Source organism: Ricinus communis, chromosome 7 (genome assembly GCF_019578655.1).
Source record: "Ricinus communis isolate WT05 ecotype wild-type chromosome 7, ASM1957865v1, whole genome shotgun sequence".
NCBI classification, from domain to species: domain Eukaryota; kingdom Viridiplantae; phylum Streptophyta; class Magnoliopsida; order Malpighiales; family Euphorbiaceae; genus Ricinus; species Ricinus communis.
Genome location: NC_063262.1, coordinates 28,445,982 through 28,506,223, shown reverse-complemented (window position 1 = coordinate 28,506,223; position 60,242 = coordinate 28,445,982). Strand labels below are relative to the sequence as shown.

Below are 60,242 nucleotides of genomic sequence, written 5' to 3'. Positions count from 1 at the left end.
ATGAAAATATTTTAGTAAAATAAAATGAATATTAAATAATATTTTTTATAATTTTTAGTATGTGTATATTGAAGGTAAACTATTATTTAAAATTTAATTTGAGTTTAAATTTTTATTTTTTAAAATATTTATGAAATAATAATCGGAGAGAATCTGAATTTTCTAGTATTTTTTATCCATAATTTAAATAATTAGTTTAAATTTTAAATAAAATTAAAATTAAAAGCTGATTTATAATTACTGAATTAAATCTAGCTATACTGAAATTGAAATTTGAACTATTTGTATTTATCTTTTTAGAGGTGCACTGGTTACTTGAGTTCGAAATTCAAATCGGAGTCGATTTAATTAAAAAATTTATAATATACCCTGCAATCTTAAATTCTTATTGATAAATATTATCAATAAAAGGGTTAATTTCTTTTTTTTTTTTGTTACATAAAAGGGTTAGATTTTAATTAAATATGGAAAAGAACATTTGTTTACTATCTAATCTCAATAAAAGCAATAAATTTGTAGCCCCACACTTTATTGAATGGCCAAGAAAATGACATGTGGACCTTTTTATTTATGTATTTGTACCCTTGATAGCGATTAAAGGTTGAAAAGTGCAACACTTTGATAGAGAAATGCTTCTGGGTGTCTCATGACTTTTCCAAAACATGTAAATATATAAATATCTGTTTTGACAATTTTATGATTTTAGAGGTAGATCTCCAAATATAAATAACATTTAAAATATTAGATATTTTCATATATATATATATATATATATAAATATATTATTTTAATAATTTGATATACGACTAATAACTAACTAATAAATTTTTTATTTGTAGTCGAATGAGTAATTCAATTATATAACTGAATAAATAATTGAATTTAATTATTTTAAATATGATATTTTGATAGATAAAAATATTTATTTAAATTAGCCTGTCACAATATACAATTTAAGTGAAACTAGAAAGAAAATAAAAATAAGTTCAGAATTTTAAAACTAAGAAAAATAAGTCAATTGCATAGAAACGCAATGTATCTATTAATATATTCAATAAGAATATATAAATTTGATCTTAAAATATAATTTGGATAAAATCATTGTTAGGATAAAAATACATCTTTAATTAAAAAAAGCCATAAAAATTAATTTAATAAGAAAAATTATTAATAATTATATAATTATAACCTTATATGATGAAAGGATCAGACGGGAAATACATTTTGAAGAAGTAGTAAATTAAGTAATATCTGTTTTGCCCTTTTAAGAAAATTAAATTAGCTTTTCTTTTATGGATTAAGAAAGATAATTACGTTATTACGAACAGCTCACAGAATGCAATATATATATATTTTCGCGCCGTACAAGTACAAAATTCGAACTCAAAATTACTAACAGTTTTCCTCAACAGCTAATCAACCAAAACCCCACGCGCTTTAACAACAATAACCTGAGATCATTATTATTTGATCAAGATAGAAAGTCCCACGTCAGCCTGGCCCCACCTTCCCATGTCCTCCTAATCCACAGCGCGTTTCGTACACGAGCTTAACCGACACGTGTGCCTATCTGAAAAGAATTAGTGACGATAATATTACTGTTATTCAGCTACGATTCCTTAAGGATAAAACTATAAATATATATATATATATATATATAAATACACGTCGATACATATCTTTTAAATTCGCAAATTTTCTCTCAATCCAAACGCATAAGAGAGAATTTTGCCAGTTTTTATCTATATCTTTAATTCAAAACAAAGCGCCGCGTCACTTTCTCCCGGTCTTTTTTCTTTCTTTCTCTAGAAAAAACTGTCTATAGAATTTCCAGAGAAACAAACAAAACTTTGCCTTCGATTTGCAGTGGTGCAGAACGTTGAATCGATAAGCTTCTCTCCAACAAATAAACAGATAAAAGTTTTTGAGTTTATCCACTACCTCGTTTTTAGCAAACAGAAAGAAAAAAAAAAAAACTAGATTAGATTATAACTTTTTCTAAAAAAAAGATTTTACCTTTTTTGAAAAATCTTAATTCAAGAAACAATGATGAGAAGTCAAGAAGATCATCAATCAAGGGTATTTTACGAGCTATCAGCTTTGGTTCTTAATTTGTTACGTTCACCTCCGTCGTCGCCGTCGTCGTCGTCGGCTCACTTTTCCGATCAATCTCCGTCAGAGAGTCAGAGGAGGAGGAGGCCATCGTTATCGCAGATCTCGCCGGCGGGATTTGCGTCGTTGATGTTAGGGATATCGCTGGCTTTGATGTTGTGTGGATCGGTAACGTTTTTCATAGGATTTATATTGATGCCATGGGTTCTTGGATTGGTTATGGTGTTTTATGTGGCTGGGGTCGTATCTACTATATCTATGTTAGGTCGTTCCTTTCTTTGCCACGCTATGACTCCTCCTTCTCCAAGAAAGGAGATTCCTTGTAAGTATATAATTTTAATCTTTTGTATATTGAAATCCTGCTTTCTTGGAGAAACTCTTGATTATTTTGACTGCCTGGTTTTACATATTATTACTAACACCTGTTTTGCTTCTTATTCGCTAATTATTTGTCTTGATGTTATTTTTTGAATTGGAATTCTTTTTTGTAATTTGGTAAATATTATTATTGTCTTTTGTGTGGGTTGGATATATTGTCGGTTAGAAGTTGCAATTTTGTAGATCTCTTGCTATTCTCTCTAATTATTTTAGCCTAGTTAGCCTTGAGACTTTAAGATTGCACTGTAGCTACAATCTGTATCTTGTTACAATCACTGTAGTTTTATTTAAGCTCTTATAAATCTTTTCTGGATTATTAGTTCCTTTTTTTTTTTTTCCCCTGTCAGTTGTGATTTCATGTGCCATAAGATAGGAGCTACTAAACTTCCATGGCTAGGATAACTTGTTGAACCTTAACCCACGAAACGTGTTTTTCCCTTGTGGTATGTTCTCTTGCTGGGTCATCCCCCTTGATTCATGGCTAAACTGCAATCTTACTCACCTATGGACCTCCTTTGTCCTGCTATGCTTGCCATCGACCACAAACTGTTGCTTCTGCTCAGTTGTCAACTCATAATTAATGCTGGTGTGATGCTGATTACACTTTCATTAGGTTTGATATCCTTTGTTTCTTTCCTCTATTTTCTTTTGAGGGGGTTGGGGAGGGGGATTGTAACTTGATTGGGGTTAGTTTTAACTTTTGAATATTTTGTTTGCATATTTCACAATTAATTTCCGGTTGGTTCATATTTTCCTTGTTAGTTGTCGATATAATGTTATTTTAGGAATATTATTTGTTTTATTAAGTGATTTTCAGTTATCTTATGCTATGATTTCCTGCTATTCTATTATTGCTCTGGAGTTCTTATTTTCACGTTCCTTCAATATGCATAAAAAAATGTTTGAAAGCTTGAGTTTGTATATGAAGGTGGTGGAATTTAAAGTTTCTGTGCTTATAAGATGTTTGTATAGATCGCTGGTTGGTGGGTTCTTGATCACATTTTGTGTGTCTCTGTAAATAAATACATATGTTTGACCAGTTTTTTTTAGTGCTGTGTTCAGATTAAACTAGGCGGATATGGGACTCCTTTAAACAATTTTAACATATTTGAAAAAGGTTTTAACTGCTGTAATCACTTTCTTTGTCATGACACGACATAGAATGCTTGTGGGAATGTGCTGAATGCGGATATATGAAGAAGATAATTTTGGCATGTTTGTTATTGAACAGTTTTCTACACTTTTGTTTTGTATGGATTCAAGTTTGTCCAAAATACTTCAGTGCATTGTAGCTAAGGTTGAAAAGTTTATTAATCGTCTTCTATTTTTCCTCTCTGCGCAGCATGGAAACTTTTGTGAAGATAAGATGTTCCAAAAGTTAACAGGAGGATTGAGCAGCACTCGAGTTCTAATGAGTGGCGCTGCTGCTAGAGATATACGGAGAATCTGAAAATTACCAAGCTTTTTAAAGTATTGATGCAGGACATGTGGATAACTGTTTTTCCTGGTGACTGAAATTTGTGGATATGGCTTCTTTATTAAGTAAAAAAATGGTGAATTATTGAAGGTTTAAGACCTAATATTGTACTGAATTCCTACTAGTGAGAAGAAATGGGAGGATGATTCCCAATTTCTCTTTAATATTCAAATTCTATTTTAGAAAGCTCTGTGTCTACGTTTATCAAGCATCAGAAATCAGCCATTATGGTATTGCCATATTTTATCTTCTAGCTTCTCATTTTCTTTTTTGGGTGTCTGTATTTGATTGTCACTTTGAAGAAGAAATTTGGAAACCTGAAGAGTCATTAGATATCAAGTATGTGCATGAATGCAGAATGGGCAACCTGGCCTGTCCCTAGGAAATTTTTTGTTCGACATGCAGCTTTTTCATACTTTGATTGAATCGAATTCTTATGATGTAAAAAGTCAGTAACTTTAGCTTCATAAATATACAGTTTCTTCTTTAGTTATTTGCCCACCATCATTTTCAAGTCTAAATCATAAGCATGGATAACGATTTCAGAAGTTGATGTGTCATTCTAATTGAAACTTTTGGATGTATAGTGAGTGCTCTTGATTTGCAGCTCCACCTATGAATTAATGGAGCAGGTGAAGATAATTTATTCTTTTTATTTTTTTGGTTTGTTCTTAATTGTTGTGGTGACTGTGATGGATCTTGTAGATCTAGGTGGCATGATTTGGACAATCTACCAAGGCTGTAATCTCTTTGTCTCTTACCTGCCGCTGAGCCAGTAGTCAATTTTGGTGGGAATTTTCACCTCAGCTACAGGATAGGAAGAAAACAAAATTGTTATGGACAGAAATCCTGGTCTTTGGGGAAGGCATTCTTGATAATTGCATCATTGTAATTATAAATTCACATGTTTTCATTATGAATTTGGGTTTTAAACTTTTAACATTATTATTTGTATCATTCTTATTGAAATGGTCAAGTAATATCTGAATCTGACATCTTATTTTCTAGAGCAAATTTACAAGCACCTTTCTGTAGTCAGTCTGCATATTTGTTTGAAATTCTAGAACAGATTAAGAAGTACTTCCACACTCAAATCTGTATATTCTTTTGAGATTTCAATTACAAAAAGTTAGACAATAAACTGAAAGCAAATCAACTATTAAACTAACTAGTCCTCCCAGATTTATGACACTTTCATTTTTTTGAGAAGATTTGAATTTGTCAATAGAGACGATTTTATTGTTCAAGTAAAATTGATTTAAGAATCTGATGACAGTTAAATAATAATCTTGATTTATTTTTGAATTATAAGTGCCTTTTAAGGAGAAAACAGATGCCTTGTGGCATTGTCATACATTTATAAGCTAATATGGATTTGACAGCTTCATGCCACCAAATAACAAATATCCAACAATGAAACGTTATCTTCCTGTACGACATTGCCAATTTTTGTCTATTTTGTGCTGGCTGGCAACGAGTAAGGTTGAATTTGACTCTTAAATTTTACAGTTAGGTTCAATTTGGTCCTTTTAAACTTCTTAGGTCCATTCCGCCCAAAATTTTATATTTTTTGAGGAAAAAAAAATGGATACAAATATGAAGCCATCGACCAGAACAATCAAATTGCCATTAGAAACGAAATAGACCATCCTCCTAATAGAGCCATAGCTTCACAAATATGAGCCCTTTGTCATATTGTAGACAGGATGACACAATTAGAACACGGTTTTATTAACAACACCAACAACTATGACAAAACCCAGAAAAGGTTAATTCAATTACAAGACCTAGAATCACAAAATGAAACAAAGATTAGATGATAGAACAAAGAACATGCAGCAAAAGAAAGAAAAGCTATCCTGTATAAATGTGAACACCAATTGCAATAAGGAAGATAGTAACAAGAGCAAAGAAGATGATGGTATGAACCAGTATAGACAACCCACTTGTCTGCATGTTTCCAAACTCAACGACTCTGCCCTTTCCAGGCAACTGAAACAACAATCCTGGACTTAACAGCACAAATAGAACTACTGCTATCACTACTGGCCCCCAGTCTGCCATTTCTTGATATATATATTTTTTTCCCTTTAAAGTTTCTTTACAAGTCTACTAGCATATATATAGCTATCCTTCTCTCAATCTCTCTATTATATAGTGAAGAAAAGCAATCAATAATATGGTTTAGGGCAAGGAAAGAATATAAAAAAAAATAAGGAGAATCTGTAGAGAAGAAGAAATCTTCCACTTAGCAACAATAATATTATACCTTAATGTCACATTCGGTGCATTCTGGACAGGTGCAGCTGCAGCTGCAGCAGCACTTGCACGTGGCAGCTTTACTCGTTTTGCTTCTTTGTTGGAAATTGATATGTTTCTGTGGCTAATGACACTTTATATTGTAAGCACATGCAACCTCTTAATTCATCTTGATAATTATTAAATCTTCACTTAGTTTGGTCCTCTGATTTTGTGCCAAATGGCCAGTGAAAATGCTGGATTTCTAATTTTTATATACGCAGTTGTTAGTTATTTTTGTTGCGACTCATTCTTTTCTTTAATTTTGTATTATTGCTCCTCAACCATTGTTCTAGGAAGTAGAAAATCAAGGCCAGATGGAGTATAATTAACACTGGCTTACCCCAGTAGAAATCGTTCTTTGATTTCTACTTCCAATTTAAGTCCATAATTCTGACAGTGAAAGATTATGGGAGTTACATCTTTCATTAATTGCCTACTATTCTATCACTTACAGTTATACAATAGTGGATGAAAATCAACGAAAGTTGCCATGTTTTTAACAAACTTCCCAACGCAAAAGCTGCTTAATAGATTGAACTAGAGCACTACCAGAATCACTAGCTCATCTAATTCCATGCCAATCTCATCCATGACCCATTGAGAATCTGATCCCAAAATGACTGTTCTAAAACCAACTTTCCAAGCCATAACAACACCCCAGAGCTTTGCAGATTAGACCTCTTTCTGTCTCTCTGAAAACACGCAACAGGTCAAACAGCAGCAACAGTATGACTGCGAAGGTGTTAAGACAAGGTTATATTCAAGCAGATGGAGAGAGAACTCTCTTCTACTTCCAATCTTCAGTTTGATTTTCACTCTGTTGAAATTTGTTGATTAATTGCAAAAAGCACTACGGATGCAACGATGACTACAGGTTCAACCATATTTCTGACGGGTGTTAATCAATTCCTGAAGTTTTATATTGATAACAAACAGATACACTCAACGTCAGTTATGCTTCTAACAATTATTATGCTTCTGATATTGGTAGATGGACTAAATCAATATTCCTCTCAATTAAAAATCCTGAGAGTGGACTCTACAATTTTCCTCATCTTCTTGGTTAAAGTGAAACATAGTTGAAACGTCTGCGTTTGAGATGTTCTATTCTAACTAATACCTTTTTGTAGTTTAAATTCATTTTAAATGGTATACCTTTAGCTCGCTCGAAACTTGAAAATGTCCTTGTTTCTTGAATCTTGAACGTTTGACAGTCAAGAAATATATTCTTTCTGATTATCCTCGCACTTTTCCCATATGGACTTCATTCCTTTCTTCTGTCAATGCAATCAGGGTTGAGTTTAATTCCCTTAAAAAGAATCTTTCAGTATGGTGGTTTCTTGAGTGACTTTAAATTCACTGACACTCCTGCATTAGAAAATGTATATTTCCGTTTCATAACTGGAGCTGGAAGGGGCTTGAATTACGAGTTTAATCAACTTGGCAAAAGCTTCCTAGCCTCAACATTCTGTCAGAATATACTGTTCCTCCGGAGGTTCTGCCGCCACCGACAAGCATAGATAATATTCAGGCATCTAGAACAGTCGAGTTGTTTAATTGTTTTTTTTTTTTTTTTATCAAAGGGTTGTCTAATTTCTTATCAGTAAATTACTCTGCAGCCACCAAATTTTATAATTAGTAATAATCTAGTTTCTAACTTTAATTAGCATTGTTTATTTTGTTTATTTTTTTTGAAATTAAGTATTATTTTAATTTTAAAATTCTAGTTTTAATACTATTCGATAACTTTTCAGTCGGAAGTGAATAATATATATTAGAGATAAAAGTTCAGTTCATTTTCTTCAAGTCCAAATCTACTTGATGCAGTTACACAATCTAGTTTCTTTCCCGCAATTTGGAGAAGAGCAAAATATAATTTCCAGAAAAAATAAAAATAAAAGGGTAATTAATTAAAATTATTAAAAATTGATCAAGCTGCACGTGTCAAACGGATTCTTTATGATACAATGATCAAATTTGGAAAATTGGGATCAGAATATGAATTTTGCCAATTAAAAAAAACAAAAAAAACTCAGGATCTCCATTTTAAGTGGATCCGAAATTTCAAGGTCCCACATGTGATGTAAAAGTTGATATTCAGTGCTCAATAACGAAGTATTCAGGAAATGCTGACCAGAAGTTTTAGTTTTGTCTTTATTGGCTGGAAAACACAGGTTATAGCTACCAAGAATGGCAGGAATGGAATGCCAGTACTCCATAATTTAATTTAAAGAACACTAATGCTTGAAATGTTGTATCAGATAGATTCTGGACAATGAATGATGAGTCAATCAATCTGAAGAAACAGCTTCTCTCCACTGTTATTACTTAGCAAATGGCGAGCTACAATATAAGGTACCACAACAGACTTTCAGACCCAGAAAAAGATAAAAAAGAAAAAGAAAAAAGATAATCCTTATAACATTCTGTGTACTTAAAAAGTTAATACATCAATCTTTGGTGACTGCTATATTTGACTAATCGATGTATAAATGAATCCTAACAGCCAGCAAGAAGACGCAAATAAGAGCAAAGTAAAGGAGAGAATGGACCATAATGGAAGCACCACTAGTCTGAAAATTGCCAAACTCGACACAGCGATGGCGGCCAGGGACCTGAAACAGCAGACCAGGAGTTAACAGTACAAACAGGATCACTGCCACGAAAATTGGGCCCCAATCCGACATTGTTCTTCAACCGGGTCTTTTTGTCTTTGTTTCTCGTTGTATTTTGTAGGCTGTGGGAGAGAGAAAAGAAGGGAAGAAATATACGCAAGTAAGTGTGGGTGGATATGGGAGGGAATGGAGATGGGTCTTTATACGTACATACAAATCAGAGTATGGTTTTGTTTTGTGGCTGTGGAGAGTGTGGGCGGAAGTTTGGAAGGTGAAGTTACTTGAGATTCCACCGTCCCATTTGTGATTCCCAGTGACTGCTACTACTACTACTACTACTGGCACGTGACAATCTTTCAACGAAAGGAATAACTTGGCCAATTATATATGCTCCTCCCTTTGCTGGGCCAAATAGCCAAGTCTATCTTTCTTTCATAATTCAAAGCTCCAAAGACCATATTAATTGCTTGTTGGGTGTCATTTGCAGGCCCAAATATCATTCTTTCAGGTTTTTAACTAAAAAAGTTCCAGTTTCCTTCAGGGTCTGTCTGAATCATTCTTTCCGCATATGCCTGCTTGGAGCATTCAGCTCTTTACATGTATGTAAGATTTAAATCAAAGATCATGAAGTTTTTGCATCAGCTTTTTGCATTAATTGACTAATTTATTTTCCTTGACAAGGCTAAGTAACAGTTCCCTTGGGGGATTTTCTTAAAATGATTTCTGATTGTTTGCTTGTCCTTGCAGTGCATGATGCAATGCAGAGACAATACCACTATTTGTCATAATAAATGACAGAAAAAGGAAAAAGAAGGAAACTTCGACCTTAAACCAACAAAAAACTTTGGAAATTTATGGAAAGTTGCACCAACACGTCATCATCTTCATCAGCTCCTTTATGGAATATGTCAAAAAATTCATCCCATGCCTAGGAAGACATTAGAGGTAAAGAATATCGGAATTTCAATGACTTTGAATTTGTTGAATCTTATACAAAATTGCGAATAGATGACAACAGGTATTTCTGTATGGTTGTCATATAACATAACCCCTTCACAATATCCAATAGGCAAAACCCTAGCATCCATGGAAAGATTACAGTAGCCAAGATCAGAGGAGAAAAGTTATCATCAAAGGCATTCTTTTTTTAAAATTAAAAATAAAAAAAATTCTGAATGATAAATGTTAAATTGCTAATCCTGTGTAAGACTCTGTTTTAAGATTTTCCCTTTGGTTGTCAACAACGATTCTTAAAACCTTCCTTCTTTTTCGTCGCCTGAGACTGTCATTTCTTCTGGCAATTCAAGATAAAACCAATCATTCAGTATCTGGAAAGTTTGTGTGAAAGCACGAACTAAACAAAGAAAAGTGATTTCAATGGCACCATTGTTTAATGGGTAATTCAAAGGATGAGTGTCCATCATGCAAAAAAGTCAGAATTGAACTATAGATTTCAATTCAGCTTTTGGAAGACTCACTGTACCACTAGAATCATTAAGAAATTTCTTCCATTTAATTGAATTTCTTATACTTTGAGAAGAATTTTTATTTATGTAGTTTTCTGTATAGAGATTTATTATTATATAAATACTCTTTAATTTTTAATTGATTTATATTTAAAAGCCTTTTTATGTGCACATATTTTATTTTTTCATATATTGTTCTTTTCTTGATATATACAGCAGATAGCTATTTATTCATACAATTTAGCAAATATTAATTAGTGTTTTAGCAGACAAATCACGCAATTAATAAATAAAATTTTTAAATGGTATTTTTTCATATAAAACATGGCCAATTATATTTTAGATTTTTAATTTTTCGTAGATAATTATGATTAGTTTAAATTTGATTAAAGAAATAGTAATATAACTTGCAAGTATTTAATTTATTAGATATCTTATTCTATTTTACTAAGTTGTTAATATTGAATTACTACATCCGTTAATCTTTAAAAATAAAGTGTTCTTAGCATTTTATTTTTTAATTTTTTAAAATGTGTTTTTATTTTATCATATGGTATGGGATTGTCCATCTTTACTTTGGTACAATTTTGAAAAGCTACAATGGGAGAAACTTCGCCCTGGCTCACTGCCCAAATTGCTGAGCATCCATTGTGTCTGAGTCACACATCATATGGGACTCAACCCCCATGATAGGGAAAGCATCCCAACAAAACCATTCTAATTACATACTTGTTTTCCAACACATTAGCGTGATTAATGTTTTTCTTTTTGGTCTTACTTTAGAAATTTATGAGAGTAAATAAAGCTGTCCAATTGAAAATGGAACCATTACCAACGAAAAGTTGACTAATATATAAAGTTAAAACCAAATCATTTCATGTTTTGACTAAATGTGCAATGAGAACACACTCGTTAGAAAAATTGAAAGATATTGTTCGCCTCTATGAGATGTTGGATGTTCGTGTTTAAGGTAACTTTGCCAGACAGTTCAATTGATGAGTACATGCTCGTTCAATGAAGCCCACTCAATTTAGTTTTGATAATTTATGGTAATTTATAACTTAACTAGGCCAAAAGAAAAAAAAAAAATACTCATATTCTATGCATCGGGTGTTGTTTCTGCTCATATGATAAGAAACTAGTTAACATCGACTTACATTTAATTGAGGGGAGTTAGATTGATAAAATTTATTTATAAATTTAAAATTTTATATAATTAAATTTATAGAAAAAATGATTATTGCTAAATGAAATTCTAATAAAATATATATAGAATTTTTAAATAATTTATATACTAGTAAAATATAATATTATAATATCTCTTTCAATTTTATTATTTATATTTTTATATTTTTTTTAATAAAATAAATTATATAATAATTTTTAAATAAAAATATAATATTAATAAATAATATTTATGATGGATTTTATATGGCTTTGTACGCGCATTTATCAAATACTTTTCATAATACAGGCAAGTCTAGAAAAATAATACGAATAATCCTAAATGCTAAGGAATAGTAAGTTCACACCCTTTTGGAATAGGAAGGGTATTTCCAAATGAGTCGTCTAGGCATTACTGAAAATAAGAAATGAGAAAAATAAAAAATAATGATATTGTTAGAAGAACGATGTTAAAAAATGATTTAATTTAAAACATTATACCTTTGCATATTAGAACTTATATAATGTAAGTGAAAAAAAATACTATAATTTATTATGGACCTATGATATTTGTAGTATATATAAGATATTGACCCGTAAATTTACAGAATAATTCAAATGATAAATATATGTTGTAAGAACGTGCCTATCTTGGATTAGGCACGTTAACCTAATTTACTCCATTAGAACTTGTTGTTAACTATAATGAAAAACGTGCTATTTAGGCTCTGAACTGAGAGAGAGCTGTTCTTGCTCTCAAAAGACAAAACAATTACAACTTCTGCAACTTCACAAGACTTAAAATCGAAAATGTGGGAGATTAGAGGCACCACATGAAATAGTATCACTAAGTGTCAAACCCTGACAGCCGTCACATACTGCATTTCTGTGTTCCTATAGAGTCTCTGTGCATATGAAAAAGCTGCATTGGACCGTCAATGGATGCATGTATCTGCGGGAGAGGCTAGGATTAGATGTTTTGTCTTGGATATCAAAGTAAGACTTGGGGAACCCTAGTACAAGCACTTTACTCGCACGTGCCAAAAAATTGATAAGTTTTTAAAATCATTTTGTGTCTCGTCTCCAGAGCAAATCCCACTACTCGAACTTTAAGCTAAAAGCCAACTTTGTACTCAAGATAGAGACCAGCCTATCCAGCATTAGTGCTACCTATTCCTCCGATATTTATGAACCAGACATATTATGCCAAAATGACCCAAAATAGCTTTCATCTCCCGTTTATATTTTTCTTACATATTTACCGGTTATTAAGAAATTGAATGTCAAAATCTAATTCCTATACTTCTTGCCACTTCATAACATTGTCTAATAATTGTTGTTTAAATAAACCATTAAAGTTCTGAAATACTAAGGGTAAAAAGTAACTTCCAAAACTAACCAATATTTTTATTATAAAAATTAATAATTAAGAATTTATAGATTTGCTGTTGAGCATAAATGGTCACCAATTTTATGTGCGGGCCATGGCCCATTCAACTTCAATAAAGAAAGAAACAAATTTGCATTAGTTGGTTTCCATGAATGCTAACCGTTGGATGCCACTGTTGGAAGATTCGACGGTGCAGGCTTCAATTGTTAAGCGGTCAAGTCAACAACTAACAACTTATTGTCATGTGGCTGACAGAATAATACTCCAATCAAATTAATAAATGGAGTAATTCTTGCCTAGTTTAATATATACACTATAAAATAGAATTAAATGAATGGGTCATCCATTATATTATTATATTTTAATATTAAATGAAATATTATTTAATTATTTAAAATGAATAGATATATAACTTATTTTTTTATTTACTAAATTATAATATATCATAACACAATAAAATAATTATTTTTATATTCTTTATAAATAAAAAAATTCATCTAATAAAATAATTAAATTTGAAAATTTTAATTTATTTATTTATTCATTTAACACATAAATAAATTTATATTTTTTTAATATATTATTGGAGATTGAAAAAATTTATTAATTTCATATTTATTGAGTAGATACATCTAGAGGAGGAAATAATTGTTTCATTCTTTACCAAATAAAAAGTAATTAGTATAGCATAAACTCGCAAGCAGCAGATAATAACCTCAGCTTGCTATTTCTCAGTTGCTGCTTGCTTACATAGTTACATTTTACTCTCGTCTCATCTTCGTCTTCGTCTTCGTCTTCACTTCTCTGTCGCATTTAGCTTTAATAAAAGCAGGCCCTCACCGTACTACTAACAAAGCCCGTAGTCAAACACTGTACTATCTTCATTTCATTTCTCTCTCTCTCTCTCTCTTGTTGAAGCCTGATCCGGTTCAGGATTGACTTCAATCCTTCCGCTCCGGTACTGCCAGCTTGATTTCAGTTGCGTTATAATTTAGCGGTTAGAAACATGAGCTGGAGGAAGTGAAGTAATTTCTCTGCAATTTGTACGGTACACAAGAAATATTAGGAGTTCGATATGTCTCAGTCAGGTAAAGATTTCTGAGTTTAGATGTTTTATTATTCTCTGCGTCGTTTTGTTGTTATTTTCTTCCTCTTTTTTTTTTTTTTTTTGAAATTTTAGATTTGGTGCGTTTTGATAGCTAAATTATAAAAATTGAAATATGTAGTTACATTGTAATTGATCGATATTATGTGTTTGGACTTCAGGATATGATATAAATGCTTTGTTTCAAGAAGCACAAATGCGATGGTTAAAGCCAGCAGAAGTTCAATTTATATTGCAAAATCATGAAAAGTACCAGCTTAACCAGGAGCCACCTCAAAAGCCAACTAGTAATCTTTTTAAATTAACTTAATTTGATTTCTTTATGCTAGCTTAATTATTTGTATTAACTGGCTGTAATTTGCAACAGGTGGATCTTTGTTTCTTTTCAACAAAAGAGTGCTCAGGTTTTTTCGTAGAGATGGTCATAATTGGCGTAAAAAGAAGGATGGACGAGCTGTTGGTGAAGCACATGAAAGACTTAAGGTCTCATCGTTCCCTTATTGCCACATTTTTAGTTCCAATCTGTATACTGCTTCACTTCTGCGCTAAACATATCAGCATAGTCATTCAATTAAAATTATTTTGTATGTACGGTCAAATTAGAGAACAATTAGAATGACGTGCTATTTCTATGTCTGATCCATGTTCAGATTTCTCATCATTTTACTGTGGGAGACCGATGGAAGTGTCGATTTATTTCTTAAGAATTTGGTTGATTCAAAATGCTCCTTTGTTCTCTGTATTTTTGCAACTGACTATTAAATAGTTTGAAGAGCTACACGGAATACATCCCAAGTATGCTATGTCTTGTATGGTTAGCTGAAAATTTCTCAAGAATTGTACTTGTGCCTGCCCTTACATTGTTGTTTACATACTTGCATCTACATGCATCTACATGATGTGTCTGAAAGGTGTCTTACAAAATGAAATTGCTCTTTTGGAAAGATTAGGAACTTAACATCTGGAATGTTCTGTTTGGTCATGCATTATGTCTTGGTGAATCTGTGTATATTAACATCTTATTTGCACGAGTGTAGGTTGGAAATGTTGAAGCATTAAATTGTTATTATGCACATGGAGAACAAAACCCAAATTTCCAGAGACGTAGCTACTGGATGCTGGACCCGTGAGTATTCCTGTATTCATTAATTACTCTCACCTGTTTCTAAATTTCCTGATATACTACAGCCATGATTCAGTTGATGACATTCTGATGGTGGTAGAAAGGCAAGAGCTGTATAGATAAAAGGGAATGAGATTAAAACCATCTCTTGTTACATATCTACTGGTTAAAGAAAATAGAAAGAATAAATATTCTCATTTATATTTTTGTTCATTGTGACAGACTTCTTTTATAGAGCAGAGTTACAACAAAATAAATATAAATGTTGAAATAGTACATCTAGATTTAAGGAACTAGATTAGCTTAGATAATAAGACAGAAATAATAAAAATGATCTTTTCTAACTAATGATAACACCATAAAATCAAATCTAGAATAAAGATAGGAATCTTCAACACAGGTTATACCCTCCAAGTAATTAGGTCTTACTTCATAATAAAACAGACTAATTGATGATAATTCAATCAGCTGAATTTGCTTATATTGTACTCATCTTGGCAGGGCATATGAGCATATTGTTCTCGTTCACTATAGAGAGATTAGTGAGGTAAGTTCAGCATTTGCGATGATATTCATTGCTGCATAGATCTTGTTCCAAATTAATGCAGACAATATCATTCTTGCCTACAGGGAAAGTCCACTCCTGGATCTGCTGCACAGTTATCACCTTCTTCTTTCTCTCCAAGTCCGTCATCTTATACTACACAGAATCAAGATTCTACCTCCATATTTAGTGATTCACATGACCCATATCATAATTCATCTAGTCCAGGCTCTGTAGAAGTTAGTTCGGGGATAGTCATCCAGGATGATGGATTAATCTCCATAGAAGAATTGACTAGTTCTAGAGAGAATGAGAATAGTCAATTTTTTAGAAGACTGGAGGAGCAATTGAGTTTGAATGAGGACAGCATCAATGATGTTCCTCTAGACTACAATCAGGAAGGAGCTGTAGAAGATCTGGAACTTCTGGCATATGAAGGACAGTTCTCCAAGAAAAGTCTCTCTTCAAATTTGCTGCCTGGATCAGAATATATTGCAAATAATCAAGGTTATGGCGGACATGCCAGGATGCAGCTACAGACCAACAGTCTTGTTCACCATGAGGATGCAGGTTTGTAATGTCATTTATATATGACTTGAACTCATAAAAACGAGTCTTATCTGTTATGCTAGTTTCTTATGCACATGTTATGTGGCTGAGCTTGATTGTGGCTGATTTATAGCATATATCTTTCATATATTATGTTTAGCTTGAAAAGAGAAATAATGTCAATGAGCTTTATAGGCTGAGGCATAAATTTGATCTTATTGTTGTATTAGAAACTGACATTAAGGTGTCTACAGCTTTTGAAGGCTTATTGATAATGGATGGAGAGAATATTCATCTTTAAGATGTTTACTACATTAAATTTGGAGGGAAAATAGTCACGTTAGTGCTACTTATGTTGTTACCAAACATAAACTGTGATTTCTTTCCACATGAGCTTTAGGGTAGTCAAGGTCTAATCATAAAGTGCTTTTTGTACCCAGGTCCTGGGAAACCCTGAAAATTGTAGCTCTCGGCTTAGAAATCATTAGATACTTTTGCTCTAAAAAGTTTGGCCTCTGATTGATTGTTTTAGCTATTACATACATGGTCATGTTTGCAGTTTAACTGACATCTTGTAAATCTACTTCCTTAGCTTTTGTTATTTATTTTCTGTTATATATTTCTGTGTATGTATGTGACTAAATTAAATAGGAAGAATTGAGAAAGAGCTGCTAATGACATTGTTTCTTGTAGGTGAAATTGGCTCCTTCCATCAGTCATTTTCACAGGAGCATGCAGATGGAAGTAAAGAGTCTATCTCTTGGAATGATGTCCTGGAATTTCAGGTGAAACATATAGCCTCCTGTCACATTTATGATTTCCTGGTTACGATATTCCTGGCAACAAATAGTCCTTTCATAACTTAAAGTTCTTTTGTTCAATTCATGGGTAAGTTCACTCTCTGTGTGTGTTTATGTCATTGTGTTGCACACACATGGATGACAATACAAAGTTTTGTTACCCTTGTAGATCAATTCAGAATTCTAGGAGTTATCTTAGTATTTCTTTCATGACAGTGATTTAGTAATACTTGTGACAGGAAAAGCCCCATCCTTCTTTGAGAGAACCAGCTGAAGAACTTGAGTACTCTCGTTGGCTAAATTTCAATGGAAATAATGGCAGCAATTGTACAGCTCCTCTTGCTCTTTTTAGTAATTGAGTTGTCTTTCAATGTATTGTAAACTGTCACTGATCCTTGAAACGCTTATAAATTGCCAGCTTCTACCTTGCTAACTCAAGAAGTCGAGAATTTTGACATTCCTGCTTACTCTTCAATCTCGGAAACCTATGATACCAATCCTGAATATTATTCAGTGCTATATGACCAAGGCCAGCTTGAAGTGCCGATTGAAGCAGATTCAAGTCTTACAGTTGCACAACAGCAGAAATTCAGAATCTGTGAAATATCCCCAGAATGGGGCTATAACACTGAGGTTACAAAGGTATGCCCCAACCAAATCCATACCTCGCTTGCATTTTTTGGACTTTTGTCCTTTCATTATATGAGGCTTTGACAATATTCCAAGAATGTACCTGTGGTGTGGTTTGGAGAATATACTAATCCATTGCTCCAGCACTTAATGAAGTAGGCTTTTGCTTTGGAGTGGCATAATAGAGTTATAATTGATAACATTGTTCCCACTACTACTTTGCAGAGCCTTGATATTCCAGTTATAGCTTTCTGGACTTCAGAAGTTGAAGTTATGACTAGCAGAATAGGATATATTATGTGATCCTAAGTGGTTTAATAGAGCATGCTTTTGGGCTATCCTCTTGGCTAATAAAATTCAGAATTATAGTAGGATCAGCACCAGTATGTTCTCAAGTGCTATCAATCTCTAATAATGATCCAAACTTCCTTTCTTTTTTTTTCCATCTCTAGGCTTAATCAACTAATTGAAATCAGACTTGGGAAAATAATTCGTAGTGTATTATTCACAATAATATTACATATACAAGGAAGCACTCCTAATTTGGCATCTAATTAGTCTCCTATGATCAAGCTATAGACAGACTTTCCTATATAATATACATGTTGTAACAGAAACCTAATTGCTTCAGTTGCTTATTGGTTTCGCTGTCATTTGCAAGCCTAGGTAGCTAGATTTGATGAGAACACACTTTGATTAGTTGAACTATATTTGCTAGCTCAATGAGTGACATGAAGCTTCAAATCTGAAATCCACATTCCTCCCAATGAGTTATCTATTGGAAAATGGAAACAGTGTAGACAAAAGTGCTCGGTTTACTGTCCACCGCATTTATCACTTCTATACCAGTATGTGAATATGTTTAAAAAATTTTAAATGGTTTTCTGGTGCATATGCTGTTTGGGTGAGTTTCCCTTTATACTCAACTCAACTAAGCCTCAATTCCAAGTTACTTGGGGTTGGCTATATGGATTTTCCTTCTCCATTCCAAATGATTTTGGGCTACATCTTCAGAAAGAAGTAAGGCCACTAGATCATCTTGGACCAATTTTTCTCCATGTGAGTTTTCCCTTTATAATAATTGCAAATTAGCGAAGCTTCGTTCTTATTGCAGGTCATCATTATTGGATCTTTTCTCTGTGATCCATCAGAATCTGCATGGACATGCATGTTTGGTAATATTGAGGTTCCTGTTGAAATCATTCAAGAAGGTGTTCTCCGCTGCGAAGCCCCTCCCCACCTTCCAGGGAAGGTCACTTTCTGCATTACTATTGGCAATCGAGAGTCCTGCAGTGAGATTAGAGAATTTGAATATCGTTCTAAGAATGGCAGTTGTGCACATTGCAACTCCCAAATGGAAGTAGCCAAGAGTCCTGAAGAATTATTGTTACTTGTCAGATTTGTGCAAATGCTTCTGTCTGATTCCTCTTTGCTCAAAGAAGACAGCATAGAAACAGGAATTGATCTACTGAGAAAATTAAAAACAGATGATGATTCATGGGGTAGCGTGATAGAGGCTCTATTAGTCGGCAATGGAACTTCATCTGGCACTGTTGATTGGCTTTTGCAACAGCTTCTAAAAGACAAATTGCAGCAGTGGTTTTCTTCCAAGTCCCAAGATATTCAAAATCGACCTAGCTGCCCCTTGTCCAAGAAAGAGCAGGGGATCATACACATGGTTGCTGGGTTGGGCTTCGAGTGGGCCTTGAGCCCAATTCTCAGTCATGGAGTCAGTATAGATTTTCGTGACATTAATGGATGGACTGCTCTTCATTGGGCTGCTCGTTTTGGAAGGTAAAGTTATACTCAAGCTTCTAACATGTTCCCCTGAACTTATATTACTTGTTTAGTGTGTTAATACTTTAAAAGAAGGAAGACTGCTGCAACTCTCAAATTGTGGGGAGGGCAATATGCTCCAAGGTTTGATTTTGATCAAATAGATATGGATAAAAACAGATACATATGTAGAGTAATGGAATAAAACAAAAAGTGGTTATAAACCTGGCAAAGTTATGACTTTAAAATTTAAAATAAATGGAATACCCAGATCCTTGAGAATTAAGCCTATTTTGCATTCTGCAATAAAGCAGTTTGTCAACCATCTGCTTGCGTTTCTACTTTATGAGGTTTTAAAGGAGTGCCTGTTGCTGCTATTCAATGACATTGGAGGGTAGCAATTCCTTAGTTTCCAATTTTTCTGCATTTTAATTTTATTTCTGCTTTCTCTGAGATGAAGATATCCTCTTATCTGTGTCTTCTACATCTTGACTCTTGGTTATTTCTCATACAAAAATGGCTAGTACAACTTGCCAAGAGGTTTTCTGACTGGTGTATATTGTTTTGTGTCACAGGGAAAAAATGGTTGCAGCCCTTTTAGCTTCTGGTGCATCAGCTGGGGCTGTTACAGATCCCACTTCACAAGATCCAATTGGAAAAACACCAGCATCTATTGCTGCCAATAACGGGTATAAGGGGCTTGCAGGTTATCTGTCAGAGTTGGCACTAACTAGTCATCTTTCATCCCTTACACTAGAAGAAAGTGAGCTATCTAAAGGATCTGCTCAGGTTGAAGCTGAGAGGACTGTAGATAGCATTGCAAAGGGGAGCTTCGCTGCCAACGAAGACCAAGTTTCACTTAAAGATACCTTGGCTGCTGTCCGGAATGCAGCTCAGGCTGCTGCACGAATACAATCAGCTTTCAGAGCACATTCTTTTAGGAAGCGGCAAGAGAAAGAAGCTGCTGTCTCTGCTAATTGTATTGATGAATATGGAGTCAACATTGGTGATATTCAAGGGCTTTCTGCTGTGTCAAAGCTGGCTTTTCGCAATGCACGCGATTACAACTCAGCAGCTTTATCTATTCAGAAGAAGTATAGAGGATGGAAAGGTCGCAAAGATTTCCTAGCATTTCGACAGAAAGTTGTGAAGATACAGGTTTGTCCCTGCCCAAGTATCTGTTTTGTGTGCTTGTAAAAACTTGAGGATATGCTAAATCCGAAAATTCTTCCGTGCATCAATATTTATGCTTGTAGACATGGCACATATTTTTGTGTGAACTTGCATAATCAATGAGCGAGCAAGTAAATAACATATTGTTTGGAGGCTAGATTACTCACTTCTCTTTTTGGGCAGGCACATGTGAGAGGCTATCAAGTTAGGAAGCACTACAAGGTAATCTGTTGGGCTGTTGGAATTCTAGATAAGGTTGTGCTTCGATGGAGACGCAAAGGAGTTGGTCTGCGAGGTTTCAGAAATGAGACAGAACATGTTGATGAAAGTGAAGATGAAGATATTCTCAAGGTATTCCGCAAACAAAAAGTTGATGGAGCTATTGATGAGGCTGTCTCACGTGTGCTGTCAATGGTTGATTCTCCTGATGCACGTCAGCAATATCATCGGATGCTTGAACGCTACCGTCTAGCAAAAGTGAGTATTTCACAAAAAGATTTCTGGCATGGAATTTGGGAGATGTCTATGGACCATGAATTGATTATTGTGTTATATTAGCCTCGTATATCTTAGCATGAGTTGCAGTTTATGGACTAGAAGCAATTAGCATTTGATTATTTCCTCCTTACCTCATTATTTATACAGAATAACATGCTCAAATTAATAACATTTCACACTTTCAACTATCATTTTCTACATTCTTGCAACATGTCAATCAGCATGAAACAAAATCCAGCAAAAAATGAATTAGTTCTGAATGATATAATTTATCAACAGTTTTCTTCGTTAAGCATTCTATATCAGTAATGAATGTTCAATCACGGTATGTGTTTTGTTACTTGACATTCTGAAGCCATTCGACTAATAATGTGTGATTCTGAACTATTCTTGCAGGCTGAACTTGGTGAGACAAGTGAAGCAGTAGGATCAGGCTCTGCGGCCAATATGGAGAATGACAATATATACTATTTAGAGTAGGAGCAGCTCCTAACTTGCTGACTCGTGTTTCATCTCCTTGACCAGTCTTAGGTTGCCTGGTAAAACATGGTTTTCGTAGTGTCCTTACTCAGTTTGTGTATAATGCCCTATACTCACCGCTAGTTTTCAGTTGTTAGGAATGATTGCACATAATCCCATATCCTTTCTGTAAATTATTGTAATTACTTAAAAGTGTTTCCTATGAATCTGGCACAGTTTTTATTAATCTCTGAGACAGTAAATTTTTAAATTTATAAATCAGTTAAGCATTCTGAAAAAAAAAAAAAAAAAAAGAAAAGGAAGATTTGGGAATAAACGTTAATAGCAAAAATTAAAATTTGATCATATTCATTTGAGTCCCATCATATCTTAGTATAAAGTATTAAAATCAAAAATATTGGGTGCAGCACATGTTTCTTAATCTATTTTCAACGCATTATTATATTAAACGAAAGTGGATGAAGAAACCTTTTGTGATTTGGAACAGTTATAAAATCGGCACCAACTTGAAACCCCTCTTGCAACTTGAACCAGAATTATCTTAAACCCAAACCGAAGTCCAAACTAAAATCGATGCTTCTATGAACTAAAACCGTACCTTCCCCTCTGAGGACTGGCTCATATTTCATATGACAATAGAAATAGAACCGGCGGTTCATGAACCAAAATTATTCTCTATCAGCAAATGGCCAAATGCGTAATAGAAGAAAGTGACGGCTTAACAGCAAAGAAGATAAATAAAATAAAGAGACGGCGTGACGTATGGTTAGTTGTGCTATAATTGTAGGCGAAAATCACACGGTGCCCACTTCTGCCTATCGGCAATGATAAGCCAAGCTACTGGAGTGGAGAGGGTTTTGACTTATTAACGCGTCATATTCTCCATTCATCAAAAGTGGGTATCTATGGAATCCAGTCAAAAACTGAAGCTAATTGATGAGGCAATCAAGAAACTGTTAGCAGAAAAGAGAAACAGCAAAGAAGTTTCTGGTCATAGTTCTCAAGAAGATAATGATCACCACCTCCTCAACAGATTACTTTCTGAGGTATTACAGATTTCGAAATTTGATATGGTTTTAGAATTAGCTTCTACGCAATTATTAAGTTTAATATATGTTATTAGGTATTATAATTCAGATGGAAAGTTTTCTTGTAGATTTGCACCAGTTGTTCTTTAGTTGATTAATAATTCTGCTGAATTAATTCTCGTGTTAATTATGTTCTTGTTTGACTCTTATCTTTGTGTTGATTAGCCTGGGATATCGATGTGCAGCTTATATCTGTGTTCAAGTTAAGGTTGAATCTCAAGTTTATGTAGCCTCTTTTCTGTTGACAGTTGGAAGTATTGAAAGGAGGCAGCACAGTGGAGGAATCAGAAGATGAGGCAGATTCTGCTTCAGTTGAGAAACCTGATGAGGAGGTCGGTAGCAGCACTGAAATTGGGGCAGAAGAGATAGTGAAAGAGCTAAAACATGTGAAGAGGCAAAATATTGTGACTCACTGCCTTCTTTCAGCTTTGATTGTCATAACTGTGGCCTGGCAAGTATCTGAGGTCTCTCTCATTCTCAAACTTAAAGACGGATTTACTCACCCTTTTAAATCCTTTGGAAGTGTACTTGCCGGGATGATCAAACTTCCCGGAGCAAATACAAAAGATGCTGAAAAAGATAAAGAACACACAGAAGCATCATCTCCTCTCCATATGCCAGAACTACCGCATATACCTGATTTAGGCTTACATGGTGATAAGAAATAGGAACTCTTATTGCACTCCAAAACACACACAAAATAAAGGAAAAAAAATTATGGCCTTTGTTGGAATAATATGCAGCTACTGCGTCATGTTTGCTTCCTGCTTCATTTTTATGAAAAATAAAATGTGTAAATTGGCTTGTGTGAGTGCTAAGCAGAAGGCCTCCTCCTAGTTCAGAGCCATTAGACTGGCATACCCCCGACAGCCACAGCTATGTTCTCCCTTGAAAAAGAAGGGCTGTCGGGAATGATTGAAGAAATTATGCATCTAGTAGAGTACCGCAAAAGTTCTCTTTTCTTTGTTTTCTTGGGTGCAAAATAAGAATAAAATTGACTTGTGCCTAGAGCCTGCATTCAAATGCATTTTTTGCCCAGTTGTCTGCCTTGTAGACCAAATTGCACCGTACAAATTGAACAAATTAAAGACAAGTGATCTCTATTGACTGCATTCAACTTTTCGAGCTCCGTTTTTATGAACCAGAACTATAATATATCGCCTCTGTTATCAAATTGAACAAATTAAAGACAATTTTCTGAACTTTACAATAATGGATCGGAACATACAAGGCAACAATAAGCTTTTCTCTTTTTCTTTTATTTTTTTTCAAACGCAACAATAAGTTGACTCAATTGAGTCCTGGTGCCCCTTTTATCAGCTATTGTAAGTTGCTGAGGGTACATAAAACAGGACCCGGGAGCTTCTGAAAAATGAGAGGAAACCAAGAGCACGAGAACAGACAATTGCCACATGCAACGGCTATTAAGCAAGCCGAGCAACTACACATGGCAAGCCTTTAGGCAAATAACGCACGGGCTTTCAAATGCAATTACGCAAATTATTGTAAAATTCCAATTTTAGGAAAGTTATGAAATCCCCAACACCCAATCTTTTAACAGGTAATCCAAGAGAGCATCTTTACCAATCCAACAAATCATGCCGAAGCATCTCTGAGTTTTCAATAAACAGGCACATAGAAACATAAAACATAAACCAAACAAAAATCACAGTTTTCACTTAAAATGTCTAAAACCAGAAAGAGATGAGCAAAGTGGTTTCAATGTTGAACGTCTGGGCCATAAAGTCTTTGAATGTATCTTGTCTTCATGCATAGTTCAACCGGAAGATGTCGTTCAAGACATAAAAGCTTCCCTGTGGTGTTGGCATCAAATGGAACATCTGAGAAAAAAAAATAAAAGCACAAAACGGAAATTTGGTTAGGAAAGAAAATCACACAATTTTACTTGGCCAGAAAACAGGGACAGATATGTACATAAACAACTAAAGAAAACAACAATTAAAAGAACTACTCCAAAAGGCAAAAGAATGCTGATCACTAGGTAAATTTATTATCTTGAAAAGCAAACGACATAGTCCAAAATAAAACTAATTTCTAGAGATACCTATAGGAATGTGGGCATGACTAAAACTAACAATATAGGCAAGCTCCAATTATGTCACTAAGATTGGAGAAACATTTAATACAAATCGTATCAGATAAACTAATTTGAGTTAAGAACATGCTAGTCCATTATTGCAAGATGTAAAGCAGCATTAACCTGCCTCAATAGAATTAACCTGCATTCTTGCTCACTACAAATTAAGCTTACAAGCAAGCAATGTGTTCATCAACAGAGTGTTAAACACAAAAGGATAACAGGATAAATCTAAAAGAAATATACAAAAACAGTTAAATGCCCGAGTACCCACTCGCCCCAATTATTTAGCTTTTCATGCATAAGAAATTTGATCATTTAAACAATGTAATTATTTTGGCTGCCTTAATAAATTCAAAAAATCATTTCAATTTTTTTTTTTTAAATAACTTTACAACTATAACAATGATTAAGAACCAAGCAGGAACTGGTAAAGCTAACCCAGTGTAAAGAGTCTCCACATGATACTATTCCATGTACACAAAATAGAATGACTCTGGTTAATAAGCAAGTAGCGGATCTTGCCCATAATTAAACGTACTGCAACATTGAGTAAGACCAATAAGCTATGTGAAAGAATCAATTTGGAAGTACCACAAAATAAAGCAGGAAAGACGGAAATGAAGGCCAAAACTACGTTATCCATTGCATAAAATACATCAACATGAACACGAAATATTGATTTAAGGTGAACACATTATCAATAAACTTTGGGCATTTAAAACTTAAATAATATGCTAAAAGCTGCCAGGATCTACCGAAAGAAATACAAATAAATCGAACAAAATCAGAAATGTTTTTAAGAAAAAAAACTAACATCAGACAATTCACATTCTATTTCAAAGAGATCCATATTCTTAACCTATAAATCCGTAACATCGATATGGCGATCGCAAGCAGATCAATCAAAACGGAGAAATCACAAAACCCTAACAAACAAAATAAGATCAAATAAATTTGGCTTTTTTAGAAAAAAAGAGTACCTGACTAAACTTAAGCGCGTGTTGTTCACCGGTAAGCTTGAGATTACCAGAGACGAAGACGAGCATGCCACCAGCAGGACCAGAAGGCTGACAATCAACAGTAGTGATGCTGTGCTGGCACTGCTGGAAAGGAAGGGAAGTGAGCTTAGCGACGACGTTTTGAGCACCTTGGATCTTCTGACCTTCAAAAGTAAGCATAGATGCCTCCTGATAAAGATTAGCTAATCCAGCTCTGTTTGCATCGAACGTCGTATAGTAGTGTTCTACGAATGCCTTTGCCACGGCGTCTGGATCCATTCCTATCTCAAAATTAAAATAGTAATAATGACAATTCTTTGATTTTGTGTGTATCGATGCTTCTCTCTCTCTCTCTCTCTCTCTCTCTCTCTCTCTGTGTGCTGTGTTTTTTTTTGTTTCTTCGCCGCTGGCAAGTAACGCTGGTTTTAGAGGGATCGAGAGAGGAGAGAAATAAACAAGAGAGGGGGTTTTCGGTATTTATATGGTCTGATCTAAGGGCTGAGATTAAAAGTTAGAAATAGAGATAGAGAGAGATATTATCACCGTCGCGACAGGAGAGAGGTGTTTTGAGATTTCGTTTTTGTCTATTTACGCTCCTTTTATTCTTTATTCACACTTGTTACCATCCATTAGCGTTAATCCAACGCTTTGCTTACTTATTTTTTTATTTTTGTTATTAGATACTTTTATTTTATTCATTTTATTTTAAATATAAATAAATTTTACATCTATATATTAAATACAATATTTATTATTGCTTGTAATACAACATTATATCTTGTTAATTATTATATACTTTTAATTAATATTTTATCTATTTTATACAAATAATTCATTTAAATTAAAAAATAATTAATTGATTATATGAAAAGAATAGATGGAATAGAATAAATATTTTTCTATAAATAATATAAAAATTTATTATATTTATTTTAATATAAAAATAAAATAAAATAATCATATTATTGTATTAACTATATAAAAACAATAAATTTTTTAAATTGAAAAACTACTATAAAATTGAGAGAATACAATAATAATGATATAATATAGAAGAGAAGGAATACTTATGAGCATCGTTTATTGTAAATTCAAGTGAAACATTTTGGCTTTAGATTAATTCTCCGAGAAAAGAAAATGGTAGTAGTGTGAAACCTTGGCTAACCAAAATTAATTAACTAAATGACCAAGTCCAAGGCTATTAAAAAGCATATATCGTCGACAGCAGGGTTCGAACCTGCGCGGGCGAAGCCCAACAGATTTCAAGTCTGTCTCCTTAACCACTCGGACATATCGACCTGATTGGACAATTGGAGCACATAATCCTGCAATAATTGAATAAGGTTCGTGACATGCGCTTTTTTTCATGTTTACATTCTTGAATTTGCGGGTGAAACCGCGGATAAATTTTACCATAGATGAACTTGGATATTTCACATCATTACAAAAGGCAGTTATCCTAAAAGAAAAAAAAAAGCAAAAGACAGTATCAGCTTAATTATTCTCCAGCAGCAAAGCTTCTATTTTTCTGTTCTTCTTTACAAGTAGAGAAAAGAAAAATATAAATGCTGTAATCATTCCAAGAATTTGATATATGTATGTATACATATACTAAACCATCCTTTTGGTACAAGAAAGTTATGGTATTGTTAGAAACAGAAAAGAAGAAATGATAAAAGGGTACGTACGTATGGCTACACATGGACATTCTTTTTATTACTGAGATAATATACATTGATGCATTTCTCTCCTCCATTGTGGAAGAACTATCTTTCATTCTTATCAAACTGAATAATCTCTAATCTCTATGGTACAAATAGATCAATCCTTTAAAAAGAAAGATAATCAAATCTGATTGTCCTATCCTCCTACAAGCTTTTCTCTCTGCACATCTCTCACCATAACCAAACTCTAAACCAACACCTACTTAATGAGATCAACTTTACAAGGAAAAATGAACTGCTGTCACTTCGCTGTGCGTGGTTCACAAAACAATCAATGGAACTCGGGCCCCAATCAATCATGGCTTTTCTATATACACTCTCTGCAACAAAAACACATGTTTTGTTTTTCCCTGTAGAAATGTCAAGATCATTAATTGCCTTGTAGATCAACAACACCAACTTCCAAGTCTATATTAGAATATACAGACTTTAGAGCATTGAAAAATGTACAGAAATTTATTCCAAAAGAAAACTGTTAAAGTGTGAAGAGAAGATTATCAGCCTAGGTGGAAGGAGTACTTACTCTTGGGAGAAACTCCTTATGTATTCAAGCATATCCCAAAACGTCCCAGAGAAAGGTGCTCCGCGCTAATGTCATGAGTATGCCTTGAAGATAACTTCTCTCTACAAAATGACAGCGGAGGTTGGCTGGAAGAAGCTTGAAACTTCCCTATACAATTGTTCAGCTTCAAATGGTTTAGAAACATATCCATCCATTCCACATTTTGAGCATTCCTCGTGAGTAGCCTGGATTACATCTGCAGTCATCGCTAAAATGGGCACATGCCAATTTGGAAGATTTTCATAGCCTCCAACTGTCTTATCTCCACTTTGAATAGAATTCTTGAAATTGTGTTCTCTATCCCGAATTCTCCTTGTAGCTTCAAATCTAAGAAGGAAGAACATTTCATAATCCTAAGAACTCACTTTATACCAACTGATAATGAAAATAAAATTCAATGGAGAACTAAGCATCCAGCTCTCAGGTAGTGTACGGTAGTACATCCTACAAAGAGCTGCTTTTTCCATGTTATAAGAAAAAACACAATCTTATAAATATGTAAATTGAAGGTTAAGCATATAACAACAACATATATCTTCTTTTAAAAGCATTATATGGTTTAAACAAAAGCAAGTGTTTGAAGTACTAAACCCCAAAGCAAAATAACTGACAAGGAATAGATTTTACATACCCATCCATTTCTGGCATCTGGATGTCCATGAAGCAGGCATCAAACTGGTGTGGCGGGGTAAGCAATTTTATTGCCTTTTCCCCACTCTCTATACATACCACATCAGCTCCATACTTTTTCAAAGCACCAGCAGCTACTTTGAGGTTTACACTATTGTCATCTACAATAAGAATTTTTCGTCCCAGAAGAAGGTTGCTTAGTTCCCCATTGTGTGCATTCCCCTTGTTCCCGACACCCATTGCTCGCTGCAAAGATGCAGCCAGCATACTTGCCCTCAGGGGTTTCATGATGACACTTGGGGTGTAAACAGCAGAAGCTACAGCGTTTGCTCTGGAAGAGTTGATAGAATTAGCCAGAAGGAACAATTTTGGAGAAACGCCATGATCAATTTTCCTTGTATTGTTAACAAAGAGAGCTGAAATACTAGAATCTTTATCCCAAACTTCTTGTTCAATAAGAACCACATTAATGAGTATATTCCCACTATTTATGCTAGATAAGGCTTGATTCAAGTCAGAGACAACTTCAACATGCATTCCGAGACGCTGGACATGATATCTTGAAACCTTGGCCCTAACAGGCCTGGAATCCACAATCAATGCTGTCATGCCTCGAAATTCTGAGGTTATGGTGTTAGACTGGCTGCTGATTTTCTGGCTGTTGCACTCATTTGTGTTGGAGCAGCCATTGGCAAAAACAGCAGTAAATGTAAAGGTGGTCCCGATCCTTGGTATGCTTACAAACCCAATTTCTCCATTCATGAGGCCAACCAAACACTTGCTTATACTTAGGCCAATGCCTGTGCCTCCATATTTTCTGGAAGTGGATGGACCAACCTGCATAAAAGGAATGAAGATGCGAGGTTGAGCTTCAAGAGGGATCCCTTCTCCAGTATCTTCAACTGACACAATTAGATTGATATGGTCAGAGGATGGCAAGAGTGCACGATTCGATCCTTCTTGGCTGAATGTCCTAAATCCTGCCCAGCTTCGGCGTCTGTCTGCTACAGGAAAACCACTCACAGTGTTCCTTGATGATGATCCTGTCTCCACATCTATGGAGTCGATTACCTCCTCAACAAGATGGACAGTGACAAAGACGTGTCCTTGATGCGTGAACTGGAAAAAGAAAGGTTCCAATTCTTACAAAAAGATTAAAAAAAATTTACTGAGCTCTGTTTGGTGAGCATATAGACATTTTAAAACCTTATTAACAATGATCCTAAAAAACACTCCAAGCACAGAATTCCTCATTCTGCTCCCACAGACCTCTATTTTATTTTATTTGCTTTCAGATCTTTTGGCCACAAGATGGCCCAATGCCCTATACATGCCAAGCACAGTGCAATGAAGTCCCTATTGAATCACTAACCAAAGAGGACTAGCAAATGCAGCTAGAGTGCTCATCAAGTTCGAGAACCATGGAAAATGTGTAGATCAAACTCCAAGCTAAAAGTTGAAAGTTCTACCAAGGTATAGCATTTATAGGTTAAAAGTATATTTCTCCTACATCTTTATGGTGATCAAAGTTATAAAGAAAATTCTTTAATACTGAATGATTATTGTATGCGGAATGTATTCCATCATAGAAACTGAATCCAGAATTAGCTGAATACTTACTTTTATCGAATTCCCCATGAGATTGATTATGATTTGCCGAAACCTTCCTGGATCGCCAATTAGTAATTCAGGAACACTATCAGAAATGTAAACTGCCAGCTGCTCTTCCCACCAATATGATCATGGCAATACCAAAATTTGGATATTAGATGGTGAGAAAAGAGCAATATATAAGAAAATTAATAGAAGAGAAGTTATTAGGTATTCAAAATTGTGGTAACAATTAATTAATGTGCGACTTGCAAGCACAAGAGATCATGCCAGGATTATCCAAAAATTTCACCACATAAACCATATATTACCTCAACGCCTTTCACTTGAGCCTTTTCAGAAAAGAGTGGCAGTACGTCATCTAGAATTGCCCGCAGGTTGAATTGCACGTTCTCAAGCTCAAGCTTACCAGATTCAATTTTTGCTTGATCTAAAACCTCATTGATCAGTGAGACCAAAGCTTTTCCACTGGCTTGTGCAGTTCTGACATAATCTTGTTGAGTTACATCCAGATTAGTGTCCATAAGCATATGTAACATTCCTGGATAAACCAATGGAAATACAGTATCATGAATTGGTGAGCTTTATTATTCTTAACTCTTGAATGTATGCCAAACAATGCATATCTATAGCTTTGATGAGTAAAGAAGAAGTCCACCACTCACCTAGAACACCATTCATTGGGGTTCTTATCTCATGGGAAACTGTAGCAAGGAACTGCAAGAAGTTAAGCTTCAATTAGGTTTTCATGCTACCTAACAAAATCTAATATAGCAAATCAAAAGCACCAAATATACCTGAGATTTTGCAATATCAGCTGCCTCAGCTCGTTTTTTAAGCTCCATCATCTCATGATAATCATCCTCAACTTTGGCAATTCGATTTACAGTTGCGTGGAATATATGTCCAATAAGTAACACAATCACAAGAACACCAATTGAAGTTGTTATTGCCAACCATGGCCATGGTGCTTTCTGTTTGAACCTGTATTAAGGAAAAACCAAATTTATGCACCCATTTCAACTTATATGCATTTTAACCATTGAACCTAGAAGATTTTTCTGTATCTTTAACATGGGAATAGCAACTCCACCATGCAGCACGAATGAGTAGACTAGCCATATGAAATAATAATGGTGCCTTCTTGTGATATGGTATATCGGACAATTTGAATTAAGAGCATTGAATGAGGACAAATGCTGCTTATCACCTGCAATGCATCTCATGCTTTCTGTGGGGATCGCCAAAATTAAGAGCGCTAACATGTTGCAACCCATTATCTGACACATTTGAACCATACATGCTGATGGGGTGAGACTCATTAGTAGTGTCATAAACATCCACTAGGATAGTTTGTTTGCTTGCAAGCTGTTGAAGTAGTTTTTCCACAAGTGATTCGATATCAAAGACTCCTCCAAGATACCTGCTTGTCAGTAGTAGGAACACTGTAAGAGCTCCTCCTTAATAGTCATCCTCTTAATAGTTATGATCACGTATAACTCTATATTTTCCAGTCCTTTCATCAAATACAAAATCATTATACTCATTGTTACGCATCTAGCAATATCAATTTTTCCTTCCATTAAGACTGGCATTAGCATTAGGATCATTAAGCATTCATTGCCTTTTCCTTCTAGCTTCTAAGTCTCTAGTTGGTAAGGCATGTAGAAGCACCTTCCAGGCTAATTCTGCAGCCTGTATTTGAGCACCCGCCAATGGAAGGAAATCATATGACATGTTCCCTATCAATTTTACAGTTGATGACAAAAATCATACCCATCAGTTGCTTGAATCCTCTCGTTCGGTGTAGCATTGGAGGGGAGATCTCTTTTGTAGACAGCAAATGTCAAGATAACTCCAAGGCGGTTAGTTTTGAGTAACCTAAAAGGAGCAGTCAGAACTCCCGTTCCTGATTCCCTAGCACGCAAGACATTTTCCCGGTCTTCCTGCAGGCATATATAAGTAACAGCACCAATGAATTCAAACCCTCTGTAGATCTATAACACGACTTTTAAGAAGTAAGAAAAGGAGCATTTCAAGTTACGAAGTATTTAATCATTGCAAAATCTGTTTAGTCTAAGCTATGATGCCGATACTAAAAAAAGGTGATTGTGATCACCACTTTGAATTGAAGTTATTTTGAGTCCCATGCAATGACAGGTTATAAATTTCACTTAAATCTGTAGCTGCAGCTTAGGAATTGAACAAGCAAAAAACATCAGGAACAAAGTTAGGAGCTCACTTTTCCAGACAGCATATCAATAGAAACCACATGTGAAATGGTATCTTGTGCAAAGATGACAGGGGCATATTCTTCTTGAATTGGGGATGGCTCCAATAATTCTGGGATATAGTCATCCTTATGAACTGGATTTTGTTCGAGGGTATCCATCTTCTTAATAGTCCAGCCTTGTTGTCTCTCAAATTGTTCCCTTTCAGAGTGGAGCACCCTTACAGCATATGCCACACCACTTGTGAGGGGCCTCTCAAAAGCAGTTCTTTCTGTGTACCTTGCAAAAGTCCTCTACATATCCTGAAAGTTAGTTTGTGTTTCTGACTGGAGAACAGTGATCACATACAAAAGAACTCAGATCTGCTTCTCTATTAAGCTTTAATATTCTATAAGCCAACCTTCCAAAACTTAACATTATACACTAGTTACTTGTTTAAGAAAAACTTTCAAGAACAGAATTTATCCAGTGAAATCAGGGAGTTGCAAGTAAATGCACGATTAAATACCTTAATCTAATTGAGTTAGCAGATTAAGTCTAGTTTGAAAATTACATTATAGACAGCCAATTGACAACATATAATAAGGATATTAAGGACTGCAAATGGAGAATAATCAATCTCTAGCAGACTATAATTCCAGCAAATATATGAAAGGAGATCCAATAACCTGATCAATAGCAGAAGGGTTCTTGCCATGGTGAAAGGTTGAGATCAAAATGGACATAGCCTGCACATGGTTCATGCTCACATTGAATTGATCCTGTAGCATCCTAGCTCTCTCATCACACATGCTTGCAAGGGCCTCTTTTCTTTTCTCAGTGGCTTGTGAACTCATATACCAGAAGATCCATAAAGAGACCATGATCCAGCCAATTACCCATGCCATCAAAAGTTTTCTCCACCATGTTTTTCTTACTCTCTTTGACCCAATATACTGGTAGTAGTGCTGGTGCATCTTGCAATTACTCTTTGAGATCTTCTCCCAAAACTTAAGCCACATCTTGCCACCACCATCACCAAGTAAACCAGTCTTAGTCTCCACAATTTCACCATTAATGAACCAGTTCATTGAAATTACTGATACAATCCAGCAACATAGCAACCAAAGTAGATGCCCAACCTTTAAACCAAACCCAAATACATGGAGCAAACTCATCCAAGACAGTTGCCAATGCAAAGCTAGCAAAAAACAGTACCCCGAGGTGAAGTGGGTCTTACTGCTAATTCAGGTAGAAAATATAAAGGGCAGAGAGAGATAGAGAGAAAAAGACTTACTATCAAATCTAGAGAAACTGCCTAGTAAAACCCAACGTGAAAAATATCCAAAGTTTGAAGAATAAGAAAAGACACAAGAAATGGAAGGAAAGAAAATAAAAGAGTAAAGTCCACCTAACTCTAAGTTCACTATAAACAAGTGGAATCAAAAAGGAGAAGTGGGTTATTGAGAGAAGAAGATGCTATCTTATCCACCAACAGGAGCTACAAAAAAGAAATAAAGAAACCAGATTTGAGTGCAAAGACACAACAGCAGCACAACATCACCCTTCAAGATTGAAAGAAGATAAGAAAAATTCACTCGCACATCCCACAAGTAAGAATCAAAGAATCATCGAGATTCTAAGTTTCTAATTCCAAACAGAACTGGGTTGTTTATCCTGTTATCCACCAGCGGCAACCAAAAACCCAGAACGCAAAATGGACCAACAAATATTCGAAATTCAGTTATTAAATCAAGAAACCCTTCTCTCCAACAAAGAATCTGACAACAAAAATTTAATCCTTAAGCATCCTCAAGAAAAATTTATTAAACTCTTGAAAATGAAAAACAGGAAAATCAAGAACCCATGTAAATGTGTTTGAAAAGGTTATTTCTTTTGACTGTATATATCAGCAGCATATAAATCTAGTTTAGTAACAAACGCAACACAGAACCAAGAATTATTATTACTATTATTATTAAGGTATTGAATAGTAGAAGTTGTAGTTTTTCTTTTTTTTTTCTTTTAATTTTTTCTAAGTAACAGCAGCAGCAGAAGTAGCAGTAGCAGTAGCAGTAGTACTAGAAAAAGAAGGTAATAAGAGTTGATTCATGGACACACTAACAATGAAAGAATCTGAGAAAGAAAGATGAGAAGAATATGGTTGTAGAAATGTCTACTAGTGTAGGCCATTATCTCTATCCATACCCATCCAACCCAAAAAGAAAAATAATAATAAGAAGAAGAACAATAATTTTGCAAAAATAATAATACAATAAAAGTATCATTCATAAAAGTACCCATTTAATGTATTTCATGTTATTTATTTTTTATATAAATTATTCAATATTATTATTTATGAATATTATTAAAAGGGCAGAAAAGGTATAGTTCCCACTCGGCAGAAATAACTGCTTTTTCACTACTTTCCCTTGTGTTCACATCCCTATCGATCCATTAACAAAGTAGACAACTTCCACACGCTATCTTGTTAGCTCTTTGTGTTTGTATGGGCTGTATTTTTGTGTTTGACAAATTTACCCTTGCATTAAAAACATGATTTTAAGCAATTAACCTACGCCTTTTCTTTATTTTATGCCTTTCCATTTGGCAGTAGATGCCCTGTAGTTTTCTTTAAAATTACCATTGGAGGACCAAGAGTCAAAAGGGTAGGTAATGAGAGGTGAATAGGCCCCATGATTGGTACCTCTCAAGGTGTTATTATGTTATCTAGTTTGTTCTTGGAATCTAATTCCCCATTTGTATCACTCTAAACTTTTACTTATGCCACCACCAACCTATCATTCCCATTATTTCTTTTCATAATATTTTGCCTTATATATTGCAATAACTAAAATTCTAATATGTTGAATTACTCTTTTAGTATTATAATTCGAAAAAAAAAACATACTTGTTCTTTCTCTACAAAATAAATTTTACGAATAAAACTATTTTATATTATAGCAGTTCAAACCTATTAAAAAATATCGCAAGAAAATAAATTTAATTAGTAAAAATAATTCGAATATGATATGCATAATAATATGTGGATGTAAATAAAATTAAAATTTATCTGTATTTTATAATAAATTAAAATTTAAAACCCCACAAATGATAAAATAACCTTTAAGTACAAAATGTAGTTGTACCCAACTCTCCCTAACCAATGGATGATAGGTAAGCATCTTTTTCCTTAGCATTTTGTAATTAGTTTTTAAGTTATAGGAAGCATCAGGAAGCAATTGCTTTTTGACAAGGAACTACTTAAAAATTATATTATGGTTTTTTAATGTAAAATGGACTCAGGGTTAGCCATGTAATTAGGCAAGAGAGATACAGGACAATAGTTGGAAGACAACTGTGGCGAGTTTGGTAAATATACTGAAAAGTAAGGGGAAAAGTGTAAAGGGGCACTTTAATCAAGGCTTGTCACGAAGTGATTAGGCCATCACTACCCACTTCTTTTTGGTGTCCTCTGGGGAGCTCTTTCTGACAGCGACGTCCCACGTCCGCAACACCGGTTCTCAGGCGACTGCAATCGCATTAGGCAACGTGTAATGCCCTTAATGGCTCTGCTCCTCTACGTGTCGCGTGTGGGCTTGAGATAAAACTAAAGTGTCTCTTGCCACGTGCACTTATGGGGTCACTAGTTTTCTTTTTTTTCTTTTTTGGAAGGCCAAAAGTACAGCGAGGCCCTTGAACTATTACCAGTCGATCACTTAGGCCTTTCATGTTTGTTTTTTTCCTAAATAAATTTTTAAGAAAAAATTATACATACAAACTCTTCCACTACTTTATCTTTATTTCTGCTCACGATTTCTGATGTGTAAAAGCGAAACTCAATTTATGTACTTAGAAATAATAAATATATCTTTCTATAGACTAAATTGAAAACTAAAAATTAAAAAATAAATAAAAAACAAATATATCCGTTCACTTGCATTATATAACTTTAATTACATAGTAAAAGTACTTTTGATTCACTTACACTTCTTTACTCTCCCCTCTAATTTATATAGCACATAAATTTTAATAAATAAAAATAAAAATTAACATATAATAAAAAATTAAAAAATAAATAAAATAATATTTGTTTTTCACTCGGCTATTGACTTAATAGCCAAAAAAAATCAACTAAAAAAAAAATTAATAATTGTCTTCACTCTAAACGGTTGTAAGCTTATTTTAACTGAATCTTTGCTTTTTCTTCTTTATTATCATTAATTTTTTATTTACATTTTTTCTATTATTTAATTATAAGTATATTTAAGCTTTTCTTTCCTAATTTCTCTTTTTTAAGTTTATTTTTTTATAAAAATACATTTTGTTGTCTATAATAATCTTACTTCTTTCACCATGAGGAGATCGCATCCGCATCAGTTAAGCTGACGTAAGCTTTGGATTAGGAAAGCATAGTTTGTTAGATAACCTATTATTATAGAAAAAAAATCAAACTCGTAAGCTTATTATGAGAACAAATGATAGGATCCACTATTTACGTTCCCATGCTCCTCAATCCATTAAAATGATTCAACAAGATTTCATTGCAATCCGTGTGTGTTTGATCTAGCATATGTTATAGTACAAGATTCTTTAAATATATATATTTTTAATTATTTTTTTCTTATTCGTACATTTCTATTTTAGTAAGATTCACCCGATAATATTTTTATAAAGTATTAAAAGAATAACGTGAGATGAAATTAAAAGAACTAAAAGTGAAGGAAGGAATGTTTCTTGAGAGATTACATATACATGTCTATATAAATGCTAAAAATTCCTATAATAATGTAGTAAAAGTAGCGATTTAACTAGAAATTTGTATGGATAATTCACCACTATCTTTTCTCTCTCTAGGTGAAGAAAATGGTGCAAATAAAAAGAGTTATTTAAAAATCTAATATTCTTATTTATTTTTAATTAATCGTTTCTCTATGCATGCCATGACTGTTATTATTATTTCGGTTATAAAATTAAGTTGATAGATACAATTTAATAAAAAATTAATATTTAATATTAATTAATATATTTAAAAATAAAAATAAACTATTTTTAAATATATTTTCTAATTTTTTAAATTTTTAAAATTTTATTAGTGCAATAATATAAAAATATCTTAAAAATACTTATTAATTAATTCTAGTATTATATGAATTAATACTATCAATACAATTGATGTTACTATTTCTAGATTAAAAATTTATTATATAATAAAAAATTAATTTTATTATTGAATATAATATTAAAAATATTATTTTCTAGAATTATATTATCCAATTAGAAACCTAATTTATTAGTTAATATAATATTAAAATATGATTAATATGTTATTTTTGTTATAGAATTAGTATCGTTATCTGATTACAAAACTATTTATTAGTTAATATAATATTAAAATATATTAATATTTTATTTTTTAGAACCAGAGTCAGTATTTAATTAGAAAAGTAACTTATTAATCAATAAATTAATAGAAAAAATATAAAATCACACATCAATTTGAATCTCATGTATCAAAAATAAATACACATGTCAAAATTAAGATCTTATGTGTCAAAATTAAATAAACATATCAATCAATATTTAAATTTTAAAAATTAATAATATATATATATATATATATATACATTTTTAATTTGTTCCTAAAATAAGTAAATTTTGCTATATATATTTATTTAAATTGAGCGTTGCGTATATATATCAAGAAATATTAATAGAGTTTAGACATAAAGCAGCGAAAGAACTCTATTAATATTACTCTATTTAAATTGCTAGTAATTGTAAAACAGATTTTAATTACATAAATTGAGCATAAAATTCCATCGTTAAAATCAATCAAAATATCAATGAGTTGAGCTTCATTACATAAGGGCAATCAAGAGAAGGAATTATTTTATTTATTTAAATTGGCATGCTTTTGAAATGAGTTGACAAAGCCTTTTGTGGGTTTTTTATAAGTTGGAAACTTGGACTATGTTTAATTACAAATCGGTGTTAATCTGTTTCTCTGTTTCAAAAAAGAATAGTGTGTGTGTGTGTCACGACCAATTTTAATTCGTCAAACTCACATTCTTTTCCGTAATTTAATTTTCATTGATTTGTTTGTATATTTCGATGATGTCATCTTATATATATATATATATTATATATGTACAAATTTGGAAACACAAGAGGCTTGAGGTTTTTTTAGAATATTTTTCATTTTACGTTGTTACTCCTTTGTTACAAATAATTATGAAAACATAAAACTCTGAAACAAATTCCATCCCACAATTCAGCAAATTTATTTATCAATGCTCATTGTTATAAATGATTTTGGTCCTCTTCTTTGGTCGGCAACAGAGAGGAGGAGGAGGACTTTGGTGGGAATGCAATTTTTCATGGAACAAACATTCAGGTTTAATGCTTTCTTTATAATCAACTTCACAATTTCATACATTTGAGCTTAATTTAGAGACTTTCTTGTAAATTATCAATTAAGATATAATAATAACGATGATGATGAGGGTAGAATATAAAAGATAAATACTGCATGAGATATATCAATTGTGGAGAATAACTAATGCATAAAATGTATTATTACAAAAATAGAGATTAGGTTGTTTGAGTACGGCCAGTACCGAAGACAGAATAACATCCCACTTGCCGAAAGTTATGGTGGCTGTCTTAAAACTCTGAAACTCTATTTATTTGTTTCTTCTTTGTGACTTAAAGGCTTACTCAAACGTCTACAAATATCCATTTCCTTTGTTCTCTATTTGTTTATCTTAATAATCATTCTGTAAATATATTTTCTTGCCAAAATTTGTCATATCCAATATTTGTTCGTTGTTGAAATTTAAAAATGGTTGTTTCAAATTTTGGCACCCGAAACAGAGAAATGAGAATATACAAAGACATTTAATTATACATGAAGAATGACTTGAGAAGGTCATTCCAAAAAGAAAAGGAAGATTAATGAATAGCTTTTTCAATTCAATATCTGAAACAATATTATAAAAAAAACTATGTACTTAAAAAAAATAAAATAAAGAGAACTAAATGAAATTAAACTTGGGTCACTCTCTTTTGCTCTGCCTCTAAAACAAACCAGGCGTCAGAAATTACGGCTCTGCTCCCACCACCAACGTGCAAGCCTGATGGTTTGCTCCCGTCAACAAAAACCAGAATAAAATAAAGCTTTCAACTTTCAAGTTCGATATATATATATATATATATATATAATATTATAATTTATTATTAATTTAAAATACTAAAATTATATTATTTATTCAGTAAATATTTAAATTATAAGATTTATATATTAGAATTTATCTTATGTAAATAGTTTAATAATTGTATGTAAATTTGATTTAATAAATATATATAAAGATATAAAGAAAAAGTATCTTAAAATTCACCAGGGATTTGAAGTGTCTAAAACAAACTTGACTAGTCTAATCTTACTAACTTAAATTAAATTAATAAATGATATTTTATTACACAGGACATTTTTCCATAATGGACCAAACATGTCCATAAATTGTATGCGAAAACGATGTGTCCACGTGATCAATGGTGGAAATTTGCCTACCTTATAATAATTATTATTTTTATTTAATTTAACTTAGCAGCTAACCACCGACTAAGGACTGTCTTAAGAAGAAAAATTAATTATAATAATAATAATAGATTGAGCTTAATTAAGATTTAAAAAAAAAAAAGGAACAAGACGGATTAGAAAAAAGGTAAAAGAAAAGACATAACTTACTTAAAATTAATAATTAAAACAAAGAGTATGTGATTATTATTACTAGACGTGCCTGACTAAAAATCATAATTGTGTTTTTATTAGATAAATTCTTTTTTGTCTTTATACTGGTGACTCACAGTCCAATTACAGCACCAATCATAAAAGATCAACTTACGTGTGTAATTAAATAATATTAAAAGAAAATCAATTTAGTTATCTCATCTCTAATATAATGTAAATATTTAAATAGGTAAATTTCTCTGAACTACTTCTCTATGTTTGTATTTAAAAATATATAAAATAATATGTCTGCAGTTCTATTATTCTTTAATATTAATTATATGATGTTTCTCTTAATAAATTCTTTATTTTATTTATCATGTACCCATTTATGAGCAAACTAATAATATTATAACATGATAATCTACAATATGTTGCTAAGAATACGGAGTAAAAATATTTATTTTTGAAAGCTAGAGATTTTGAATTTATATTTATATTTTTTTATATTAAATAATTTTTAATTTTTATAACGTATATCAAAGAAAAAGTTTATAGTAGATCCCTTTTATTTCATAATGCAAGTATTCAGAAGTGTGAATTTATATGGCTGGACTTTTTAAATGTCAGGTTGATAATGTGGGTAAATGAGATGCTTCAACCTTTCCCTTGGCACCGGATTTAAGAAAAAAAAGAAAGGAAAAGAAAGGAAAGCAGAGTTGAAGTTTTGAGTCTAGAAGTGATGCATTGCATTGCAGCCTGCAGAAATTTCGGCCCCTGCCTGAAAAAGTCCTGGAGCACACGGAACAATGACTAGATAGGGAAAGGGTAGTTTTTAAAATGGCCAAGCCAATTCTGTAGCAATGATTTGAAACCCCCCAGACAAGGACTGGGCAAAATTCAATTGCTCTAAGAAACATCAAATATTGTTTTTTCTGCTCCTTCATTTCAACTGAGAAACTGAAACGATATCTCAGACATTAATAAATATTGAATAATAACTCGATAATCCTGCTTAACATGTGGTTTGAATCCATCAACCATATTCCCCAAGAAAAGGACCAAGTAAATTTCAAATTTGTTTTCTATTTTTCTCTAACTTAGGACAAGCACCCATATTTGAATGTAAGTAACACTGTTCTCCTTCTACCTAATTTATTTATCTAATTCCACGTGAGTTTCAGATTACAACAAAATCAAATTGCTGATATATGACCTTGTAAAAAAAAAAAAAAGACAAAAAGAAAAAGTTGATAGATGACCCAATACAATTCCAAAGCTCAATTACAGCAAGCAATCCACTATTTTTTTTTTTAAAGAGATGATACAAATAATTATATGAAAGAAAGAAGACAATACATGGCATTATTAATTTAATACAGAGATTTAAAAAAAAAAAACTTTATTCTTTTTCTTTCTATAAACATACATTTTTTGATTTATCGTTCATATATATATTTTTTAAAATAATTATTTATACTTAGTATATATTCTCACCTGAATATTAAATTGATAGATGATTGAGACACATTCATTAGTTTTAAATGATGAATTATGTGTCAATCATCTAATACTAAAATATAAAATACTCATCTATATGTGTTTTTTTATTAGTTGTATTATATACATTAAATTTAGACATTTTTTTTTTAAATAGGGGGATAAATGTCATTAATATTATGAAGGGTGAAGAGTTTAGAACCGAACTGCTCCTCATTGGCTACTTTTTCTTTTTCTTTTTTAACATGTTAACATGTGTCACATTTGACAATTGACTTGGTACATGGGCTATATCACACAAAGCACTTCCAGCAATTTGTAAGTCCCTTCTCCAATGGAAGATTAAAAGAATCCATCAACAAAAACCCTTTCTTTTTTCCTCTCTCTTTTTTGAAATGTATACAATGCACTAATGGGTCCTCCAAACTTGTCACAATCTGCAAGCCAGGCAAATGGTTGTTTCAATCATTGTTGGTTCAATATAAGCAAAAAAAAAAATAAAGAAAAAGTTAAAAAGAGAATAATACCAAGTAGAAGATAGATAGAACACATCAGCTCGCACTCCTTATCATAATCTTAGGCACTTTGATCATAACCAATCAAGAAAAGGTCAAAAGATCCAACGATGGAGGAGTTAAAACTTAAAACTAGTGTTCAAGTTCATCGGCTGAGGATAATCTTCTAAGTGGAAGTCTGCCTGCCTAATGGGTCCTAGCTAGCTAGTTCGTTCCGCTGGTAAAAAACCAATTTCTCAACTTTCAGCAATCAAGCAAACATCTCCAGTAAAAATTCCCCAGCAACAGCCCAAAAGGCCAGCTTTTTCTTCTTTGGTAAAGATAAATTGTAATTCATCATTTGTGTTTTGTATTGTAAATAGGACAAATGAATTTGACAGCGGAAAAATTATTGAGGGTCCAGTTATGGAACAACCTGGCTCCAAATGTTGAGGTTGAAGTACCCATAAAATAGGATTCTGAACTTTCTCCTAACTATTTCCTGCCAAAGACATGGACAGATATATAGAGGCATATAATTTTTTCGAAAAGATCAAGAAGCTGTAACCTGTGCAGAAAGATTCAAGTGTATTAAGATTGTGAAAAGTCCTGAAATCTTCATTTTCTTTCTTAATTTTCAGCAGAACAATGATATGACAAAATTAATACAAATAATGCAATTCAGAAGGGTAAAAAGCTACTGAAATCTTTAAAACACGAGCTACATTACAAAAAACAACAGTGATAAAAAGAAAGCAAAATGGGACCAAAAATAAGTAAGGCATAGGTTCTTGAAACCACCAAAGATAGCATAATAGGGGTTACACCTGTATCTTAAAATTTATGACATGAGCTTGCAAGCACCCATCATGGCAACGCCTGTATCAATTGACTAATTGATTTTCATTTTTCCTTTACCACCTTTTCTTCTTCTCACTCTTCACTGTTTATAATTAAAACTTAGTCGATTTTGAGCTTATACCCAAGACAAAGTTCTAAATTTCAAGACTAATTAATTATCATCAAATTACCATGTGGGGGTAGCTTATTAAATAAGGTTTTGAAATAACAATTCAAGCATTATGGGGAGCAATTATCACCTCGAACACCTTCTTCTCCATCACAGTACGTTCACATGTATGTAAACCCTTAAAATAATTTAGTCCCCCACTCTTTCATGTGATTGTTTTGTGTACAAGAAATAAATGAAAAAAAAATGAAAAACAGATGACTGGAACAAACAGGACTATGCCACATTCATAAACTACCCACTACTAGTAGAACTTGTACCAAACTTGTGGAAAACTACTTACTGGGGTTGTTGATGTCAACATTTAACAACCCTGAAATTCAGCAGAATAGTGTAACAGTCTAGACACTTTGGGTCACCATTAAAAGCAGCTTACAGGGAACATAGGTCCTCCAGTGGAATCAATAATAACATTTGTGGGCTTAGAATTTAGCTGGGCTCTGAATCGCAGAAAGTCTTGGGACAATGTTGGGTGTGTTGTGGGCTCGCTCTAGTTGTCTTTTTTCCTTTTTTGAAAGGAAATAACTTCGTGAATCAAATAGCAGATGCATCAGTAGAAATGAAGAGCTCCAGTAAATGAGAGAGGCTCTTGCCACACACAATGACAGACCATTACAGCGTGCTACTCTTGCTAAAGAATGAGCAACCACATTTGCCTTTTATGTCTCAACAAACGAACTGAAAAATTTTCCTCCTAAACCTAGAAAGGAGTTACAATCTTGAATGACAGCGCCGAACTCAGACAAATCAGCAACGACAATAACGAAAGCTTAGAGCTTCAGCTTCTTTAACTTCAAACACACATCAGGAATTTTTTAGTAACCAGTAACAAATAAACCCCTGTAAATACGACTGACATCTCTAAAGATTGCAGCATCAAATGTTACCATAGATGTACGTCCTCTCAAAGACCACCTGCTCATGGCTTAAACACTGACCTGTCCAAAGCTTTAAATTTCTTTGATGCACCAGATCAAAGAGCTTATCCTGGCAATAATAGACTTATCATATGAACCCAACATGCTAACAAAAACCAACCACTAAGTTTTCACACTTGGGTTATATCTTTATATACAGGAAAAGCCTTTACATATTCGTAAAAGATATCAGTCATAATTTGTTTCAGCTACAAATAAAAATAATTTCTATATTTTAATAAATTATATATTTCTTAAATTTTAGTTTACGAAAATAATTTTTATATAATAATATTGATTATAAAAAGTCAAATAAACCGGTAATTATTCCTTTTATATTAACGATGAATATAAAAGTTTTATTGGATGCAGAGATGAAAAGTTGAATTGAGGTCCTCCATTCTTTAAAAAACAGTTGCTCTTATTATTTAAGTAAAATATTATAGTTGATATTTTTTATTTAAAATAATTAATATATTAAATTAAAAAAATTTATTTGGCAGTAGAGAGGTCTTATTAAATCTGAATTATATTTATCTATATTCTATAACTTTGGTACAGAGACAATCAAACCCAAAAATTAAGTAACGCCGGCCCGCTGCACTATCGGCGTGAACAACTGTATACGTGATGAAAGAACGTGGCAGCATCGACCACTGACTCCACTGTTGTTTGTTTCTTTGATACCATTATTTAGTGCCTTTCCTACCAACGGACGGCCCCAGAATTTGACGCTTACATAGCATGGAATTCTATTTCCATCATTATCTCTTATAAAGTAAATTCTGATTTTAGACCTAATCTTAGATTAGAAAAATGGATTTTTCATATCCCTCGGCACTGTTTAAGGGTATAAATGTAAAAAAAATATGAACCTGATAGAGCAAAATCACAGCTAATAATTTGAGAAAATAAAAATAAAGAAATACAAAATACACAATAAAACACACAGATATACGTGAAAAACCCCTAAACAAATTAGGGTAAAAATCATGGGCAATGATTGAAGAATTTTACTATAAGAAAAATAATAGAACCTACAAACTCTCTATTTATAAAGGAGAAAACATTAAAATTCTCTCTTTATAATAGGAGAAAAATAATTGCTTAACTCTCTAATATTTTTCTCTTATTTTGGGATGCTTTAATAACAAGGTGAGGCCTCTATTATATAGGCTTAGAAAGTACCTCCACATTGTTAACTTAGCAATGTGGGAGAAAATGCTCCTCAAATATCAACAATCTCCCACTTGAAGATTTGATTGAGGATCAATCAGATCTTCACACCGTTCTTTCTTCCTTGCCTTTCCATGCTGCTTATACTTTTATCAGGCCACTAGAGGATTGACACCAAATAAATTTATCAGTGTTAACTGCCTTCGTCAAAAAATCTGCTAGGTTGTCTTTAGTATGAATTTTCTGCATATCCACAGTGCCATCTTCCACTTTTTCACGAACGAAGTGATACTGGACTCGTATGTGCTTTGACTTTGAATGAAAAGTCGGATTCCTTCGCGAGATGCAAGGCACTATGACTGCCACAGAACAGAGGAATATGCTCTTGTTCGTGCCCGAGTTCCTCCATCATCATTTTCAACCATATCGCTTCCTTACTAGCTTGTGTACCGCTATATATTCGCCTTCATTGTTGATGTCGCCACAACCGATCGCAGTTTGATACCAACTCACTCGCTAGTAAGTGTGAACACATACCCTGTAGTAGATTTGCTTTTATCAAGATCACCTGCATAATCTGAGTCAACATATCCTCTGATAATAAAGTCTGATCCTCCATAACATAATGCAACATCTGAGGTTCCCTTAACATATCTTAGAATCCTCTTTATGACATTCCAATGCTCTACCGGGGATTCGCCATGTACCGACTTACTACTCCCACCGCATGTGCAATGTCCGGTCGTGTACAAATCATCGCGAACATTAAACTCCCCACTCGATGCATACGGTACTCGAGACATTTCCATCCTTCCTTCTTCAACGCTAGGACTCATCTTTGGAGGATAATTTGAAACTAACAGGAAGTGGGGTAGAAATTGACTTACAATCTTGCATATTGAAGCGTCATGAAGACCTTCTTCAAATAATTTTTTCGAGAAAGCCAAATCTTCATATTGTTTGTCTCGGTGAATTTGCATCCCTAGAATCTTGTTTGCTGGTCCCAAGTCCTTCATTTCAAATTCCCTAGCCAACTGTGCCTTTAGTTCTTCAATATGATCTTTGTTGGGGCCTGCTACCAACATGTCATCTACATACAACAGTAAGATAACAAAATCACTTTTACCAAACCTCTTGAAATATGCACAAGGGTCTGCATTAAGTCTGTTGTATCCAAGGCTCATGATGAAGGAATCAAATCTCTTATACCAACACCTCGGCGCCTGTTTTAAACCGTATAGAGATTTGTTCAACCTACAAACCAAGTTCCGCTTTCCTTTTTCTTCAAAACCTTATGGCTGGAGCATATAAATTTCTTCCTTAAGATCTCCATGGAGAAAATCATTTTCACATCTACCGCTTCAGATGTAAGTCAAATGTAGCACACATCGCCAAGACTACTCGAACAGTTGTTAATCGAACCACAGGGGAAAATATTTCGTTGAAGTCAATCCCCTCCTTCTGAGCATATCCTTTCACCACCATTCTTGCACGAAACCGCTCCACTTGATCATCACTATATCTTTTGATCTTAAAGACCCATTTGTTGCCAATGGCCTTTCTTCCTTGTGGTAGTGGCACAAGCTCCCAAGTCTTGTTCTTATGTAGAGCTTCCATCTCTTCTTGCATTGTTGCCATCCACTGAGATGCATCTGAACTGCTCATTGCTTCTTGGAGAGTTGATGGCTCTCCTTCCTCGATTAGAAGAGCGATGTCGACATTCTGCCTATATCATAATCTTTATGCCAGGTTGGTGTAAATTTTATACGTTTTTCCTTTCCAAGTTCTGACTCTTCAACTTCGGCTGGCTCTTTAAACTCGACTGGTTCTTTCTCTTCGTGCTCTGGTGCTACTTCAGAAGAATCTTCTTCTGTAGACTTTCTTTCCACCTGTATAGTTGTAGTCTCCGAATTTTCTTTTGAAGTGCTATCATCTTCTCCCTTCAATTTATCTTCAGGAAGATTACATCCCTGCCGATTATAACCTTGTGGGCGTTGGGATCCCACAGCGATACCCTTCACACCATCAAAGATATCCCAAGAACAAACACTTCCTGGATTTTGGATCCGACTTTGTAGTTTCTTGGATATTATACATCACATACGGGACTTCCAAATATATGGAGGTTTGAATAATCAATTGGCTTCCCAGTCCACATCTCCATCGGTGTCTTTTGATCAATTCTTTGTAGATGGAGACCGGTTAATCACATAACAAAGTGTTAACGCCTGAAATGCCTTATTTAGGCCTGCGAGCTCCCAACAATGCTCTAGTTCTTTCTAACAGAGTTATGTTCATCCGCTCTGCCACTCCATTTTGTTGAGGAGTGTATGCCGTAGTGAACTGTCTCTTGATGCCTTCTTGCTTGCAAAAGCTATTAAATTCATGACTGTGTATTCTCCTCCATTATCCCGTCCTTAAACACTTGATCTTATTGCACGAATCAAGTTCAACCCGCTTTGTAAGTTTTGAAAACTACAAATACATCTCCCTTGCTCTTGATTGGATACACCCAACATCTCCTGGAGTAATCATCGATGAAGGACACAAAGTACTTAGCTTCTCCTAGTGATGAAACCGGTGCTTGCCATACATCAGAGTGAACTAATTCTAGAGCATCCTTGCTTCTAGAATTGGATGTATTGAAACGTAGTCGATGCTTGCTTGTTATGCAATGCTCACAAAAGGGTAATGACACCTTTGTGAGACCAGGAAGTAGATTTTTCTCAGCAAGAATCTTCATGCCTTGTTCAGACATATGTCCAAGCTTCTGATGCCACACCATTGCAGATCTCTCGCTTGAACTACTTGAAGCAACAGATGCTTCCGCTTCATGCACAGCTCTCCCAAAACATATACAAATTAGCGTGAATTTTTTCTCCTTTCATAATTACAAGCGCTCTCGGCTAATCTTCATGATTCCTTTCCGAACTTTGATAATGCAATTAAGATCATCCAAATTATCCCGGAGATAACAAATTCTTCTTCGGACCTTCCACATGTTGCACTCCTTGAATAGCGACTGCATCGCCATGCATCTTCAACTGATAGTTCCAATGCCTATAATCTTTAAGGCATTATCTTCACAACTATACACGAGATCCTCCTAAGATAGGTTCATAATGATGGAACCACTCTCTTGAGAGGTCATGTGATAAGTTGCTCCCCGAGTCAAGAAGCCATACATCGGCCAAATCTCTTCCTCGCTTTCATTGATATTGCCTTCACAAAGATAATACATTTCCATCATCCGAAGTGCATGCCACATTCCCTCGAGGATTGGAATTCTTTAAACTCCAACAATTCTTCTTCAGGTGACCTTTCTTACCACAATTGTAGCATTTATAATTCTTCTTACTCTTTGATTTTGATCTACCATGATTGTGACTCCCACTTGGACCACGCTCGCTGATCTCCCTCTCATCACCATCAAGGCTTCCACTTGTTGTGAACTTGCCTGCTTGTCTTCCTTGTTTCTTCGCCGATTTTCTTCTTCAAGAATAGCGGTACCGCTATATCATCAAAGACTAGAATTTGGTATGACATTATTTGTCAAACTGATGATGAGTTGATCATCGAATCGGGTAGACTTTGGAGTAGAAGTTCGCACGTTCTTGTGACTCTATTTTATAGCCCAACGATGTGAGTTGAGAAAATAGAGTATTCAAGACATTAAGATGCTCTGTCACTGAAGTAGATTCTGACATTCTTAAGGTGTAAAGTTTCCTCTTAAGGAAAATTTTGTTATGTAATGACTTGGCCTCGTAAAGTCTAGTGAGGTGGTCCCAAATCTCCTTTGCCGTTTTCTTTTCTTCTATGCTGGACAAGATCCCATCTGCAAGTGCTAGAGGAAGGTTTGCAATAGCATTCCCATCCATCTCGTTCCACTTATTATCATCCTGTGAGTGTTGTCGATTACGTTCATCGATAGCCGAAGACAATTGTCTTTTCTCAATGCTGACCTTTATCTTTAATTTCCACGTTGAGAAATTACTCCCGTTGAACTTTTCAATATCAAATTTTGCCGCCATTGCTTCTATCACAAACGGTGCGTTTTAGCTTGTAAAATGAACCGCAGTAATGAACACAACTCACTAGGTAAGTTCCCAGGAAAGACTGGAGGGTCACAAGCGGACCTCTTAAATACCAATCTCCTTACGTGAACCTTCCCTAGATTGTAAGTATTCTTACTACTCCACACAAGCTCTTTTGCACCAAAGAAAACCTCAAACTCTTGTGAAAGATCAGGCTGAGCTGCAATCACAGAATTTTAAGGAATTTCTTACCAACCAGGAGCTCTGATACCAATTGTAAAAAAAATATGAATCTGATAGAGCAAAATCACAACTAATAATTTGAGAAAATAAAGATAAAGAAAGACAAAATACACAATAGAACACACAGATATACGTGGAAAACCCCTAAACAAATTAGGGTAAAAACCATGGGCAATGATAGAAGAATTTTACTATAAGAAAAATAATAGGAGTTACAAACTCTCTATTTATAAAGGAGAAAATATTAAAATTCTCTCTTTATAATAGGAGAAAAATAATTGCTTAACTCTCTAATATTTTTCTCTTATTTTGGGATGCTTTAATAACAAGGTGAGGCCTCTATTATATAGGCTTGGAAAATACCTCCACATTGTTAACTTAGCAATGTGGGAGAAAATGCTCCTCAAATATCAACAATAAATAGTAATAAAAAAAATTAAGTTTTCTAATCACGTTATATAATTCAGATATATATACAGGAATATTTATACTGTGTACCTTACGGTTTATTATATTTTTTACTAATAAAATAAAAAAATTATATTTCCATTTTAAATTTGAAATTTCTATAAATTTATATAATTAGTGAAATTAAATATGTTATACTAATAAAATTAATATTCTTATAACACACCGCCATGTAAACATTATATCAACAGATAGTTTAATAACAACGTACTCCGTTTTATTAATAGAATTAACTATTTAAATTAAAAATTAATCAAACTACTATATATATTTTTTCTATTTCTCCCTAAAATAAGATTGAACTTCAGAATTTAGAAATTACTATCATACTATCCACCATTTGCGGGTTGAGAGAAATCAATTAAAAGAAATAAAAATATATATTATTAGGGGAAAAAGATAAAAAGGAAAGAAAAATGACAAAATTGGTCAATCCTTAACAACGTAACATCAAGGCAAAGGGGATCTCTATTTCCTTCCTTTTATTATTTTCTTTTTTCCTTAAATATTTACAAAACTTAGAAGCACGTTTTATTGTGCACTCGATAAAGACAGGTGTCCGTTAGAGTATATCTTCTAAATCCACTTCAACCCGCATCGGGAGAACTTCCATCTACGTGTACACAACCAACCAACCACAGACGAGCACGTGTGAAATGTGCGTGGTGTAGCCAATCACACCAAAGTCTGTGACAACACGGTCCGTCATTCTATCGGAGATCTTTTTCTTTTTCTTTTTTGAAGTATTGAGGTAATATAAAAGAGATTGTTATTTATCAGGATAGAGAAAAGTAATAAAGGGGAGAGACTAGAGGGAAGAGAACAGGCACTCGTTGGAGAGAGCGAAAGATAAACGCCGTGAAGTCAGACTGTAATTTTTTTTTTTTTTTTAATTTTTCGTTGAGGTTTCTCGCTCCTTCCAGATCTCCCCGTAATCATGGTAAAATTTGAAATTTTAGCTTAATTTTGTTTTATATGCTTTCTTGATTGATCTGAATCCGTTCTCCTTTCCTGTTGTTTTATCTTGGTCTGCGGTTTCTGTTGATCTAAATCTGTCATAACATCATATGTGAAGTAGATCTGATCTGTAGTTTTCTGTTTTTATTTTCTTTTAAAAAATAATTTGTTAGCCAAAGAAAAAAAAAAAATCTTTCTCGATGATCAACGTGTGATGATTTTACTCCGTTACTAAACTAAAATAAAATATAATCATTTGTGCTAATGATCTATTTGTGTGTCTAAATAGATAAAATCTAATCATTTGTGGTAATGGTGTATTTGGTGTATAAATAGACAACATCAAGGCGACTTGCAGATAGGAAGGTGGAGAGGTTCGAGAAGAACATAACAAAGAGAGGAACAGTGCCTGAGACAACTACAAAGAAGGGAAAGGACTATCCAGTTGGCCCTCTTCTGCTTGGTTTCTTCATTTTCGTTGTCATTGGTTCATGTAAGTTTTTTTGTTGTGTGTTTTTCTTTCAAACATGGTTTAATTTTGTTTTTATTAGAATATAACATTGATTAGATTTAACTAATTCTGTGTTATGAAATTTTGGAAACCCAAACGAATGGTGCCATCAGTATGAATTTATGATAGGTTGTAATGTTTTGGGAAGTTTTCCTGCTTTGACATATTGATTATGTTTTCATTTTGCATATGAAAGACATAGTTGTCAGGACCTACAATTTTCCAGCCTAAAGAACAACAGAAAATGAAATTATGCTTAAATGTTTGAATTCTAAAAGGGTTATCTTGATTTGGTTGACATCGTTGGCCATTTTCTTACAGATTGGCCTTTTCAATTGTTCCTGATGGTAGCATTTTCTTTTGTTGTTTGTAACAGCTCTATTCCAGATAATCAGGACAGCAACAAGCGGTGGCATGGCATAAATGTAGACAGCATATTTTGAGAGATGCAAGAAATGTTAGCTTTGTAGTTGAATGGGAAAATGACTTTATTTTATTTTCTTACTTGTTCTGAAACTCGGTAACTATAAAATAATAAAATGATCCTTCCTCATAATATTTAAATATATGATTTTTTTTTTTTTCCTTTACGATGAATTTTATAGGAAGGCATGTTGATGGTGTTCCATTGTATGCTTTCACAATAGCTATATCCTTTTTATTGGCATGCGAGTTTGGAATCAAGCTTATGGCATGATATGCTACGTTGATGCCCATTCGTAAAGACTTGTCAGTGGTTTTGTTGAAGAATTGGATGCTGGGGGTTGGGCTGTCTGTGAAGTTGGTGCTTCCTAATTGAGCATTATTATTTCTTTTCCTCTATGTATTCATCTTTGTGGCATCTGAGACGGGAAACGCCTCTGACTTGTATGGAGAACTCTGAAATATTACAGAAGCCTTCTCTTTTATAGAACTGCTGTACTGTCTAATTTATCTCTTTAGGCATTAATTTGGGACGGCTAACTAAAGGCCTCCTATCATCTAAATCATGCCTTTTTTTTTTCTCCTAGCCCTAAAAAGCTCTAGGACAAATGATTATAGAGGCCTCTTTTAGTACACTGAGGGAAGCATGAGAGCATTTAATCTACCTGTACGCAGTTGCAACAGATTTATCTGATGGCAACTCTGGACGTATTGAGGAACCTTGTAGCTCCCTTTGTTTTGAAACATAAAATAACCATAAATGAGCCAAGTAAGCAGCATTTAGAACGTAGTCTTTCCCATTCAAAGTTATTTTTCAACATGTTTGTACAATCATCCCCTTGATCATCTGCTTCATTAAATTAACACAGAAAGTTGGGCTGGATACAAGTAGCAGCTACAGCTTGCAGCCAAAATCGACTGACCATAGTAGCATACTGAAACCAAAATCACTGCATTGACATGCAGATGGCGCTACATAAATCAAGCTGTAGCAGTAAGGCATGGATAGAAAGCAGTGCCGCATGCAATCCACTGCCGTTTTCTCCCACGTGGCACCAAGCAACCAGGAACCTTGAGCCATTCCCTGCTCTTCACATTGTATGTAACTAGTCGGTTCATTTGTCTTGATCTCAGAGACAACATGAGCAAACCTTTGTTGCCCAAGCAAGTCATCCTAACGTGCTTCCCATAAAATTCTAAGCACCAGATATTTGGCATTCTGTCAACCTCCTTCCACAAGAGCGTCATCTTCTGCAGCTCCCATATGCACACACACGTGGCTGCATTCTTACTAAGCAATCCCACGAGCATGATTCGGCCACCGTACTCTGCAAGAGTGTGGTCACTCAGATGGAGTGGGGCAGGTATTATAAATTGTCTCCATACCCCAGTAACCATATTGTAGGACACAATTCCTTCAGGGTCCGAACGCATGAAATAGACTGTAGCATCAATGGAAACTGCCTGTGACCGGAAGTTCAGCAATAGTGGTAGCTTAATATTAGCTGGCATGCTTCCTGGTCGAATCCAAGAGTTCTTCAACGAGTCATAAACCTCATACTCTCCATCACAGCATACCCAAAGGATCTTGTACCCTCCACTGGTCGCACTTCCGTTCAAGGTCATCCCCACAGCAATGCGAGACCAGACCTTAACTGACCTTGCTGGCAACTCTTTAAATGATTGAGTTAGAGGGTTGCAGACATAAAAGTTTCTATGACCGATATCAATAAAGCACACAAGACCCCCTGCAGAAGCAACTGGCAAGACGATCATCTTAGTGGGAAGAGAAGATATAGTGGGGTGATGCCATTTCTTCAAGGAAGGATCATAGATAGCACCAGAATTCACATTTTCATGAGTGATAGTGTAAAACCAAGGGTTGGCTTGCAGAACTTTGGTGCAGTGCTGAGAGAAACTCTCAGAGCTTAGCAAGGAATTCCATTTTCGACAAACTGTGCGAAAGCGGAAAAATGTAGCAATGGGAAGTCTGGCAATTACAGCTTCAAAAAGGTCTTCTGGAAAATCTTTCCATATTTCTTCTTCCATGACCTCAGTCGTATTGGTAGTTCCAAGTAATTTTCCTCTGTTCCGCTCCTTTTTTGATTTCTTGGAGGGTGGAGGCTTGGAAGGCTCCAACATCTTGCAGCGTCCTGATTTTCCAGCTGCCATCACAAGATCACAGTAATCATCTGCTGAACCATCATTGATATCAAGGACACACCATCTGTTGAAAAAGGAAACAAATTCATATTTCTGAAATGAAGTACTTAGAGCACATGCTGAAAATAATTTGTTGAAGAAACAAGCACAAGCACAATGGCACAGAATCACATGATATCAGGGTTAAACAAGTTGCAAACATGTCATAGCCTGAAGATATCCATGGAAAGTCTGCAAAGATAACCATGGTAAAACTATAGACTATGGGTTTTCTGAAAACTGGAAAACCTATTATAACAGTTCACGATATAAATAGCCTATACATCATCAGACACACATGTGCCACCTATATAAATTGCTGCATACAGACAGATATAATTTGTTGAAGAAACAAGGACAAGCACAATGGCCCAGAATCACATGATATCAGGGTTAAACAAGTTGCAAACATGTCATAGCCTGAAGATATCCATGGAAAGTCTGCAAATATAACCATGGTAAAACTATAAACTATGGGTTTTCTGAAAACTGGAAAAACCTATTATAGAAGTTCAAGATATAAATAGCCTATACATCATCAGACACACATGTGCCACCTATATAAATTGCTGCATACAGACAGACATGTATAAACAACATTAAACTCGTACGTGGTTGCATGAGCAGTGCAAGATAATAAATTCCTCCGTACAGCATTTTGTACGTGATGAAAACATTACAAAATAACAGCAGGCAGCAACAAAAAATGCAGCATTTAACTGATAACGCTTAAAGAAATTGGAAGCAACCTTGGCATCACCAGCATAGTGCATAGTAGGCCACCAAGACAATGTAATTTGGGAAAAAAACATTTGGAATGGTAATCAGCCAAATGGGAAACTAGGTAACAAAGCTGCATGTGGAAAAACATGAAACATGTTGGATTTTAAGGAAGCATTGACTAAAAAATACAAGGCCAATTGCAAATAATTTATAGAAAAACATAAAACTTATGATATCTTCTGTGTTCAACAACATAACATGAAACATGAGATTAAGGTGCTACAATCAAAAGCTGAAATGCACAAATTACGACAATGGATTTTGAATCAGGGAATCAAAAATATCGATGGATTTTGAGAAAATATACAGTTTTGAGTAGAGAAAAAAATGGGGAAAGAATTCATGAAAAAACATCTTCCCTTTAAATCCCTCAGGAAGAGAAATTTCAAATCCCACCTAGGAGGCATGAATATGATTTTGTGGAAATTCCTTTTTTAATGAGACAGGAGATTTCAAAAACTTCTTATTTATTCAAAAGATGTTCAGCAACTACATGGACTCGAGAGTATCCAAATCACGGAATTTCTATGGAGCGCAAAAATTTATAGATTTTGGAAGACCACATTCCAGAAATTTCTGACCATATACCATATTCCTATAATCATTATTTAGAAAGATCACAAGATATATTCATTGGATCAATCTTTGATGGGCTAAAAACAATGATAACATAAATGTTTCTTGCACTCTTTAATTATCAGAATGATAAATTTGGCACAATTAATAGAGGCCAAAGCCTAAAGGTGAAATCTCTAGATGAAGCCCTGATGCCCATACTTCAAATCCCAAGACATGAGCACCAGTTACGTATGACAGAGATAACAGACCAAAGATCACATGTGGTCAACTGGTCTAAAGGATACTACTGGAAGGGAAATCTAATTATAGCATTAGCTGCTCCTTGGAGAAAGCAGATACGTAGATAAATGCACATAAAGAGGTGCAAGATCTTGGGGGCAGAAACCATTATTACTTGATGATTTTCAGACTCTTAAAACACCTTTGCACGAATAATCTAAAATACTGAAAAATAAGCATGAAAGATTGCATCCACTAACAACGAGATGCCAACTACTGAATTAGTACGTATAAATTTGACTATCTACAGAACACAAACAATCAACACAAGCTTGCAGTGACAGTGATAATATCCACGTCAAACAAAGAGATTCAGAAACCTCTCCTAAAAAGAAAAACAGAAAGTAAAAACAAAGGTTAACGAATAAACAAGAACTCAAAAATGAAACTCACTTACCACATGATGAAGTAACAATTAAATGAAACATTAGAAACTAGCGAGTTCCATGGGCAAGACAGACATCCAATTAATATACACAATCCCGAAGAGCATCATGTAGACTAAAAAAGCTTAGAAGCTGCTTGAAGATCAATTTTAAAAAAAAAATAAAAAAATAAGAAAACAAATTTGTAGTTGTGAATATTTGGCAATGCCTTTGTCTAAGATGTCATTTTAAGGTAATCAGAGTGAAATTTCGGGAAAAAAATATTAAAAATCAATAATAATGAAAATAAAGTAAATAACGAATTATAACTATAAGCATTAGAAGCACATTGCGTGCTAGAACAAGGCAAGTCCTAACTTACCAAACTCACAAAACAATCACAATTACACTAAAACCAAACCTAAATTACGTTTAACAAAAACTAACAAAACAAAAGTAACAGTCTCAGATTAGGTCAGAGAGAGAGGAAATTGCAAAATGCGAAACAAGAAACTATATCGAAAAATGAAAGAGATCTAGAAAGAGAGACCTGTTGCGGTTGTCGACGTGGTGATGGTGGTGGTTGCGGAGTTCGAGAAAAGGCTGGTGACGGAGGTGAAACGGCGGCGGAAGAGGAGGAGGAGGAGAGCCGTAGAGATTTAAGAGGTCGTGAAGCTGACCGATGAGCTGCCTAAGCATGGCAAGCTCTTCTTCCATGTCCTGAAACAAACAACGCAAAAGAAATTGATATTTAGACAGATAGACATTTTTTTTTTTCAAAAAAAAAAGAGAGAAAGAGAGAGAGAGAGTAACACCTCCACTTTCTCCGCCTAAAAAAAAACGAAAAGAAAAGAAAAACCACCGCTTAAGGCCAACCCGAGAAAGAGAGCAGAGAGAGAGCTCAAGTCACTTTCTCTATTTCTCTCTATATTGTTTCAGCCAATGGTATTTTACCACGTCGGATATTGGACCCACTATACAAAAGAAAATTTGTAATTATTCTCACCCGCACGCAACTTTGTCCTTCAAATAAAACGCTCTCTCGACTCTACTCTCTCTATTTATTTCCCTTTTGTTAATAATACTTGGCTTGCTTCCCCTTTTAGTCCCTTTTGTTTCTCGCTTTTGCTTCTTGTCTACCTTGGTTACTTTTGTCATTTCCTTCGTTTATGCCTTTTTTTTTTTTTACCCTGTTTCTATTTTTTTTTTTTCCCTCTCTTTATGTAAAATAAAACCCTTTTTGCATTTCATTTCTATGAATGTCGTTAAAAGAAAAAGGCATATAATTATTTGCATTTTATTTAAAATCTTTTAGAGCCATCTCATTATTGACAAATTCCAATAGTGATCAAGGCCAATTTTATTTCTTAATCTTATTAATAGTAATAGAAAGATACCTATAGCAATAAGAAAATTTTAATAAAAAAAACCACATAAATATTTTTTTTCAGTTTGATTTAATTTTTTCATTTATAAATTCAATGTTTAATATAATATTTCAAGAAATTAAATTATTTAATTTAGTTCGGTCCTAAATAAGAAAACTAAATTATTTAACTCAGTAAAATGTCTAATCTTATAATCACATTAGATTTAACTCCAGTAAAGAAAAATTACTATTTATGTCAAAACTAGTAATTTACAATCAAGAAAAATTACGTACCATGATTTGTTTTTTCTGCATATGATTCTAAAGGAGAAAAAAAAAAGGTGTAATGTTTATTTGACCAGCCTTACACGTGTGTGTGAACACAGGCTTAGAGTGGTCAAGAAGACCAAAACTCAAAGACCAACTTTTTTGAAGGTTTCCTTGTGTTCTTACTAAAATCAACGGCTCAGATTTCATCTGCCAGTTTCTTCTCATTCTTCGTCCCACGCACACGGCATGATTGTCCTCACTTTTCTAAAATTATCATGATTTTGTTAGAATTACGGAAGTACCTACTCCTCCCTGTTACTTTTTGTCGAATTACCTTTATGCCCTCAACGAGGGACGGTTATTATTCCTCACCCCACCCACACTCTTTTCTCATTTCAGCAGTTTCTGTAATTATGTATTTGAAGTGCTAATTTCTCTATAATAATGATGATGCCCAATTTTACTTTTATTTTTTTATGTAAAATATTTAGTTAATAAATAAATCATTATTTCTTAGATTATTATTAAATCATAATTTTGTGATTGGTTTAATTTTTTTTTATATATTATCGATTTACAAATTTTAAAATTACATACCATAATTAAAAATGAATTTAAATTTAAAATAAAGTTCAAATATGATCTAATTATTGTACATATAACTAACAAAAAAATTTCAAACAAAATCGTGTATGTACTGGCTAGTATTACATGAACTGTGATGTTATTTTAATTATAATTACAATTTAATAAATAAGCATAACAACAATTCAACTATTATATACATAGATGAAGATTCATATAAAAAATCAATAAGACATATATGAAACTCAGCTTTTCTAATAATGATTGTGTATTGTTATGCATAAATCTTGTGTTGATGGCTTGCCGCGAAAAAAACAACAGTGATCATGAAGACAGCAGGCTAATCACCCACTTCTGCACCAAGTGGGGTTATAATTATCTGCAATTCATGAGTGGATATGAATATATATATATACCCACCCAGATTTGCAATCATGAAGTAAAATCAATATCAAAACTATGAAGAAATCAGTAGATTTTTGGAATTAAACCCTCAATCTCAATTCATTTTTAACCTTAATTTTATAAAGTTTATTGTTTTAAGTATAGAACTTTTGGTAGAGAATTAGATAAAACACAATTTTCATTCTAAAAGTTCTGAAATGAATTTGGGTGTGTATAAAAGAAGACAATTAATTATGGTACTGAGGGATTGGTGAAATTGGAAGTTATATAACAGGTAAACTGTCACAGGCATCACAAATTCTTAAAACTTAAAACTCAACTCCCAAAAAGTCATGTATTAAGTGAAGAAGCATCAACTACCTTACACCATTCTCATGGTTAAGGCACATACATATTTTGCTTTTGCTTCAATGTACCACTTCACAATAGTATTTTCTTTTTCTTTTTTGTCAGGTTAGAGTCTCTTTTACAACTAATTATGCTGTTATCTCTATTAAGTGAAAATTTCAGTAATTTCTTTCAAATTAAATAAAATATTTAGGCTTGGGTTTTAGAACATGAAAAAAAAATCCCAATTAATTTTTTTTTTATTCTTAAATATCTTAGATAAAATATAAATATTATTGCACCAATTTTGCAGAAATTTGGGCTGACTCATATCTTTGTATGAATTTATTAATATATTTTATTTAAAAAATTATATTATATGAGATAATAAAATAAACGTACTATTATTCGGAGCTATTTTGTTGCAATTAAACCTCATGTATTACTAAAAGTATTAAATCAAGGTTTCTACTTGTTTAAATTTTATATACAATAATGTAACTTGAAAATGATAAAGATCAATTAATATAATTACAAACTGATTATTAATAAATTATTTAATTCATTGAAGGCTTAAGAATTATAAATTATGTAAGTTTATAAATTTTTACTAATATTAATTTTTATATTAAAATACTAATTTAATCAATTTTCAATTATTTGAATATTTTAGATTTTTTAAAATGTATACAATCAACTGATCGTACGACTGAGATTTCTTAACTTTATTTGATAAGAAACAAAAAAGTGAAGGGAAAAAAGTAAAGGATGGAAAAAATAGGTGGCGTAAAATGTAAAAAGAAGGAAGAGGTGTGGACTAAATGGTAAAGGGAAGGGACGTAATGATGGTGGGTAGAGGCTAAAGTTAAGGTAATAGCTAAGTTTTATGGGTATTTTTAATGATTAGGTTTGTCAAAACCAAGAGGAGGGGATGCGGTGGGTAATCATTTCATTTCATTTTTTTTTTTGTTCGTCTGGGGAAGATAAGAAGCCTTTGATTTTTCATATTTTTTGGTGGGTAATAAATATCATGGCTCATCATGATAATCATCATGGATTCCCTTCTTTTACGTGTGCAAATCCCTTTT

The 60,242-nt window shown here is 33.6% G+C and overlaps 9 protein-coding genes and 1 non-coding gene across 13 annotated transcripts; 4 read left to right on the top strand and 6 right to left on the bottom strand.

Annotated features, from left to right (window-relative positions):
- The first annotated feature begins 1,672 nt into the window (after positions 1-1,672).
- LOC8286777 lies at positions 1,673-4,460 on the top strand. Of its 3 annotated transcripts, none has more exons than XM_048376790.1 (3): positions 1,673-2,434; positions 3,054-3,103; positions 3,833-4,460. In XM_048376790.1, the coding sequence occupies exons 1-2, from the start codon at positions 2,047-2,049 to the stop codon at positions 3,065-3,067; spliced, it is 402 nt and encodes a 133-aa protein (XP_048232747.1). In that variant the 5' UTR covers positions 1,673-2,046; the 3' UTR covers positions 3,068-3,103; positions 3,833-4,460. The 3 variants fall into 3 exon arrangements, with proteins under 3 accessions (XP_048232747.1, XP_048232746.1, XP_002514895.1); XM_048376789.1 differs by lacking the exons at positions 3,054-3,103; positions 3,833-4,460 and adding exons at positions 2,838-2,871; positions 2,914-3,047; XM_002514849.4 differs by lacking the exon at positions 3,054-3,103 and having other exon boundaries at positions 1,685-2,434; positions 3,833-4,208.
- A 1,214-nt stretch (positions 4,461-5,674) lies between these two features.
- LOC8286778 lies at positions 5,675-6,206 on the bottom strand. Its single transcript, XM_015716680.3, has one exon. The coding sequence runs from the start codon at positions 6,029-6,031 to the stop codon at positions 5,822-5,824; it is 210 nt and encodes a 69-aa protein (XP_015572166.1). The 5' UTR covers positions 6,032-6,206; the 3' UTR covers positions 5,675-5,821.
- A 2,359-nt stretch (positions 6,207-8,565) lies between these two features.
- On the bottom strand, positions 8,566-9,237 carry LOC107260922. The gene has a single exon (XM_015716681.3). The coding sequence runs from the start codon at positions 8,953-8,955 to the stop codon at positions 8,746-8,748; it is 210 nt and encodes a 69-aa protein (XP_015572167.1). The 5' UTR covers positions 8,956-9,237; the 3' UTR covers positions 8,566-8,745.
- Positions 9,238-13,638: 4,401 nt separating this feature from the next.
- Positions 13,639-21,807, top strand: LOC8286780 (calmodulin-binding transcription activator 4). Its single transcript, XM_015716658.2, has 13 exons — positions 13,639-13,991; positions 14,170-14,295; positions 14,376-14,491; positions 15,046-15,134; positions 15,633-15,678; positions 15,762-16,245; positions 16,918-17,009; positions 17,264-17,351; positions 17,443-17,666; positions 18,769-19,448; positions 20,006-20,588; positions 20,787-21,080; positions 21,498-21,807. The coding sequence occupies exons 1-13, from the start codon at positions 13,979-13,981 to the stop codon at positions 21,579-21,581; spliced, it is 2,919 nt and encodes a 972-aa protein (XP_015572144.2). The 5' UTR covers positions 13,639-13,978; the 3' UTR covers positions 21,582-21,807.
- A 544-nt stretch (positions 21,808-22,351) lies between these two features.
- LOC8286781 lies at positions 22,352-23,696 on the top strand. Its single transcript, XM_002514853.4, has 2 exons — positions 22,352-22,627; positions 22,918-23,696. The coding sequence occupies exons 1-2, from the start codon at positions 22,487-22,489 to the stop codon at positions 23,335-23,337; spliced, it is 561 nt and encodes a 186-aa protein (XP_002514899.1). The 5' UTR covers positions 22,352-22,486; the 3' UTR covers positions 23,338-23,696.
- Positions 23,697-24,148: 452 nt separating this feature from the next.
- LOC8286782 (nuclear transport factor 2B) lies at positions 24,149-26,312 on the bottom strand. Its single transcript, XM_002514854.4, has 2 exons — positions 25,751-26,312; positions 24,149-24,510 (listed from the first exon to the last, which is right to left on the bottom strand). The coding sequence occupies exons 1-2, from the start codon at positions 26,045-26,047 to the stop codon at positions 24,436-24,438; spliced, it is 372 nt and encodes a 123-aa protein (XP_002514900.1). The 5' UTR covers positions 26,048-26,312; the 3' UTR covers positions 24,149-24,435.
- Positions 26,313-26,984: 672 nt separating this feature from the next.
- On the bottom strand, positions 26,985-27,066 carry TRNAS-UGA. Its single transcript has one exon. It is a non-coding gene; the product is annotated as a tRNA-Ser (tRNA).
- Positions 27,067-27,459: 393 nt separating this feature from the next.
- LOC8285483 (histidine kinase 3) lies at positions 27,460-34,747 on the bottom strand. Of its 2 annotated transcripts, XR_007216576.1 has the most exons (11): positions 33,195-34,746; positions 32,538-32,819; positions 32,072-32,241; positions 31,506-31,718; positions 31,093-31,279; positions 30,961-31,012; positions 30,607-30,836; positions 30,305-30,403; positions 28,686-29,803; positions 28,016-28,381; positions 27,460-27,842 (listed from the first exon to the last, which is right to left on the bottom strand). XR_007216576.1 is itself a non-coding variant. In XM_015716746.2 (10 exons), exons 1-10 carry the CDS (start codon positions 33,681-33,683, stop codon positions 28,117-28,119), a joined length of 3,105 nt encoding a protein of 1,034 aa, XP_015572232.1. In that variant the 5' UTR covers positions 33,684-34,747; the 3' UTR covers positions 28,015-28,116. The 2 variants fall into 2 exon arrangements, 1 of the variants encoding a protein (XP_015572232.1); XM_015716746.2 differs by lacking the exon at positions 27,460-27,842 and having other exon boundaries at positions 28,015-28,381; positions 33,195-34,747.
- Positions 34,748-50,830: 16,083 nt separating this feature from the next.
- On the top strand, positions 50,831-52,133 carry LOC8286784 (stress-associated endoplasmic reticulum protein 2). The gene is made up of 3 exons (XM_002514856.4): positions 50,831-51,039; positions 51,393-51,549; positions 51,944-52,133. The coding sequence occupies exons 1-3, from the start codon at positions 51,037-51,039 to the stop codon at positions 51,988-51,990; spliced, it is 207 nt and encodes a 68-aa protein (XP_002514902.1). The 5' UTR covers positions 50,831-51,036; the 3' UTR covers positions 51,991-52,133.
- A 636-nt stretch (positions 52,134-52,769) lies between these two features.
- On the bottom strand, positions 52,770-57,242 carry LOC8286785 (F-box only protein 6). The gene is made up of 3 exons (XM_002514857.4): positions 57,014-57,242; positions 56,749-56,918; positions 52,770-54,217 (listed from the first exon to the last, which is right to left on the bottom strand). The coding sequence occupies exons 2-3, from the start codon at positions 56,913-56,915 to the stop codon at positions 52,972-52,974; spliced, it is 1,413 nt and encodes a 470-aa protein (XP_002514903.1). The 5' UTR covers positions 56,916-56,918; positions 57,014-57,242; the 3' UTR covers positions 52,770-52,971.
- Between the last annotated feature and the right edge of the window lie 3,000 nt (positions 57,243-60,242).

What these genes read in the sequence shown, in the direction of transcription:
- LOC8286777 (XM_048376789.1), top strand. Translation starts at nt 2,047, where the DNA reads ATGATGAGAAGTCAAGAAGATCATCAATCAAGGGTATTTTACGAGCTA. An exon ending in TCCAAGAAAGGAGATTCCTT is followed by an intron (nt 2,435 to 2,837) that starts GTAAGTATATAA and finishes TTCCCCTGTCAG; the next exon opens with TTGTGATTTCATGTGCCATA.
- LOC8286778 (XM_015716680.3), bottom strand. Translation starts at nt 6,031, where the DNA reads ATGGCAGACTGGGGGCCAGTAGTGATAGCAGTAGTTCTATTTGTGCTG.
- LOC107260922 (XM_015716681.3), bottom strand. Translation starts at nt 8,955, where the DNA reads ATGTCGGATTGGGGCCCAATTTTCGTGGCAGTGATCCTGTTTGTACTG.
- LOC8286780 (XM_015716658.2), top strand. An exon ending in GCCACCTCAAAAGCCAACTA is followed by an intron (nt 14,296 to 14,375) that starts GTAATCTTTTTA and finishes AATTTGCAACAG; the next exon opens with GTGGATCTTTGTTTCTTTTC. An exon ending in AACGCTACCGTCTAGCAAAA is followed by an intron (nt 21,081 to 21,497) that starts GTGAGTATTTCA and finishes CTATTCTTGCAG; the next exon opens with GCTGAACTTGGTGAGACAAG.
- LOC8286781 (XM_002514853.4), top strand. Translation starts at nt 22,487, where the DNA reads ATGGAATCCAGTCAAAAACTGAAGCTAATTGATGAGGCAATCAAGAAA. An exon ending in TCAACAGATTACTTTCTGAG is followed by an intron (nt 22,628 to 22,917) that starts GTATTACAGATT and finishes TTCTGTTGACAG; the next exon opens with TTGGAAGTATTGAAAGGAGG.
- LOC8286782 (XM_002514854.4), bottom strand. Translation starts at nt 26,047, where the DNA reads ATGGATCCAGACGCCGTGGCAAAGGCATTCGTAGAACACTACTATACG. An exon ending in ACGCGCTTAAGTTTAGTCAG is followed by an intron (nt 24,511 to 25,750) that starts GTACTCTTTTTT and finishes TTTTTTTCTCAG; the next exon opens with ATGTTCCATTTGATGCCAAC.
- LOC8285483 (XM_015716746.2), bottom strand. Translation starts at nt 33,683, where the DNA reads ATGAGTTTGCTCCATGTATTTGGGTTTGGTTTAAAGGTTGGGCATCTA. An exon ending in CCCAATGAATGGTGTTCTAG is followed by an intron (nt 30,837 to 30,960) that starts GTGAGTGGTGGA and finishes TGGTTTATCCAG; the next exon opens with GAATGTTACATATGCTTATG. An exon ending in CAGATGCCAGAAATGGATGG is followed by an intron (nt 28,382 to 28,685) that starts GTATGTAAAATC and finishes CTTCCTTCTTAG; the next exon opens with ATTTGAAGCTACAAGGAGAA.
- LOC8286784 (XM_002514856.4), top strand. An exon ending in TTTCGTTGTCATTGGTTCAT is followed by an intron (nt 51,550 to 51,943) that starts GTAAGTTTTTTT and finishes TGTTTGTAACAG; the next exon opens with CTCTATTCCAGATAATCAGG.
- LOC8286785 (XM_002514857.4), bottom strand. Translation starts at nt 56,915, where the DNA reads ATGGAAGAAGAGCTTGCCATGCTTAGGCAGCTCATCGGTCAGCTTCAC. An exon ending in CACGTCGACAACCGCAACAG is followed by an intron (nt 54,218 to 56,748) that starts GTCTCTCTTTCT and finishes CTTTTTCAACAG; the next exon opens with ATGGTGTGTCCTTGATATCA.